The 72,089-nt window shown below is 39.7% G+C and overlaps 1 protein-coding gene across 1 annotated transcript; it reads left to right on the top strand.

The window, feature by feature from the left end:
* The first annotated feature begins 23,545 nt into the window (after positions 1-23,545).
* GCM1 (glial cells missing transcription factor 1) lies at positions 23,546-58,929 on the top strand. Its single transcript, XM_072642466.1, has 6 exons — positions 23,546-23,609; positions 26,199-26,410; positions 51,270-51,522; positions 55,047-55,159; positions 55,982-56,116; positions 57,112-58,929. The coding sequence occupies exons 2-6, from the start codon at positions 26,336-26,338 to the stop codon at positions 57,853-57,855; spliced, it is 1,320 nt and encodes a 439-aa protein (XP_072498567.1). The 5' UTR covers positions 23,546-23,609; positions 26,199-26,335; the 3' UTR covers positions 57,856-58,929.
* Positions 58,930-72,089: the final 13,160 nt, after the last annotated feature.

Below are 72,089 nucleotides of genomic sequence, written 5' to 3'. Positions count from 1 at the left end.
GGAACTGACAGAAATTTGTATGAATAAGAGCCATTCCCCAATTGATAAATGGTCAAAGAATTGATATATAATAAGCAGTTTTCATAGGAAATAATCTAAGCTATCAATGTCTATAAATGTTCTAGGTCACTAATAAATAGAAAAATACAAGGTTAAAACATCTCTGAGATTCTACCTCACACTCATCAAAATGATAAAAATTATAAATCTTTGAGGGGTTGTTGGAAAACAGGTATATTAATACACTTCTGGTGGCTCTAGGAATTGTTCCAGCCATTCTTGAAAGCAATTTGAAACTACATCCCAAAGACACTAAATTTTAATAACTTTTGACCCTGTGATACCACTACTAGGCCTTTTATCAAAGAGAATAAAGAGGAAAAGGACCTTTATATAAAAAAATACTTATGCCAGCTCTTTCTTTAGTGGCAAAGAGCCAGAAACTAAGATGGTGACCATCTATGGGAGAATGACTGAACAAATTATGGTACATGACTGTAAAGGAATATTATTGTACCATAAAAACAACAAAATGAGAAGTTTCAGAGAAACCTGGGAAGACTTTTTTATATAATAACAGCAATCTGAAGTACAAAGAGTAGAGAACTCTGATTAATGTTACAATCAACCACATTTTAAAAGTACAAGAAATGAATCATGTTATCCCCACCCTGACAGAGAGGTGATGAACTCAAGATGCTGAATAAGATATGTATTTTTTTACAGTACCGGTGTGGAAATGTTTTGCTGGATGATGCATATTTATTATAAGGTTATAGTTGCCATTGTCATTCCTGTTTCCAATTAGGCAAGGGAGGTGGAAGAGAGGAGCCAAACATAGGGATCCTGGACAGCAGAGATAAGGACGGAAGGAACCACAAACAAAAGGGACAGTTTTAAAGTTACTTGTTGAATTTATTATATACTTAGAAATAAAATTAAGCTCTACACAATAAAAATTATCAAATAAAAATTCATCATTTCATGTGCTGCGTGAATATGGATATGGAAATGTTAATCTTACATATTTGGTATTTCTTAAGTTCAGAATAAAAGGGAAAAAAAGGAATGAAATTGGGAAAAAGATTCAAATTCCTCCTCTGACTTCTGGGTGATCTTAGAAAAATTGTGTAATATCAACCTTCTGCAAAGTGGATCTGATGATATTTTTCATCCACTTATCTCATGGGAGTAAAGATATACATATGTGTGTGTGCATACATATGCATATGTACATAATACACAAATATATATCCACATATATGTGCTATATGTGTGTTCTTAGTTCCATAGGCAATATACTAGCCCAGTCCTCTACTATATATAACGTAAACTGTAAATAAAAAGACAATTAAATATAGTATGAATATGACTTGGGTCAGGTGGGCTATATTGGGATAGGCATATCATTTCATATGTGTAGGGAACTCCCGGAGAAGAATCTCTTCCTATCAATGCACATACTCTGAAACTTATGTTAGAAAGTTGCTTTGAGTGCTGAAAGATTAAGTAACTTGTCTAGAGTCACAGAGGCGTAGGACTTGAATTCTGATGTTGTGACACTGAGGCTAGATCTGTTATCTCCTATCCCAGCATATATGATATGCTCACAAAATGTTAGATAATGAGCCTAGGGATCTAGTGACATCACTTGTGGGTGTTTGTTCCTTCTGGAGCCTTTGGAGCTACTAAAAAAAGCAATCGCCTCTACCATCTGCCCCCTGTTCCACAGACCTTTGCTTTGCTTAAAAGAGACAGGCAAAAAAGAAGCACTTTTTTCTGCCTCCTCTCCCCCACCCCTAACCTGGCAGCTTCATTGTGTCTATTAAATGAATCCTGATAACTAGATTTCTGAATAAAGGCCTTGTGCCTCACTTATAGGGACATAGGAACTTTTCTGACAAGGAGTCATGGTAGCTTCTCAGGTGATGCTAGGCCAATTTCATAATTCTCTGGAGCTGGGTAACTCCCTTCCCAGTCCAACTAAAAAATTTCCAGTGGTTCCTCTATGAAAGCAATGTATTCAGTAGTGCCCTCTATCTCAACTCAAAAAAGGGTCAAGGTCTCCCGCTGCATCCTGGGTTATCTGCAGTCATCCTGAGGAATATCACGTCTCTGGATTCAGATGGTTCTGGAGAAGTGAGGCTGGTGATTGCACAGCCCTCACTCACTCAAAACAAAGCCAAGTGCAATACATGTCATCATTTCTCTGATGGTATGGTCTTCTTCAGCAACAAAGGATGAACACCACCTATCTCAGCTCAGTGGTGCTTTTCCAACACAAATTAGATGTCTTAGATCTTAGCTTATATCCAAAAAGATTTCCTGTTGTTTTAAAAGGAAGGTGTTAAAATGGTGACAATTGATATGATGTAAAATATAGAGTTTGATCCCTATGTGGGTCAATTTTTCCTTTTTTTCCTGTGTGTGTGTGTGTGTGTGTGTGTGTGTGTGATTGATGCATTTGGAGTCATAAAGGACTGGGTTCAAATCCTATCTCTATCCCTCATTACAGGTTTGATCTTGGGCAAGCATATTCCTGTCTAGTAGTAAGATCATAGATTTAGAGCTGAAAGATTCCTCAGTGGCTACCTGGTCCAATTCTCTCAAGGAAACTGAGGCCCAGAGAGATGAATTGACTTGTCCAAAATCACACAACAAAAGGGTCAAGATTCAGTCCAATTGAGGCAACTGCTTCCAAAGCTTGCGTTCTTTCCACTCTCATGCACTGACATTAATCGAGAGAGATCAATGCAAATCTATCCTCCTTCTTGGAGGAGAAACACTTAAAATGCTTAACCAATTGATAGTAGGTCAATGTTTTGTAAGTGAACAGCCTTGGCCAGACCCTGTCTCCTCTCACCTCAGCCATCATCCACTCCCAAAGGACACTTGGATCCCAATCCTACAACCATCCTAGGCTCTGACAGATGGCTTTTCACCTTCTGTTGCTCAGGATGAAGTCTCTACCTCACTCACCAGGCACCAGACCCAAACCTCATCATGGTATCTATGCCCCTTTTTCCAGTTCCTCTTAGGCATTTTCTCCCCCACCCTCCTTGGAAGGTAAGCTGCTAGGACTGTCTTGCTTGATTTATTTGTATCCCCATAACTTAGCATAATACCTGACACATTTTAGGAAAGCAATCAACAGGCATTTATTAAGGAATTTTTATGTGCTAGCCATTGTGCTAAGAGCTGGGGATACCAATAGAAGCCTATATATATATATATACATACATATATATGTACGTATGTATGTATGTATGTATGTATGTATGTAGTCCTTGCCTTGAAGATGCTTACATTCTAAGGAGAAAGTAGCACATAGAAGGGAGCTAGCAAAAAATATAGGAGAGGGAATAGGGGAAGGGAAGAAGGAGAGAAGGTACCCGTCAGGGGCATGGTGGCAAGGTCTGGAGAGTCAGAACAGCTGGAAGGGGAATGAAGCACAGCTGGCATGAGCCTGTCCCTAAAATGAGGGCCCCTGGAAGGAACTCCTCAATTACAGAAGAGAACACTTCACAGGAGGTTTCACCAGGGCAGAATTTACCAAAACCACTAGCTTTGAATAAAACCTTGTACTTTCACACTGAGGAATATTCACAGATCAAGAGCAAGAAGGAACCTCAAAGGCTACCTAGTCCAATCTTCTTCATTTTATAGATAACGTCACAGAGACAATAAGTAACTTGCCTGTGGTCACATAGCTAGTGTCTAAAGCAAGATTTGAACCCAAACTTTATTAATTCCTCTTAAAATCAAGGCTCTATCCACTATACCATATGATCTTTCGAATCAGTTTGAATAACTATTTTAAGGAAAAGTTTGATATATAAATTATTATAATTTAGATCATAGCTAACCACGTTATGATGCATATATGTATAAATATATACATATAGAGATTATATATGTGCACGTACATGTGTATAGATATCACATATGTGTATATGCATTGCGTAAACATACATTGTACATGTGCATACATATTTACATGTGTGTTTAGGTATATGCATACAAGATATGTTGTATACGTGTGCATATACACATCTATGTATGTGTGTATGTATGCAACTATACGTGTATATATGTATCTCTATATCTACCTCTCTCTATGTGTATTGTGGAAATGTGTCTCTATATCTGTATGTGTCTATGAATCTATACTGTATGTACACAATGCATGTGGGATCATATATGTATGTGTTATATACACATGTGTTATAGGCATGTGTGAGCTATAAACACATGTATGCCCATGCATGCATTGTTATATAGGTATGTCTTATTTATATATACACACGTATGTATATCTTTGAGCAAAGCAGAATTGAGACAGCACACAGTAAAGGTACGATGCACAAATTTGGGATATCTGCCCCAAATATTCATAGGGACTATCTGTGCCCAACCTGTGGTAAAGCATTCCAAGCTCGTCTTGGTCTGATCAGCCACAGTCAGACACGCTGAAATTTCACTTTACAATGGTGTTGTTGACAACCAACCCTACAGACTATACACGCATATATTCATTGTGCACATGTGCTCATGTGTGTATGTATATGTACAGAGTCACTTGGATTCCTCTTTCCCTGACTTTGGATTGTATAACCCCTTAGTGACAAATGGCATAATCTCTGTGCCCTACACATATACTTATTAACGTAACTATATTTATTCAAATATGCAAGCTCTATAGCTGTGCATATACATCCATGCCTGTAGTATATATCTATACATACGTGCATACACATACACACATGCACATGTTCCGAACTGGACTCATCTATGCTCTGGACAGAAATCTCTTGAGGAGGAATTTCCACCCTCTGTACGTATGTATATTATAACGTCAGCCTGCCTGGGAACACCTTTGTTCCCACCGCAGCCTGGGCTTGTAGCTGCTTTATCACTTTAGCTGCTGATTCAGAGGCCTGGGATGTTAGGCCATTAGGTCACAGAAAAGGAAGTGTATTGAATGGTGCTCATTGGTGAGCATCATTAACTTAATGAAACAGCCTGGCCGGGCCAGTGATGGATGACTCTCACGTCGGGCTCCCCCTGGCAGCCTCCTCACTGCTTCTGCAGGGATGTCTGTGGGCCCTGAGCCCAGGCCAGGGAGCGGTGACTGGCAGACAGCACTTTGCTGCCATCTGCCAGCGGGACACTGGAATAGCTGATCCTGGCTCCTGCACACCCCATCTTCCTGCCAGCTGAGACAGGATGGTTGGTGCAGTGTTTACAATTTGTTCTGCCTCCCATTTCATGGTCTCTTCATGATCTTTTCTCAGCTTCAGAAATAGGTCTCTTGTGCCCCCTGCCAAGCAGGGTTTTGTTCTCTGCATCTCTTAAACTTTTGGAGACAAAAAAGCCTTTGAGACCCCAAAGAAAAGAATCGCAGATGGTATAAGAGGTCAGGGAGGGAGATGCCCTCCCTCTTCTGGATGCCCACAGCTTCTCTGTGTCCTTAAACTGTATGACCAGAACTGAGCTGAATATTCAGATGTAGCCTGCACGGGGGGAAGGGCCTATCACTTCAGTATTCCTGAAGGGCTTTTTTTTTCATCCTTGTATTTTGTCTTGACCCCAACTGAGGACAGTGACTTGCACATATTAGGTACTGTAAAATGTTTGCTGAATTGAACTGAATTTGGGCAGCACCAACCTTCCTAGGTGGTCACCTATTCTGCCTAATGAAAAGGCTGACCAGAGGTTCTGGATTTGTTTGTTTGTTTGCCTTTAAGTCTTGGTTACCTTTTTTAGCACCAAAAGACCCCAGTGAAGTCCTTTTCTACCATTTTTGACACTAGGCAAAATCCCTTCTGTTCCCTGAGCCTTTGTCTGCTTATCTATAAAATGGGAACAAAGATTCTTCCACCACCTTCTTCATAGGGCTGTTTTAACTATCAAGTGAGATGACAAAGTACTTTATAAAATTTACAGCACTATATAATGTGAGGGGTTATTATGATTATTATTAACGACTATTGTTATTTAGCTTCCTAAAGTCAGGCATATATTCATGTCTTTACTTCCCCGTCCCTCCTCCAAACACACACTGTGTCTACGGAAGTGCCTTGAATATATAAGTGGTCAATACTGTTTAACTATTGATTTTCAGAGAGCCTGCTAATTTTTAAATCTGTTAACTCTTGATTCCCATAGCCCTGGAGAGGGAACATGGCTCTTGGGGGCATTAGTGCAGGGTAAGAGGGAAGAGTTAGGAAAGGGTAAAAAGAAAGGAGGAACGCAGCATGAAGGCTATGAGCCAACACTGAAAATAAACTTCACCTGATTTACAGTTTGAACTTGGTACAGCTCTTTTTTGGGTACACGAGACACAATTTCAGAAGCTGTATCTTTTAATATAGAACAACAGTAGAAGAAGATGGGATTTCTGAAGGACTGGTAACTCCCAGTGTGAGAACTTCCTCTGACTACACAGATAGCAGTCTATTACTTAGTAGATCAGTCGTCAATAAGTATTTGTTGTTGTTATTCAGTTGTTCATGATCCCTTTTGGGGCTTTCTTGGCAAAGACGTGGGAGTGGTTTGCTATTTCTTTCTCCAGCTCATTTTTGCAGATGAGAAAAGAGGCAAATAGGTTGAAGTGATTTGCCCAGGGTCACACAGCTAGTAAGTGTCTGAGGCTGCATTTGAACTGAGGGAGATGAGTCTTCCTGACTCCAGGTGGCATTCTAGACACTGTACCACCTACCTGAACCTACTAAGACAGTCCCTGCTCCCATAGAGCTTGGTTTAATGGAAGAGATAATATGTGAGCAGTTATGTAGAAACAGGATAAATACAGGGCACACTGGAGATCAGCTCAAGGAGAAGGCACTAGAATCATCACAGATTTAGGACTGGAAGGGATTAAGTCCTAGGGAAAGTCTGAGGCACAAAAGATTACATGACTTGCCTAGGGTCCATCAACTAGTAAATGTTGAGGGAGGATTGAAAGGAGACTTCTGACACCAAAGCCAGTACTTAATCCAAGGGATAACCTCCTCTTACCATATAACCTGGAAAATTTCAGTCAGCTTTTGTATGAGCAATGGTCCCTCCTTCCTTGTAAATCTCAGCTGGAATTGAATCAGCACCAGGTGCTTTGCCACATGAAAGGAGCCTAATGGCTCTCAAACCCTCTTCTTCAGTTGGAAGTTCAGCTAGGGAAGGAATGACTTCAACCTGAGGTAAACAGTCAGTGGCCTCAGCATTGATTGATGATAGTCTGTTGAGAACACTATGGAAGTGTTCAGCCCATCTCTCTAGGATCATGTCCTTATCACTAATCAATGTGGCTCCATCAGCACTATGTAGTTGTGATTCCCCCTAGGTTTTTGGCCCATAAATAGCTTTCAGGGAATCACAAAAGCGCTTTGGATTGTTACTATCAGCATAAAACTGAATTTCATCTGCCTTCTTACTGAGCCAGGAATCCTGCATCTTTCTAAGCTTTGCTTATATTTTGCTTTTGATGGAATTAAATGCTGCCTTCTTACAGGTGGATGAACTATCCTGCTGGTAAATCCTGTGGAGTTCTCATTTTTCATTTAGCAGCTTCTGAATTTCCCCATCATTTTCATCAAACCAGTCTTGGTGTTGGTGAGTGTTCTGACCCTGATGAGCAAATGCCATGCTGTACACCATATCTCTGAAAGCTGCCCACTCGCTTTCTGCTCCACTGTTGCCAACTATGTGTTGGCTCATCTTTCCCTGCAAGTTAGCAACAAACTGTTCATGCTCAGAGTAGAGCTCTAATTTGTTGACATTAATTCTTCTGGTAGTCATTTTGCCTTGGGGGTGGCACTTTTGATGAATGCTAATATTTAGCTTGCAAAGGATAAGTCTATGATCAGTCCAGCTCTCTGCACCACACATTGCCTTTATCACTCTCACATCTTGTCTATCTCTTCTTACAATCACATGGTCTATTAGATGCCAATGTTTGCTGTGATGGTGCATCCATGAAGTTTTATTGCATTTAGGTAAACAGAAAACAGTGTTGGTTATGAGAAGGTCATGTGACAGCACAAATCTTCAGCAGTAAATGACCACTGCTGTTGCTGTTTCCAACTCCATTCTTCCCTAGGACTCTCTGCCAAGTCTGGTAGTCTGAGCCTACTTTAAAGTAGCATTAAAGTCACTCAAAATAATAAGCTTGTCCTCTTTTGGCACATTGATGATAAGGGTCTCTAGGTCTTCATAAAACTTTTCTTTGACTTCACCAGGGTTTGTCATGGTGAGAGCAGAGGCACTGATGATGGTGGCATGGCATTTTCCTGCGAGTGGCAATTGCATTGTCATGAGCCTGTCATTCACTCCCTTTGGCAGGCATATCAGCTTGCTGATTAGATTAGTTTTGATTGCAAAACCCATGCCAGCTTTACTGTGCTCCACTTCACTGCGTCCACTCCAGAAAAAGGTGTATTCAGCTCCATCTTCAATAAGCTGGCCTTCATTTGCCAGGAGTTCAAGGATACCTCTATTGTCCATCTCTATAAAGGTAAAGGAATAGATTGTCCTGTGACAATCACAGGGGGATTTCTCTCTTAGTCACTGCTGGCAAAATTCTTGCTAGAGTGCTCCTTAATAGGCTGATCCTTCACCTGGAAACTGGGCATATATCTGAGAGCCAGTGTGGCTTCAGAGAGGGCCGAGGAACAGTTGATACAGTGTTTGCTGCCTGACAACTCCAGGAGAAATGCCAGGAGCAGAACAGAGGTCTGTACACAATGTTTGTAGATCTGACCAAGGCCTTTGACGCTGTTAATCTTGAGGGCTTATGGAAAATTATGTCAAAATTTGGTTGCCCAGAGAATTCATCAATATTGTACGTCAAATTCATGATGATATGTTTGCCCAGGTTCTGGATAATGGACAATGCTCTTGTGCCTTCCCAGTCACCAGTGGAGTGAAACAGGGCTATGTGCTTGCTCCCATGCTTTTTAGCATGATGTTTTCAGCCATGTTGACAAATGCTTTCAATAAGAATGAACACGGCATCAAGGTCAACTACCGTACTGATGGTAAGTTCTTCAACTTAATCCATGAGTCTAAGATGTCTCTTATCTTTTTTCAACATCAAAATAGACACATGTTTAACAAAGAAAATAACCCAGTCCTCTCTAAGTTGTGGGCTATGTATCATTCAGAGACTGCTTGATCAATATCCATGTATAATTTGCCTGGGCTGATAATTTCATATCCACACAAATGACAGGTACTAGGAAGAAAAGAGATTGAGAAGTGGATGGAGCACGGGCCTGGAGCCAGGAAGACTCATCTCCCTGAGTTCAAATCCAGTCTCAGACACTTACTAGCTGTGTGACCCTGAATAAGTCACTTCAGCCTGTTTGCCTCAGTTTCCTCATCTGTGAAATGAGCCAAGAAAACCCTAAATGGAGGCAAGGAAGGGTTAAACAGGACTGAAACAGTAAGCAATAGGATGAAGAAAAAGGAAATGTCCTCAGGATGATAATATCCTGGGAATGGAAACTGGAAGAATGAAGGACTGTGAGAGGTCATCTAGTCTAGCTCCCTGCCTCATTGTGAAGTAATACATTTGTAGTTTGATATATCCAGATATGTGCTTTTGCGGTTCGGTTGTTTCTTAGTTATGTCCAACTCTTCGTGATCCCACTTGGGGTTTTCTTGGCAAAGGTACTGGAGTGGTAGGCCTTTTCCTTCTCCATCAGATAGATGAGGAAACAGGCAAACTGGGTTAAGTGACTTGCCCAGAGTCACACAGCTATCTGAGAATCGATTTGAATTCTCAAAGATTCCTGATTCCAGGACTGGTGCTCTAACCACTGTGATTTGCCCAGGGATAAACACGATTGGACTCCAGGTCAGGATTCAATTCACTGTGCCACTCTAGCCTGCCATTTTGCAAATTAAGAAACCAAGGCCCAGGAAAGCTAAATGACTTGCCCAAGGGCACAGTTAATAAGTAGTAGGGCTAGGATTTGAATTCAAATCCTCTAATCCCAAACCTTGCACTCTAATAACTACACCAGTTCTGGCTTTTTAAAATCTTCTGGAGAAGAATACACTTAGCCCTTCACAAGAATGAACTTTCAAAGGCTCACAGTGCATTGTAAAACTTCAAACCCAGATAAGCCACCATCTGCATCCACTGCCAGACTTCTTTAACATCTGCTGAGTTCAGTATATGAGTCCAGTAAATACTTGTGGCATTTGTTTAGTGGAATCAAACTGAATTTCCATATATTAATTTTTCAATCCCCGAGGCTGAGCTTTCTGGAGGAAATGTTAAGGTCTTTTACAGGAAAAGGGCAGTCGGTTGCAATGACATGGAGGGAGCCTTTGATCATATGCTTAAAGTAGCAAGTTAAGAGAAAGAGAAATTCCATAATGAATGGGGCCATCCAAAGAGAGTCACTGGCTCTTTTAAACTCCGTTCCTGGCTCTTCCATTGACAATGAAGGACCTCTAGCAAGTCATTAAATCATTTACCTCAGAGTGGGAAGGAACCTCAGAAGGGTATCTGGACCAATCCCCAGTACTCCAGAGGTTAACGTTATTGCCATTTTGCAGATGACATACCTGAAGCCCCCAAATGTGAAGATTTGCCCAAGGCCACTCAGATGGTATGGTGGGCAATTGGAACCCCAGCTGAGAACTCTTGCCTCCTAAGGCAGTACATAAATGACATCATATTGCCTCTCACTTAAACCACTCTGTGGTTGAGTTTCTCCATCGTGCATTGAAATAACAATATTTGCCACTATTGGTACTATTTATAAATATCGTTAAGTGTATTGTATATATTGCATATTTTAAGTATATTGTGTGTGTATAAGCACAAGATTTACCTTTTACTGTTTGGGGGGCCTCAGCACAGGACCAAAGAATATCTGTTTTTATCAGCTAAAGATTGACTATAAATCTTTTTTTTTCCTGCAGTGCCTAAGGGTCTTCATTTTTTAAAAATTTTAAAGAGAAGGGAAAGAAAACTTTCCATATGTGGTCTAAATTTAGGTCTACTTGAAAGGAAGGGGATATGACTAGCAGGACAGTTTCATTTAGTAGTATCCAAAGAACAGAGGTCTTAAAGCCCATGATGCTAGGGGCAGAATGCTAAGTGTAGAGTAAGAAGATATGAGTTTGAACCCTACCTGTGATAACTTATTAACTCTGTATGTGGCCCATGGCAACTGTAAAAAAAGGTTCAGAAACTCACTTTTTGTGTTGTGTCTCAGAATTGTTTCCCTCCCTGTTCCTTTGAGTACGTAGGAGATATGGAGAACTTGGAAGGGTCCCAAGAAAGAGCAAAGATTTACGTGAGTCCTGGGACATGCAAGTTGTTTCAATTCTGAAACTTTCTAGGGCAAAGTTAGCCAATTCATTGGTCAATAGAGGCAGCCTGGTCTGGAATTCCTTTCACAGACGTCAGTCAACCAATCGAGGTCATCTGTGGTTAGAAGGCAGAATAACCTTTTCACTACAAGGTCAGGACCTCTTTGCTTTTGGATTGTAGACTCAGCATTTCATTTTGCATTTTGTTGACTGTTTGACTTTTTAGTCATTTCAAACATGTTTTCCCCTGCAGGTTTTGCTGTGATTCCTCAGTAATTTTTGTGGGAACTTGAAAAACTGCCATTTTAAGACTTTCCTAACACAGATTCTTGACATTTAAAATGAGATGCTCTTTTCTCTCATCAAAGCAACATGGTGCAGTGTAAAGAGGGCTGGATCTGGAGTCCAAGAACCTAGATTCAAATCCTGGCCCTACTATCTATTATTTAGGTCACTTTAGCTCTCTGACTTACAGCTTCTTTATCTGTAAAAAGAGGTTAACCTCTGTGACCTTGAAGATTCTTTGCAGATCTACATCTGTGTTCCCTTTAAGGAAGATTATACATCACAAAATGAAAGGGAAAAAAAAACAACAAAGGACTGGGTCTATGTTATGTAAAAAACAAAAAAGGAATCTTCCAAGACACTTGATGACAAATGTCTAGCAAAGGATTAGTGGTGGTAAACAGCTCTTCTATCTCCATTGAGAGGTTATGTTGAGAAGTAAGTTAGTAGGAAGAATTTCTTTCTAATCACAGGGAATGTGAAATACTTTTTACCCTAGGATGTGATTCTGGGTCTTCATTTTTTAAAAATTTCAAAGAAAAGGAAAAGAAACCTTTCTTTCCATATCTGCTCTAAATTTAGGTCTACTGGAAAGTAAGGGGATATGACTAGCAGGACAGCTTCATTTAGTAGTATCCAAAGAACAGTGGTCTTAAAGCCCAGCTTTTCTTCCCTTGAGCTTCCTCAAGGGAGTTTGAAGCTTCTTCCACTGGGCATGAGAGTCTGCTTACTTTTGTGCTGTTATAAATATTTACTTTGTCTTTATAAATAGTGCCAGACATAAGTATTTGCTAGTTTGGGTGTATTTATTGGAAATGCTGTTGGAAGGAAGTGATGGAAGGGGATCATCACCAGAGAAAAAAGAGAGGTAGACCCAGGACTAAGGTATTTTTCCAGAGCTCTGTCTCTGACTGGGGATTTGGAACTTAAAAAGATAAAGCACAGATTCTTTGATACAATTTCACAGGGAAGAGGATTGTTTATGCCAGGAAACTGACCTAGGCAATGAGTCAATAGTTGGGGGATAAGACAGAAATAGAAATAGTTAAGCAACCATGCCCATTACCCTCAAACCACTATGCTACCCAAATTTAAAAAGTGTTGCTATGTAAAGAACATTGGAATTAGAATCAGTAGGCCCTGAGTTCAAGTTCTGGTGTTGCCCTGTGGCCCTGTGATATTGGGCAAATCATTTCTACCTCTCTCAAGTTTCCTTTCTGAGACCAATTTCTCATGTGCAAAATAGGAATTATGACAAATAGTGTAAGATAAGATAACTCAAAATAATTCCTTTCAACCAATATTGATTAAGTACCTACCCTGTGTTAGGTGTTCTACAAGGTTTTGGGATATGAAGGTGGTAAATGCCCTCAAGGATTTTGAAATCTACACAAGTATGGGTTTTTTATATGGAATTTCCCCAAGGATTCCCTGGGTAGATTTCAGAGGGCTAGTGAACTTGGATGGGGATGGAGGGGAACACATCTCTATTTTCCCTTGCCTGTAACTGAAATTTAGCATTTCCTTTAGTCAAAATATTTTGAGGAGTCCCCAGTCTTCACCAGACTGTCAAAGGGGTCCATAACACACACACACAAAACTCTGAGAACCTCTGTCCCAGGGTGAGTGAAACATAAACACAAATAGCTAGAGTTAGAAAATAATACATAGGGGAGAATGAAAAGAATAGCCTGAGAAATTCAAGAAGGGAAGGATCAGTTCTATCTGGAAAGGATCAGGGAAACCACTATGGAAGAGGTAGCACCTAAGCTGAGCCTTTAAGGGAGAAAGTGTAGAAAGGATCATTCTATGTAACATGAATGGGTGTGAGTGTGCATCTTGGACCCTTTAGTAAGGGAGAAGAGTGCTGGTCCAACAGAAAAGGCCAGGCCCATGCATGCTCCATGGGATCTCTGTGGCCTGTCATCCCCTCGCTTTCCAGACCCCCACTCCCCAACCTCCCTTAAGTACAAACAGAAGCATAGCCACCATTTTGAACAGAAACACAGAGATGAGAGAAGTCAGGTCCAGATTAGGGTAGCTAGGTGGTACAGGAGATACACTAACCTTGAAGTCAGGTAGACCTGAGTTAAAAACTGGTCTCAGACACTATCTGTATGACCCTTGGGCAAAGTATTCAACTTTTGTATGCTTCAGTCTCTGATCTGTAAAATGTGTGTGTGGCAGGGGGAATAATAATTTGTTGTATAGTCATGTTCCCCCCTTTGTGACCCTATTTGGGGCTTTCTTGGCAAAGATCCTGCAGTAGATTGCCATTTCTTTCTCCAACTCATTTTACAGATGAGGAAATCAAGGCAAACAGGGTTAAGTGACTTGCCCAGGGTCACACAGCTAATAAATTTCTGAGGGCAGATTTGAACTCAGGAAGATGAGTCTTCCTGATTCTAGGCCTGCACTCTGTGCATTATAGTACTACCTAGGTGCCCTGACTGGAACATAATAAATGCTTAATCATACTTGTTGATTTGACCTAAAGGAGAATTTGTGAAAAAGTTCTTTATAAGCACAAAGCAGTATAGAAATGTCAGTTGATATTCCCTCTTTAGGAAGAGTTCCCTATTCTTTCAAGTTATTTCCAGGCTAATGTCCACGATAAATAGTAGATCAATACTTTATGCATATTCATACCTGTCTAGACATCTATCTATATTTAAATAGGTATAGGGACTGAACCTGTGATTTCGTTGGTAGATGGAACCACAATGAGGAGACTTTCAGTCAGCATCTTCTCTGCAGTTTATAAACTTAGAGAGTAGACTCTCCAGTCTCCCCAGGAGCCCCTCTTTAATCATAAGATAGTTGCCTGGAATAGTGGTGTTAAACTCAAATAGAAACAAGACCAAAGTGGCACAGTACGTAGAATGCCCAACTTAAAGTGAAGAAGACCTGAGTTCAAATCCAGTCTCAGATACCTCCTAACTGTATGACCCTGGGCAAGTCATTTAACTCTATTTGCCTCAGTTTTTTCATCTGTGAAATGAGCTGGACAAGGAAATGGCAAACCAGCTCTAGTGTCTCTGCCAAGTAAACCCCAAATGGGATCACAAGTCAGACATGACTGAAAACAACCACAATAAAACACACATAAGGATCTCCGTGGGCTACATATTAACCTAGAAGATCTCATATTAGCTTTATCTCTATACTATCGTATTTTTATTTATTCTGCTAAATGTTTCTTAATTACATTTTAATTTGGTTCCAGGTTCAGGGGTGAGTTGCTGGCCTAAAGTAGAGTTTGCAAACACTCACCAGGCAACACTCCGAAGTGCAGCAGAACCAGATTTAAATGTGATTGGGAAATATTGAACAACATAAGTAAATACAATAGAACACTCATAATATTGCACTTCAAATCTAAGTCAGCATATAGCCCCAGGAATCTTTATACAACCTATTTTTGTTTGAGTTTGACACCAATTTAGAAATTAACTATCTTGCCCAGGGATACGGAGCCAGTGTGTGTGAAAGGCAACGCTTGAAACTAATCCTTCCCAGATTGGAGGTTAATTGTCTATCCACGGTACCAAGTTGCCTCTCATGCCTTAAACAGAGAAAGCAAATCTTTCTCAGAGGTCTCCTCTAAGTTTTGCTTAAGCAGGATGTAAAGTTGTTCCAGAAATCTCAAGGCCTTAGAATGCTGAACAGAAGAGAGGAGGGAGAGATGGATACACTGGAGGCTGCAGAGAGGATAAAAAACAGGGAAGGGCAAGACAAAAGGAAAGGACAGGAGATTATGATCCAAGAGAATTCCAGTGCTTAAAATGGTCAGTCAATCAGTAAACATTTATTAAGTACCAGATACTGTACTGTGCTAAATATTGATGATGCAAAAGAGGCAAAAAGTCCCTGCCTTCAAGGAGCTTACAATTTAATGGGGAAGACAACATGCAAACAAATATATGCAAAGTAAGATTTATATACATATATACACAGATATATATGTGTGTGTGTGTGTGTGTGTGTGTGTGTGTGTAAGACATAGGAGATATACATACACATATATACAGGAGATATATATATTATATATATATATATACACACACACACATATATACAGGATATATACACACACACACACATATTATTGCTTAAAAAGTCCTAGGTCTCCCACTGCATCCAAGGCCATCTCTAGCTGTCCTAATCTACATCTCACCACCGGACTCTGGAGGAGAAAGTGAGGCTGGTGAATTTGACAGCCCTCCCTCACTTAAACCCACTTCACTTTGCAGGTCGTGGCATCATCTCCCTGATGTCACAGTCCTCTTTGAGAAGGAAGAACAAGCAACAACCACAGCAACGTTGCATCATGAATTCAAATTATGTGACCACTTGGAGGGTTTCATTAGGCACGCTAATGGGACCTAGGCGTACGAAGCTCTGTCCCTTCCTATTGAGTGCTGGTAATCAATCAACAAGCATATATTAAGTGCCTGCTATGCACTATGTACCTCATGCTAACCATGAGGGATACAAGTACAAAGAATGAAATAATCCATATTCTGGAGGAGCTCACATTCTAATGGAGAAACAAGTACGTATATAAGTCGATACAGAATAAATAAAGATAATCAATTCAAGGCAATTAGGGAGAGAAGGCATTAGCTGTTTGGGAACGGAGAAATCAGGAAAGGCTTATAAGGGGATATTTGAGCTTTATCTAGAAGGAAGAGAGGGATGGAGGGGAGGAGGGGAGAGGGGAAAGTATTCTAGGCTGGGGAAACAGTCAGTGCAGAGGCACAAGACAAGGGAGGCACATCTGTGACAAGAGAAAAGGTCAGTTTGACTGCATGACAGTATGAAAGGGAGAGAGATGTACACGGAGAAAGATGGCTTGGGGCCAGGCTACAAAGGGCTTTAAAAATTGAATGGTGACTTTTATATTTTATCTCAGAAAGAAAGCCACTGGAAATGTGAAAGTAAGGCCAGACCTAAGCTTAGCACACTGTGTAAAGAATAGACTGGAATAGAAGGAGATTATAGAATTTAATAAATTCTCTATTAATTGTTTACTAATTAATTAATTCCACTAATTAAGAGGACTGTTGTAATAATCTAGATGAGAGGTGATGAGAGACTGGACTGAGTAGTAGCTATGTAAAGAGGGATAAGGGGACAGAAGCCAAGGTTATTGTGGAAGTAGAAAAAGTCAAGACATTAGCAACTGATTGAATATGGGGTGAGGAAGAGTGGGGAGCCCAGGATGAAGCTCCTCTGTGATTTAACTAAGCTTCCAACCAGTTTGCATGGCGTTGGAGAGGGGCATGACAGGAGTAGAAAGGACAAATGAAAAGTGGTGGGAGTATTTATTCCCAGTCACAAAATCACCAGAAGTTACAGACTAGGCACATAGACTGTATTATAGAATGTGGAAAAAGATGAATTTCTTTTGCTCTGATCCAGTTGAGGACCTTGCTCAATACCTGAGGGAAAGATTTTTTGGTAAGAGAGCAACACAAGGAGGCAAGTTCTTGACCACCACCTGAGACCCTTTTTATATGATGTTTGCCTTTCTAACTAAAGAGCTGAACATGTGCTGATTGCCCTCAGACATGTTGACCCAGGTCAGTCTCACAAAAGAGCAATAACATTACCCTTTATGCCATCTTCCTCTCCCTCCCCTGCCAAAGCAGATGATAGTTCCAGCAGATGGCAGCATCAGTTCAGCAGAGAACTAATATGGAAACTTCAGAGGCAGAGGGTAACAATAATAATAGTCCATCATTTGAGTTTCTGGACAGCATTGATCTCTTCGATTAAGTAGTGGAAGGTGACATTCACTCCTCAGCAGCCTTAGTCTTTATCATCCTAGGAATGTAATGAAGCTTGATGGTGCAATATATAAAATTAGGAAGATTTGAGTTCAAATCTGGCCTGTCACTTTTTGACTATGTGATCTTGGATGAATCTTTTAACTTCCGTCTGCCTCAGTTTCCTTATCTGTAAAATAGAGATAATAATAACACTTACCTTCCAAGGTAGTTACAAGGATCAAATGAGATAATGTCTGTAAAGTGCTTAGCACAATGTTCTATACATAGTAAGCCCTATGTAAATGTTAGGTATTATCACCTCAAAGATGTTATCATACGTCAGGGGTGACATTTGATAATAATAGACCTCCAGTTCCATGAAGATTTCAGTACAGTAAGAGAGGAGTTGGACAGAACCAATTTTGGGGGTTGCCAAATGCATTTTCCCTCCCTAGTGCCCACTGGAAAGCTTTAGGGTACTTCAGTCAATTGATGAGAGGTTCTGTTAAGATAGAGAATAAAGTGGTAGTAACACCTAAAAAATCTTTGTGAGTCTTTCGTAGAGACAAGGAGTCTCCCACTTCAACACAGTTTGCATTTTACATGAATCCAGAGGAGCTCCATACTGACTTATTATATGTCCTAAGAATTTTCTCTCTTCCTTTTCACATTGGCATCTCTATAACTGGGCAGATAGCTAATGCTGATGTTGGCTCTGGAAGACAACTTGCATTTATTTAGTATGCTAGATGGAATCCCAGGAACAGATGAAGAAGATTATGACTGAGATTAACAACTGCCCCATGAACAAACAGGTCTTGGAATTTTGAATGCATAAATCTCTGAAACAATGACAAAAATTATAAGTAAAACATTATAGATCTTCAAATACAGTTTACCAGGTCTTCTAGTCTTTGTCCCTTAGTATCCAGACCAGGTAGAATGTCTCCTATGGGTTCGTTTTGGTGATTCTTGCCACCCATGTCAACAGAGCCATCAGGGTCTAGATATCAGGGTTGGGATACACCAGTCCTGAGTGATGATGGCAAATAAGGTTTTACACTGGTGGTAGAGCTTTTGCTCCCTATTTTTCTTTAATAAATAGGACTAGATAGAACAATTGAAAAAGAAATAGGGGACTTTCTTAGAAACTATTTTGCCTAATTATATGCCAATAAAATTGATAATGATAGACATATATCGTTTCATTGTGCCTCACCTTATTGCATTTTGCAGATACTGTTGTTTCTAGCAAATTGAAGGTTAGTGGTATCTTGAGGCACTAATCCAGAATAAAAGAAGTCCTGAAGTGGATAGAGTGGTGGACTTGGACTCAGGTTGACATGGGTCCTAATCCTGTCTTTGATACTATATGACCATGGATAAACCTTAGTTTTGTCAACTATAAAATGGAATGGCAATGGCCGTAGTACCTACTTCACTGGGATGTTGACTCAAATGAGAATATGGGTGTAAAATATTTTGCAAACTTCCATTTTTTGGGGTCCAATTCTTTGATTTCATTGGCATAGGGACTTCCTCCACAAGGAGATTTCCTTTACCAATACAGATTAGAATCTGATCTACAGTTTAATTTTAAGACAGTTTACCGAGGTTAAGACAATAGATTCACCTCTGGTCACACAGTTAGTGTGAGTCAGAAAAAGGATTTGAACTCAGGTCTTCCTGACTCTGAGGTCTGGCTTTCCACAATACTATCCTCCAAGCTTCAGAAAGCTATGTAAATGTCAATTATTATTAAAATACCAGAGCAATGGAGAATTTATAGGCTACTTTCTCTATCTGGTCAATTCAGGGGAACATGGATTTCAAAAGAAAAGGAGATGTAGAAGCAGACAAAGTTCCCCATGTGCTTGGCACATAGTAAACAGTAAATGCTTATTGACCAGCTCCCTCTTGGAAAAAGAAATCTTATCAGTTTTTCTCTAATTATCAATTCTGAAACAACACTGTGCTTGGTCCCTTCACTCTAAACAGCCACGAAAGAGAGTGTTTGTGGTCTCCTTTATTAGAGTGAGAGTGATGACTGGACAAGGAAGGACATGAGGCTTTTAATTCATTCCCCTAATGGTAATAGCTTCTTTCCTCATACCCTGAAGAGATTAGGAAAAAAGATCCACTGAAGAAGAAGAAAAGTTGTCTTTGATTACTTCATTTAGTGGAAATTAGAATTGTATAGACTAGCTGAAATAGAGAACCCTTAAAAGCAGTAATCAAAGATGGATTGAATGACTTTAGAAAAATGATTCTTTAAGGATGTTCAGAAAGTTGAATGACTATTGTTCTGTTTGATGAAACAAACTGTTAAACTTTCCCCCTGAGCTCTGTGACTATTCTTTGTCATAAGGTGAAATTTTGTCTATTCTGTGCAAATGTCATAACTATGACTCCAAAATGGATTGGATACAGTCAAATCAACATTTATTAAGTACCTACTATGTTCCAAGTACCTCCAGGTGGAGGGAAGTAGGTGATTCAGTGGACAGAGTGCTGGGCCTGGAGTCAAATTCAAATTTGATCTCAGACATTCACTAGCTGTGTGATCTGGGCAAGTCACTTAACTCTCTGTTTGTCTCAGTCCATTGGAGAGGCAATGGCAAGCCACTCCACCATCTTTGTCAAGAAAACCTTAAATGGGGTCATAAAGAGTCAGACCCGACTGAACGGCTGAGCAACATGTTCCAGGTACTGTATTAAGCAATGAAGATACAAAGAAAGGCAAAAACCAAAAAACCAAAAAACAGTCCCTACTCTCAAGGAGCTCCTAATCTAATGGAAGATTGTTGTTGATCATTCTTTTCAGTTATGTCCAACTGTTTGTGACTCCATTTGGGGTTTTCATGGCGAAGATATTGGAATGGTTTGCCATTTCCTTTGCCAACTCATTTTACAGATGAAGAAACAGAGGCAAGCAGGGTGAAGTGTTGCCCAAGGTCACACAGCTAGTGTCCGATGCCATGTTTGAACACACAAAGATGAATTTTCCTGGCTCCAGGCAGTACACTGCATCCAAGGATCCATCTAGCTACCCCTGATAGAAGGGACAACATGTAAACTACAAGCAAGATATGAATCGCAAAGGAAAGGCATTAGCATTAAGGGGATGGGGAGAAGTTTCTTGTAGAAGGGACTTGAAGGGAGTCAGGGGATCCAGGAGATGAGAAGGGAGGGGATTCTGGGCAGAGGAATAGCCATTAAAAGTGCAGAGTTGGGAGATGGAGTCTCTTGAGTAAAGAATAACTAGGTCTTTGTCACTGGATAGCAAAATACTGGATAAGGTATAAAAAGACTGGAAAGGTAGGAAGGGGTTAGTTCATGAAAGGCTTTAAGAGCCAAACAGAAGATTTTTATATTTGATCCAGGAGTAATAGGGAGTCACTTGAATTTATTAGATAGGGGATGACATTGTCAGACCCACTCTTTAGGAAACTCAGTTTGATAGCTGAGTGGACAACAGACTGAAATAAGGAGAAACTGGAGGTAGGGATACTTATTGTAGGCTATCATAAAGTCCAGATATGACTTAGGAACACAGTGACCAACTCTACTTCCACAGGACTCAAGATCAAATATGCTACCTGCCTTCTGATAGAAAGGCGATGGACTCAGAGTACAAACTGAGACTTTTTTTTGGACACAGTCAATATGGGAATTTGTTTTGCTTGATGACATGTATTTGTAAAGAAAGGATTTTGTTTTTCCTTACTTTTTTGATGAGGAGAAGGAAGGGAAATGGGAAAGAGAAAATACAGATCTGGAAATCTGGGGGAATAGGGAAGGCATATTTTAGGGTCAGGGCCATTGACTCCAAGCATTGCCTTTGGCACTGAAAATGTGTCTTACAAACATTGCTGGGTCCTCAAGGACCTAGCAGAGACAAATTACTATGGGTGTTCTGTAGTATATGGAGAGACTTCTGCTGGAGGTTTAGAGTAGAGCAAATAATTCAGTTGTGACTCACCCAGAGCCCAATAATTTAGGACAGGGGTTCTTAACTTTGAGTTTGTGAATTCCCAACAGGTCTGTGATCCCACAGATGAGAAAAATTACATCTTCATTTTTCGCTAACTTCTAACTAAAACTTTAACATTTATTTTAATTTTTTACAAACATTACTCAGAGAAGAACATGTCATCAGCCTACAGAAAGGATCCAGGATACACACACACACACACACACCCCATAGGCTAAGAAGCCTCTTTCTTAAGAGTAGGGCTTTGTGTCTCATGTTCTGTTGATTAACTAGGCAGGCCTGGTAAGTATCAGGGAATATACAGAGCACCTAAATCCAAGGAGCTCAGATGAATGGAACAGCGGCCCAAGTAGTCAATCTGGGAGGTCTGAGTTAGAACAAGGGAGAAAAAAGCCATGGAGATGCTCATTCCTCTTTCATATGTCTCAACATGTCTCCACAGTCTTGTTTATGGTGGTAGCTCACATTTCCCATCCTTCATCCCCTTATCGAAAGTTGGGAACCATACCCATCATGACTTGATTATGTACATTATAAGGTAGCTGTCACAGCCAGGTGGTGTAGTGGATAGAATCCCAGCCTTGAAGCCAGGAGGACTCATCTTCCTGAGTTCAAATCTGGCTTCAAACACCTACTAACTGTGTGATTCTGGGCGTCTTAACTCTGTGTCCTCATTTGTAAAGTGAATTGGAGAATGAAATGACAACCTATACCAGTATCTTTGCCAAGAATACCCCAAATGAGGTTCAGATACAACTGAAAAAATACCCACAGCAAACTTTGCTTGCTGCACTAGGGGCTCCTAACAAAATCTCATCTATAATAAAATTTTCTTCCCTTTTCGAGGGGGAAGGAGGAAGGTAGGAATAGCATTGTTTGCTTACTTGCTCAATTCATTTGATGTTTAATTAACAGATTTCTGCTAAAGATAGAAGTTGGGGCTCAGCTGAGGAGTCCTGAAGTCCAGCTACCTTCTCATTTCTTCTTTCCCTTCCTCCTCTTTTTCCATCTTCTTACCTTTCCTCTGTCTCAGCATCTTCTCAGGTCACCTGGGTTGGAACCTGGGTTCAGCCACTACTAGCTGTGAGATCTTGGCTAAGTCATCCAATCTCTTTAAGCCTCAGGTTTCCTCATTTATAAAATGGAAATAACCATATGTCTACTCTCCACTTCACAAGATGGTGAACTTTTGAGTGCTATGTCAAGATGAGTTGATGCTTCTACTTTAACCCCAGGACAATAAGATGAGTGGATTGACTCAAAAGGAGGGTTTGTGGGGGGGGGGGGGGGCGGGAGGTGAGAAGGGTTGTGGGAATACAGTTGGGAAAATCAGACCAAATTTTAGAGGGCCCTGAAAACTAAGCTAAGTCAATTGTGGACTAAAAACCTAAGGGAGAATTCCTGCTCATCATTGTCATGGTTCTCTGTTAAAGAGCTCCCAGACAGACTACCTTAGAAGGTTAAAAGTATTGTTAATGACAGAGGATTCCTGAGGGGAAAAAGTATTGTTGCTAAGGCTCTAAACATATAACACAGATGTAAGATCACTGTAGAGAACAAAGGAGTAAGGCTATTGGTGCTCCCTAGATCAGAAAAGGGAGAGATAAAGAGAGAGACATATAAAAAAGACAACGAGAGAGACTGAGACAGGAAGAGTAACTAAGACAAGATAGAGGCAGAGAAGTAGAAAGAGATGCGCAGAGAAACATAGATAGAGAAAAAGAGAGCCTAAGAAAAAAGGAGGAGGAATGGGGCAGGTGGTAAAAGATAGGGTAAGAGATGTGAGGGAAAGATGAAAGAAAATAATATAAAAATTAGACTATGCTTTGAACAGTCTACCACGTTCTAACCTGTTAAATTTCAGAAACACTCAACAATCTGTCCACGTAAGACTCCTTTATACCTTCACTTTCGTTGAAACGCACACTAAGCAGGGACAGGCAAATATCGGATGACGCGGTACAATTCACCTCATGTCGCTGGCATTCTGGAAAGGACTTGAGGGCTCTTACATTAGCTCACAAATTTTCCTCACCTATGCCTGCCTTCAGAGCATCTGGATTTTGATTGGCTAGATTCCAGATCTTATTAGCATACTGTACCCTGACCTGGAATAGAGTACAGCCACTACTTAGAAAGTGACCAAAGCTTTCTGTGACCTGAACTAGAAATGATTTTTTTGGACTGATAACACACTATTGTCTGTATCCACCTAAGGAGGCGAAAAGGTAAGGCAGCCCAGATCAGTCAGAAATCCAAAGGAAAGCAATATAAGGGACTCAAATTGTTACCTAATGTGCGTGATGTTTTATTTTGGATTATTCTGTATTAGTGATTTTTAAAAATTGAGTTAACTTGTATAGCCCAGGTAATGCAAAATGAAACTTTCGAGAATTCTGGAATTGTAGTTCCTGGAATTACCATGCATGACTAGGCAGCTCACTTCTTATTCTCTGTCCTGTGCTATGATATAATTCATTCTTCTTTATTGTATTTATCCTTAGTTTCAGAGAAGTTAGTGGTTAGTGGGAGGTTTTAGAATTAAAGCTGCTTCTCCTATCAGGAAAAGAACACGACTTTTCCAGGATAGGATGATGTATTCTTTCCTCGCTCTCCTTGAAACACCTGTGCTTGTGCCACCGTGGCATCATCTCTCTGAACGATAGAAATGGTATTTATTCTTCTTCAAACAAAAGTTTTGATCAATTCGATACTATTTTTCCATTTATTGCTCTTCACATTTTAGGCTGGTCTCATCAATTGCAGATGTGCCAGAGTGGAAGTGATGAGTTCATCGATGGGGCTACATCAAAGATATGGGTCTTCCATATCAGAGATTGTTATTTATTTCACTCCACTATATTCAGATTGTTTTCTTATACATCATTTTCCTCCCAATGGCTTATTTCTTTCCAAAAGGTATTGATGGTTTCCTAAGCAATAGCTACCATTTTGGCGCAAGTAATATGAGACAAGATAGGATTCTTTGCTCTAGGACGGTATTTCTGCCCTGACTAAAGCAGTTTGTTTGCTTTAAGTAGGTTTTGCATGTTATCTAACTGCCCACAAGTCTTCATTTGTTTGTTAAAACAAGTGATCTTTTTTCTACATATATGAAATAGGTTTTCAAACTTGGAGTCCAGTTACCGCCATATCTTTAATCAGTGGATCTCAGTGCTTTACCTGTTTACATGTCTACAAATCCCATTGAGAAGTATTTTAAGATAGTAGATTTAGAGCCAGAAGGGATCTTAGAAGTAATTTAGTGCAACACCCTTATTTTACAGATGGGAAAATTGAAGCCTAAATTGGGGAAGAAACTTGCCTAAGGTCAGGAAGGTAGTAAATCACAAAGTAAATGGAGCTGTAAATGGAATCCCAGATCTTCTAACACATATTAAGTGTTTAATAAATACTTCTCCCCTTACTTCCAAACCAGTGTTTTTCATACTGCCTAGCTGAGCACATGATTATTTCATAGGTAAGGGCCTAAAAGTTCCTCTCCCTGAACCCTCTCATCTCAGAGCTAAGGGAATTAGGAGTTAGTCTGGTAGAGTAGTAAGAATTCTGGCTATGGTTTCAGGGGACCTAAAGCTCTGCAGGCTCTACCTTTTGTGCACCTCTATGACTTAACGATGTAAAATTAGGATCTAACTGGCCTCTAAGCCTTCTTCTGACTCTTTATGAATCTATGATCCTGTACATAACCACACTTTATGCCTTACCAGCCAGAATATTTTTAAAAAACTTTGATTGTTCTCAGTGTAAAACTTTCAAATGTCTTTTTAAAAATCCATCTGAAATCAGATTAGAAGAATTTATTTATTTTTATTATTTTTAGTAACTTCTTTTGCCTTTGAGAAAAGGATAATAAAAGAGATAAAGAAGGAAAGATGTGTGTGTGTGTGTGTGTGTGTGTGTGTGTGTGAAACTTATTTATTTCATGATGACTTAGTTTGGTCAGTTTCACCCTATCGATGGGCTGGGAGGAAGGGAGGGTGTAAGCATTTCTATAGCACCTACCACATGCCAGGCAATGTGTAAGTTTTATACAAATATATCTCTTTTTATCCTCACAACAATCCAAGATTTGTTATTATTCACTTGTTTCAGTCATGTCCAACTCTTGTGATCCCATTTGGGGCAAAGATGCTGGAATTAGACGCTGTCATTATCCCTATTATACATTTGTGGAAACTGAGGCAAACAGAGGTTAAGTGATTTGTCCTGGATCCCACAGTTAACAAATTTCTAAGGCTAAATTTGAACTCAAGATTTCCTGATTTTAAGTCTAGTTCTCTATCCTTATCACCACCCACCTGCTTAGCACAGTCTGTGTTCATTCAACGTTCAACAAGCATTTATTAAGCACCATCTGTATAGAAGGCAAAGTGTTAGGTGTTGAGAATACAAAAACAGCAATTAAAAAAAAAAAACAGGCCTTACCATCAAAGAGCTTTTATTCTTCTTTGTAAAGGAGGTCAGCCTTATGCAAAGTACAGAGTAAAAGATCTGGCCTGTAGCAAGGAGCAAGTGCTCATGATTCCTACTGAGTTCCCCTCTGTCTCCAGCCCTAGAATAAAAAATTAAACTGAAATCCAACCATGTACTAGAATGGATGGTTAAGCTATTGGTAATCAGGTTTGGGTTTTTTTTCTCCCTCTCCCTGTGAGATTACTTTTGGTCATTAAGTATTTTCCATTGCTTTGGCCATGAGTATGTTCGAGCTTTCAAAACTTTTGATGGAACAAGTTTTTCTGGCAGATGAACACTGATTTTTATCTTTAATGGTTAGCCTCACTATCTTTTTTTTTCAGTGTCAGGAAACAGCCTCCTGGTCCAAACTACTTGAGAGGGAAGACAGCTAGCCCTCCGTGGAAGCCTCTGGCAGAGAAATCATTGCAGTATTTCAGAAAATATCTGAGCAGGCTGGAAGTTGTGGGGAACAATCACTATGGAGCCTGAAGACATTGTTTCTCAGAATAGAGAAACAGTAAGTTGGGATATCAATGATATGAAACTGCCTCAGGTATGTACTGAGTCCATATTCTAGAAAGTTGGTTGCTAAGAATCTACTTGAAACTGAGATCTTTTCAGTTCCATGGGTGGAGGGACCTTAAGAGTTTGACTCCAGTATCTGGACCATTAGCCTAGTAAGAACTGATAGAAAGCTGGAAAGGTCCCAGCCTAGGCTTTTATCTTGGACACTTTAACTGACCTTAGAGAGCCAAGCTTAGAGGAGAAAATGCCCAACTCACCCTATGATTCTGGTCAGCCCAATCTTTGGCTGAAGGCAAAGGACTCCATTTCCTTTCCATAACATGGTCAATTTGGATTGTGCCTGCTGATAATTTGTCAGAGAGAGAAATATTGTGTTTGTGCCTTATCTCTTTTAGCTATTTCTTATGTATACTGTACATAGCTTGTTTGTACATATTTGTATGCTTTTTGATTTGCCCAACAGATTATGAGCTCCTTCAGGGAAAGAACTGTCTTTTGCCTTGTTTTGTATCCCTAGCCCTTGGCACAGTGCCTGGTTCATTTCTGTTGCTCTCAAGTCGTTTTTTTCCACTCATGTCAGATTCTCTTTGACTTCGTTTGGGGTTTTCTTGGCAGAGATACTGGAATGGTTTGCCATTCCTTTCTCCAGCTCATTTTACGGATGAGGAAACTGAGGCTAACAGGGTTAAGTGACTTGCCCAGGATCATACAGCTCAAAGTTTCTGAGGCCAGATGTGAACTCAGGAAGATGGGGACTTCCTGACTCCAGACCCAGTCGCCCTCCTGGCACATAGGAAATAATAAATATTTAGACTGACTGTCTAGTGAAAATCATCGTAGTAATATTGGAAAGACCATTGTACTTGTGAGTCAGCAGACACCTGGGTTTAAATCTTACCTTGAACACTAGCTGTGTGACCATGGGGAATTCACTTTGTCTCAGTCATTCTGAGCCTCCACTTTCATCATCTGTAAAATGGGGGTAGTAATTATATTCCCCAGTAATGTATGCCTTAAAGCATTATTTCTTGTCCCTACACACCCCCATTTCCCTGGTTATAGGCACTTGCCTGTGAGATGAGGGCACTTGTGCAATTTATACCCTTAGAAAGTTGCCTAGGACACTGAAAGAAATTAAGTGACTTGCCCAGGGTTCACAGAGCCAAGATGCGACAAAAGCAGTAGTTAAATCCCTGTCTTCCACATTGCTTCTCTAGTAAATGGTTGAAATGTTTGTAAACTTTGCAGCTCCATGCAAATATCAGCTATTACCAGTGCTTTGTGGACATGGAGCTAAGATGGTGCAGGCTGAGGAGGAAAGCTCTATGCAATTCTACATTAGCAGAAGTAACAATTTTATGGACATATGTAAAATGGCATGTGATGGGACAAGGGTTGGGGGCAGGGGGAGGGAGACAGCATTGCACAGCTGGCAGAGAGTTGGCCTCAAAGTCAAGAAGTTCTGGGTTCAAGTTCAAACTGCTAACACCTTGTTGGTCTTGGTGTTTTTGCTTCTTCATCTGTTAAAAGAGGGTGTTGGACTCTATAGTCTCTTAGGTCCGTGCAACTTCTAATATTGTTTTCTAGTCTTACGGGGTGACTGCACATATAAGTAAGTTGGTATTTTATTATCTTATTAATTAGCAATAAGCAGCATGGGGAAGTATTGAGAAAACTAACCTCAGAGTTATGGCTACATGAGTTGAAGTCCTACCTTCATATCACATACTGATGGCTCTGGAGTTCTGGGCACCTTCCAGTACTACCTTTGATTAGTCATTGAAGAATAATTGCTGGTCTGCATACATAGAGGAAATTCCTCCCTGAAAAGTCCCTATATTGATGAAATTATACATATACACACATATATTATGTATTTAATAATATACTATAATATATGTTATATATTAATAGATACATAGTATATATGATAATATACATATATAATGTATATATTGTGTGTACATACACATGTATTATTATATAACATATGTGTGTATTTGTTGGTAGTCATTTCATTTATATCCAACTTTTTGTTGGACAAAACCCCATTTGGGATTTTCTTAGCAAAGATATTGTAGTACTCCTCCAGTGTGTGACATCTATATATGTATATATAGACACGTATATATGTGTGTGTGTGTATGTGTCTATATATACATACACACATATTTATATACATACACACATGCATATGTACACATATATGTGTTATAGGTAGATTATTTTTACTATACATTCTTTTACCTTCACATCCAACCTCAATCTCTAGGGCTGTCATTTAAGACAACGTCTTCTCCTCAAAGCATTAGGAGTTATGGAGAACAACAGATCACCTCTTTTCATGTGACGATTTCAAAAACTTGTTGAAGTCTATTCAACAAATCCTCAGTTTTCTCCAAGCAAGGACAGCAAATCTCTATTTGTATGACTTGCATTTACCTTTTTAGATAGTTAACAGGGTGATTATTACAGCAGTTGTTGGTGTTTCATTTATATACAACTCAACTCAGATCAATTCAACAAATGCTTATTAAGCAACTACTGAGTGTGGATTATAAACAATTTTTTTGTTATTGTAGTTCAGTTGTTTCAGTTATGTCTGACTACCTACAGATAAACATCTAAAGAGTGCCTACCACGTACAAGTCACTGTGCTAAATGACATGAAAGGGTTTGTTATTGTTTTGTTGACTCTTTGTCAACTCTTCATGTCCAACTCTTTGCGCCCCCATTTGGGGTTTTCTTGGCAGAGATACTGGAGTAGTTTGCCATTTCTTTCTCCAGTTCATTTTGCAGATGAGGAAACTGAGGGTTAAGTGACTTGCCCAGGATCACACCGCTGTTAAATGTCTGAAGTCAGACTTGAACTCATAAATGTGATTCTTTCTGACTCCAATCCCAAAGTTCTATCCACTGTGCCAACTGGCTACTCTCATATATGTATATACATATATTTATACATACACACATATATATCTATTCAGACACATACATACACATATATCTACATATGTAGATAGGTTTAGACTTCCACTATCCATAATATGTTGGTATATGTACATTATGTCAGTGTGCAAAGGAGGCCCTACATGTCTGAAATTTTTACATATAATATACAGCACACTATATATTCTTAAAACTGTGGAGTAACTTTGACCTGCCTCTTACTTTAGGAGAATCATCTTTTTAACTCTTGATTTGACCCCAAATAAGGATCTAGTCATTTTTGTTGAGTTGGGTTAGGTGGTGATATTTCCTCATGTGAGGTTTCAATGTAGCCATATTCCTAGAGAATTTCACAATTTGTGAAGGACTTTCTTTCCTCATAAGAATCCTGTCCAGTAGTTAGCAGAAGGGATTACTTACTGGCCATTAAGAAACTGAGATTCAGGGTGGTTAACATGACCTGACCATCTCACACTTACACCTAAGAGGAAGATTCTAACCCCAGTCTGTGAGCTTGGGTTTCAGGGCCATTTTTACTACTCCACAGTACAAAACATATGCAATTTTACTAATCTTCTTGACTAAGAAGCTTTTTTTTTCTTTTTCAACTATGAATTTAATGAACAACATGAAAAGGTACACAAAGTGGAACTGGAGAAGAGGATTAGAAGTGAAAGTGTGAATATTATATTCATCTTGCTGCCCCCCTTTTTTCGGACTCAATGTAGTTTTAATGGGAACAAGTCTGTCCAGGAGGACAAGAATGAGATTCTGATGACATAGGATGTCATGAAAAAAACATCAGCAATCATATAGTTGATCTAGTGGCTGATAAGACTCAATCTAGGGAAAAAGTTCTTAACCTGGGGGCTAGAAACCTTTTAAAAAATTTTTATAACTATATTTCAACATAGGACAGCCAAGGGGCACAGTGGTTGGAGAGCTGGGTGTAGACTCAGAAAGGCCTGAATTAAATATGGCTTAGACACTAGCTATGCAACCCCGGGCAAGTCACTTAACCCTGTTTGCCTCACCTCCTCATCTGTAAAATGAACCATTCCAGTATCTTTGCCAAGAAAATCCCAAATGCGGTCTCTAAGAGGAGTCAGACATAACTGAAACGAATGAATAACAACCAATCAATATCATTGGTTTCCTTTGTAACTGTATGTGTTTTATTTTTAAAATGTAAAACTACTAAATTTTGCATTTAAAATTATGCATTAAAAATTCTGAGAAGGGATCTATAGCCCTTACCAGATTGCCAGTGGGTCTGCAATGCAAAAAGGTTAAAACGCCTTGCTCTGAGACCAGCGTGAATAGAACAGCTCTTCACTGAAGGAATAAGATTTTGTGTGATGGAGTATGAAGCACACTCATTCTGGAGACTAAGTACCTGGGTCCAAATTCCACCTGGAATACCACCTGCGTGACCCTAAACAAGTCATCTCTCAAGGACCTCAGTTTCCTCATCTGTAAAATGTGGAGGTTGGACTAGATGGATGGTCTCCAAGGTTCCTTCCAGCTTTAAGAACTATGATCATCAATAATCCATTTCAGTTTATCTGAACAAATCATGTAACTGCCCTGAGTTCCCTTTTCCTTATCTATAAAGTAGGGCTAGTGATCAACAGATTATACTTTAGCAATGTAAAATATTACTGGATCATAAGATTATAGATTTAGATGCAGAAGGAACTCTTTTGTTAGCATTCATTCACTTTTCAGTCATATCTGACTCTTCATGACCCATTTAGGGTTTTCTTGGCAAAGATTGCCATTTTCTTGTCCAGCTCATTTTACAAATGAGGAAACTGAAGGAAACAGAGTTAAGTGACTTGCCCAGGGTCACACAGTTTCTAAATGTCTGAAACCAGATTTGCATTCAGGAAGATGAATCTTCCTGACTCTAGGCCATGTGATCTATCCACCACGCCATTTAACCACCCCTAAGGAACTTTAGAGGTCAACAATAATAACATCATGAGTCATAATATAATTATCTTCTGTCATTTATAGACCAGACCTGATTTCCGTAGTAGAGGGAAACGTGACAAACTCAAATGGAAACATATCTAAGTCTAGGGGTTTAGAAAAGCACGAATTAGCATGATCTACATTGTATTATACTTTTATTAAATATTACCAAATACATTTTAATCTGATTAGGGCTGTGGAAGAATTCATAGTCTTAGAAGGCTATAGGTTAAGGAGCTTTCCCAGGATCACGTAATTAGCATTTATCAGAGACAGAACTCGAACCCAGGTCTCACTAACTCAGAGCCCAGTTGTCTATCCACTATTCTATACTATGCTGTCATTCTTTAACCTTCACAAAGAATCTAAATCTCTTCTGCTGTCATTTAAGACAGTGTCTTCTTATTGATTCATTATGAGTAATGGAGAATAAGAGATCACCTTTAATGTGACAGTTTCATAGAGTTGAAGTCAATTCAACGAAACCTTAGCTCAGTTTTCCCCCAGCAAATACAGTGAACTCTCTATATTTGTAAGATTTTCATTCATCTTTTTTTATCATTAGCAGGGTGATTATTATAGTAGTTGGTATTTCATTTATTCATGACTCAACACACTTCAATTCAACAAATGCTTATTAAGCAACCATTGTGTGTAGATTGTAAGGCTGAATGATGGGAGAGATCAGGTGGCCCCTGCCTACTGGTTCTTAGCCTGTAACTTAGGCCAATTTATTGTCCCACATTGCAGAGAGAGAAGGAGACAAAGAGATCTGATGGAGGAAACACATAGAATATGGCAGGAGTGACCAAATGTGAGACTTACCTTCTAGAATATCATTCAGCGTTCAAAAAATCCACTTGAATTCATGTTCCAACATGAGTGTACAAAACCTGAAAGCTTTCTTAAATACACAAATTTGAAAAATTTTGAAGTTTTCTTCCGAAATAAAATTTGAGTTTTCAAAACAAATAGTTTGCTATTTACAGGGAAGGTGCTGAAATTCCAAACAAGAGCTAAATACTCTCTAGTTTATCAGGGCAGTACAAGAGTACAGAGTACAAGTAAGAAACATGACCTTCCAAAACAGAGACAGATAACATCCTTCAAATATGTTTAGGTTGGGTGCTGTGCTAGACCTGTCAACAAGGCCAGGCACAGATCAGTAAGATATGACAAGTACCATAGCTCTGTAGGATCTTTATGCTTTATAAACACATGTATTCTTTGTTGTTCAGTTGTTTTAGTCATGTCCAACTCTTCGTGATATCATTTTGGGCTTTTCTTGGCAGAGATCCTAAATGGTTTGCCATTTCCTTCTGCAGCTCATTTTATAGATGAGGAACTGAGGTCAACAGGGTTAAGTGACTTGCCCAGGATCACACAACTCTTAAGTGTCTGAAGCCAGATTTGAATTCAGGAAGATGAGTCTTCCTGACTCCAGGCTGGGCACTCTCTCCACTCTACCTAGCTGCCATATGTATTTATTTCCCTATTTTTCCCTATGAGTTTTGACATCTGTCTTGAGAATTCTGTGTTCCACTATTTTCCTGGAGAAGAATCTCCAAATACAGAAGGATTACTGTTAACCCAACTGCTAACTTGTCAAAGTGAATTTTATTTTCCAATCTTTTCACATGTGTGGCATTTCTCTTGAAATTCAAACTAGACCCATTGAATTAGTGTTTCTTATGAGTACAGGGAGGGTATAAAAGAAGAATTACTGCCATCAGGATTTTAGATGTTACCCATCTGTTTAGAAATCAGAGTTACTTTCTTGAAAAGAAAATATCCTTATCTTTTTTTGTTTGATTATTTCTTTTATGTCAGACTTTTTGTGATCTCAGCTAGTCTAAGGCCAGATTTGAACTCATGAAAATAAGTCTTCCTTTCTCCAGGCCTGGCATTCCATCCATTATACAACCCGACCACTCTCAACATCTTTATCCAATCATGTTAAATTTGTAGCCTTGATGCACCTCAGTTAAATACAATTAATATTCTATCAAGATAAGCATTTATTAAGTGACTACTATGTTCCAAGTACCATACTAGGTTCTGGAGGTATAAAAATTATGAGTTTGATATTTTTATTATTTTTTAAAAAATTTTCAGTCATTAACATGCAAAGACAATTTTTAACATTCATTTTTAAAACTTTGAGTTCCAAATTCTCTCCCCATCTCACCCCCAATGAGAAGGTGAGCAGTTTGATATAAGTTATACTTGTGCAGTCATGCAGAACATAGCCATAATAGTCATGTTGTAAAGAAAGCATAGACAAAAAAAGTAACTCAAGAAAAGTAAAGAAACTTTTAAAAATTGCCTCATTCTATTTTCAGACATCAGTTCTTTCTCTGGGGATGGATAAGTCCTTCAGAGTTGTCTTGGATCATTGTATAGATGAGGATCGCTAAATCCTTTGCAACCAATCTTCTTACAATATTGCTGTTACCTTGTACGCAATCCATTTCACTTTGCATCAACTCAAGCAAGTCTTTCCAGGTTTTTCTGAGAGCATCCTGCTCATCATTTCTTATAGTTAATTTTGGTTTTTTTAATAATTAATTTTTCTCCCCCAGGTAACTATGTCATACATATTTCTATTAAGTCCAATAAGGTTCATTGAAAAGACTGATGGGTTTGGAGTTCTATTAATTACTCCCTGTGAGATCTTATAAAGCAAGTCACTTACCCTCTTGTGGCCTCACACTTCTCATCTGCAAAACGTGGGGACTGGATAAGGTGACCTCTGAACTTCCTTCAGCTCTGAAGGAGCCTAGTTGCTTCTGATCTAGTGTCTAACTTCCCAAGGTCTTTTGGAAGATGTTCCCTACCGCTTACCTCCAGGGAGCTCACCCAAAGCCCCAGTCCCCTTACTTTCTGACGTCTATTTTGTACAAAATGCCTCCTATTCCCTAAGCCAATTTAATGTGTCTATTTTGCTTTCCATTTCTAGTCTCTTTAAAATACTTTTGCATGTACAAAGTTCAAATGCCATTGCTTCATGGTTTGCCCATCCTTAAGCAGCAAATCTCTAATGTTTGGCTTTCTCTTACCCAAATTACAAACAGGTCTTCAATTAGGCAGGTTACTGTATACTTTGAGATTCTATAACCTCTGAGTGTGGTTCTTGGTGGAGTGAGTGACTTTGAAGCCCTGACCAACTTTCATTCTCCAAGGTGAAAAACTGGAAAGAAAAACCTTTTTTCTCTTCACCCTTCCCTCCTCCCTCTCTCTCCTTTCCCCTCTCCTTCCCTCTCCCTTTTCCTCTCTCCCTTTCTCTTCTCTCTCTCCTTCTTTCTCTTTTCTCTTTCTGCCTGTCTTAGTATCTCCGTGTCTCTCTTTCCCTCTTTGTGTCTTTCTCTGTTTCTCTTCCTGTCTCTGTCTCTTCCCACCTCTCTGTATTTATCTCAATATCTCTCTCTCTCTTTTTCTCTCCCTCTCTCTGCCTCTCTCCCTTCCTTTGGCATTTCTCCCTTTTTCCCTCTCCCCTACCCCTTCCCTCTCATTCTACCTCTTTCCCTTTATTTCTCTTTCTCCCTACCTCCTTCTTTCTCTCCTCTTTCTGCCTGTCTGTTTCAATATCTCTCTCTGTCCCTTTCCTTCCTTCTGTGGCTCTCTCTCTGTTTCTTCCTGCCTCTCTGTATCTCTCTGTCTCAATCTCTCTGTCTCTCTGTCTCTCTGTCTCTCTGTCTCTCTGTCTCTCTGTCTCTCTCTCTCTCTCTCTCTCTCTCTCTCTCTCTCTCTCTCTCTCCCTCTCCCTCTTTTGGTCTCTATCTTGTGTTTCTGTGTGTCTCTTTATGCTTCTAATTCTGTTTCTACTTTTCTCCCTCCTTCACAGCTCTTTCCTCCTTTCTTTTTCCCTATTTTTCTTTCTCCTTCCTTATCTTTTTCAGTAGAGGTTAAAAAAAACTTCTCCCGTCCACACCCAGGGCCACCTGCTTTAAACAAAAAGGTGGTTGTGTTGCCATTATGCAGACCCTCCTTGGTGACAAAGCAAGGAGCACATATTCATAAACCAACAGCCTGAAACATTTTGTTCCTAATAGCCAGTTTTCAAATTAAACCCTGACCACAGAGACACAGAGAACCATTAACTCACAGCATTCCAAGGTCCAAGCAGGTTCTTTATAACGTGATTGGCTATGTTTGAACTCAATGTCTCCAGCGAGAGACCAAACTGAAGCCTGAAAAGTGTATAAATAGGGAAAATAATGTCTATATTGCCTATAAGAGGCAGTGTTGTATAGAGGAGAGAGGACTGGGCATGGGCCTGGGTTCAAACGTGACCTCTGCGGCTTATTAGTCTTGGGGTCTTAGGTGAGTTACATAACCTCACCAGATTTACGCCTACTCTAGAGGGCTCATTTTTTAATTCATTGACTACACTGGTGGAGAGGGTTCCATCATTCAGAATCTGCCCCATCTTCCCCCTATTTGCCCAAACAGGAAGTTGATCGCAGGTATTTAGAATTAGGAGGGTCCTCAGAGACCATTTACTCTCATCTGTACCTACAACATCCCCAGCAAATAATGTCCTAGTCATAATTTTGGAGCTCATAGTCCATATCTGAAGGGAATATCGCCAAAATGGCTAGAGAAAGTATTGAAATAAGAAAAATGAGGCCTAATTAGCTCCTTCTTTGAAAATCATGCTCCGGAAATTCAGTAAATGGTTAGGTGACTTAGAAGCAAAGGCAAGTTTACATCCTGATGTCTGAGGCCCCGATGGCTCCTCACCCTTTGTCCATAACTCCCTTGGGAATGGAGAGAGAGAGAGAGAGAAAGAGAGAGAGAGAGAGAGAGAGAGAGAGAGAGAGAGAGAGAGAGAGAGAGAGAGCTGCCTAATGTCAACATCAGCATTTCTATTTAAAGCAAGTGGCTATGGATGAAGGTTTTTTTTTTTTCACCATAGAAGGAGATGGAAAATTCCAAGGAGGCCCCCTTGAGTCAAAGAATAACAAAAAAGTAATGACTGGAGAGGCAATGTGGTGACATGGATAGCTAGCCAGCCTCAAAGTCAGAATAGATCTGAATTTGTCTTACCTCCAAAATACAGTGTCTGTGTGGCAAGGCACTTAGGTTCTCTTACTAAGGTCACAAGTTGTAGAGAAAATACTGATCCATATCGGGAGAGGAAATTTTCTTACTAGGAGTACACTATAATAAAATCACAAGTCAACAACAACAACAAAAAAATCACATAAAAAACCCCTCAAAATCTAATAAACTTCCTATTTGTATAGCCCTTTGCAAAACTTTTCTGATAGGAACTCTGTGAGATTATAAAATATATAATAAAAATATTATCCCCATTCTATAGAGAAAGAAATAGGCTGAGCATCATATGCCTAGCAAGTTGGGATTCAAACTTGTATCTAACTCCAAGTTCAGATGTCTTTGAATCAGACCCAATACTTAGAATAAGATGCTGGATAAGACACACTTGACTTTCTTTGCCTCAGTTTGCCCTTCTGTGAAGTGAGGGCAATGATATATGCACTGTCTACCTCACAGAGGAAGCCATGGAGAGCGTCAGTGATATGGGGCATTGTTACGACTATGTGATTATGTAGGGTTTACCAAAGGCAAGGCATTTGACCTTTCTGGGTCCTCTCACCATTGTATCTGCAATCAAAGTCCCAGTGACTTGTGTGATGTGCATGCAGAGTTAGGGGAGTAAGGAAGTTGTTCTACTATAAAAGCTGTTGGGGAAAAAAAAAATCTCTCCACTTCATTTCTTTCCAAATTTCCCTTCGGGTCCCTTGTTTCTTAGGGGAAAAGTGGAGGAGGCATTGAGGTAAGTGATAGGGAGAGGATAGAAGGTAGGCTGTCTTTGCTTGAACTGGTTTTAGCCAAGCAAAATCAGAGATTTTTCCAGGCTCTTGTTTCTCCACTTCTCCCCACTCCTCTTTTTACATACTACCTGTGGGAGTGCCAGGCCCTGCATGGATGGCACAGTACCAGAATTCCTCTATCATTGTCTCTGCTAGATTGACCCTGGGGAATCCTATGTTTGGAACCACAGTCCTCCTAGAGATAGTTTGAGGGTGAAATTCAAAAAAAGAAAAAAACACTTTCACTGCGTTTTTGACCTTAGCAAAAAGCATGAAAATCATTTATGGGCTAAAGGAAATTCTATCTTTTATTTAAAAAAAAAATCTTTTGACAAGGTGCAAAACAGTAGTGTTTCCAGGGCAAATCGCCTTATTTTTCTGTACCTCAGTTTTCTTATCTCTAAATTGAGAGAATCAGACTAGATGACCTAATAGTATAGGGTTCTATGCATTGGCACAGTACCAATAAACCTCACTTTATAAAGAATAGAAATGTTCCTGGAAATTTGTTGGGAATTTGGGTTAATTGAATATTTGAAATGCAGTGTGAGAACTTACAAATGATCCTACTGTAAATCAAGCAAAGGTCGTGTTACTATTGTTGCTTTATATTATTAAAATCTGGATTTTTATATATCAGATTTGGTTTAAAAAGGGCTTATATAGTTTATTTTGAAAGATTATTATCTCCTTCCTTCAAGACCACAAACTGCAGAGCAAGTGAGTTTCTCTCTGTAACTCTCTATTCTCTTTAATTACACAATAATTATTAGATTGAAATTTTCATTACTCTGAGCTCCTTGAGGTCAAGAATGGGTTTGGGGATTTTTTTTTTTTTGCCTTTCTTTTGTATCCCCAGAATGCATGTAGTAGGTGCATAATAAATGTTTATTGACCACCTGATAAAATCACTGATCCTGTTAAAAAAACAAAGCGACTATAAGACATCAGTTAAGAAAAAAGCAGAATACTCCTCTTGCCTTGTCCTGTCAATCCCCACAAAACAAGGTAATTTTTTTAAGATTCTTTGTTTCTTTTAATTCCTAACTGGAGTTATAGGTAACTCTTTGTTTTTCTTCTCAGTTAAGAAGTTTATTGTTTAAAAGGGAAAATCTCAGGACTTCTAAACTCCCAATCTGACTCACGTTCGACAACATATAATCAGATGAGTAAAGTCATCTGGGGGTTATTATAAAGTTATGACCTCAGTGTAATCTGATCCCCAAGTGATTTAAATCTTCAGTTTAACCCAATTGGAATTTTGGGGTAACTCTACAAGAGTGGGGAATCTGTAGCCTCAAGGCCACATGTGACCCTTAAGGGCATCCCTTTGACTGAATCCGAACTTCACAGAACAAATCCCCCTAATATAAGGACTTCTGTAAAACTTGGACTCAGTCAAAAGGTTGCACCTAAGGACCTAGAAGGCCACATGTGACCTCAGGGCCTCAGGTTCCCCATCCTTGCTAGCCTATCTAGCCTAGAAATGGAAATATCATTTCCTCCTTGCATGCTTCCTTTTGATTAACTTGGACTACTTGAAGCAATATCATCCTTTATATAGATAACACATAGAAATATTCATGGAAGAACTGAAGTGGAGAGACAGACAGGCAGACAGAGTTTGTCTTAGCAGATGGAGAGCTGGCCTCAGAGGCAGAGTGGGTTCAAGCCCACTTCTGAGCTAGCTATGGGACCTTCGCCACATTACTTAGCCTCCCCAGACAATTCTTTATGAATTCCATTTCTTTTCTTTGCATCTTTGATCACCCCAGACGATATCTTTTGTAATGAATAAATAGTCAAGGAAAACACATTAGCATATCGGCTACGTCTGAAAATATGGGTTATATTCTGTACATCTGTTTATCTGTGGAGAAGAAAAGGCAAACCAAACCAAAAAAGGAAACCCCAAATGGAGTCATGAAAGGTTGGACACTGCTGAAATTACTCCACAACAATTCTGTATCCCATGACCAGGAGTGGGAGACATGCTTCATCATCCATTTTTTGAAGTAATGACTGGCCACTGAATTGATGAAAATTTTGTAGGCTTTCAGAGTTGTTTTCCTTTACATTTTTATACCGTAGCATAAACTGTTTTCCTGGTTCTTCCCATTTCATTCTGCAACAGTTCATATAAAATTTTCCAAGTTTCTCTGAACTCTCCATAGTGAAACAATCATAATATCTCCAATTGAAGGAGACTTCAGAGCTCATCTAGTCCAACTCTTATTCTACTGTTGAGGAAACTGAAACCCAGGAAGAGTAAGTGCCTTGCCCAAAGTCACCCAGTAAGTATCAATGGTGGGATTTGAACCTTAGGTCTTCAGACTCCACAGTCAAGGCTTATCATACCACACTGCTTCTTTTCTGTTATATTGATAGATCACAATTTTTTCAGCTTTTCCTCTCTTGATGGGTGCTCACTTTGTTTCCAGCTCTTTGCTACATCAAAAAGTGCTGCTGGGTAATTTTTTTTGCATACCTTAGTCTTTTCCCACTTACTTCTTTGTGTTGAGGCTGGTAGACTTTTTAAAAAAATCTCTACTCTTCTCACCCCAACCCATTTAAATGTATCCTTCCTTCACTGCTAGACTTATCTTATTTCTGCAGACCTGTCAATTCCTTGGCTCAGAAATCACTGATTCCCTATTATCTACCAGGTAAAACTACTTTGCCTGGAGTTCGTAACTTTCCACAAATTGGTGACAGTCTACATTTCCAGACTTATTTCTTACACTTCTCCCAACATATATTACATCCCAACCAAACTAGAATGTTCTCTTGTCCTCAAACATGCCTTGCATTCTCTTGCCAACTTCTTCCTTAAAGAAAGAGAAGAAAGTAAGCACTTATTAAATGCCAGCTGTATGCCAAGCACTTTACAAGTATTATCTCATTTGGTCCTAAAGTAGCCCTGGAAAGTAGGTGCTATTATTATCCCCATTTTAAAGGGGGCAGCTAGGTGGTGCAGTAGATAAAGCACTAGGTCTGGCATCAGCAAGAGTCATCTCCTGAGTTCAAATCCAGCCTTGGACACTTACTAGCTGTGTGCTCCAAAGAAGTCACTTAACCCTATTTGTCTCAGTTTCCTCATCTGTAAAATGAGCTGCAAAAGGAAATGGCAAACCACTCCAGTATCTCTGCCAAGAAACCCCAAATGGGGTCACAGAGTCTGACAAGACTGAAAATGGCTGAACAACAGTTGAGGAAACTGAGGAAAATAAAGGTTAAATGACTTACCCACGGTCATATAACTAGTAAATGTCTGAGATTTGAGCTCAAGTGTTCTTGACTCCAGGCCCAGCACTCCATTCACTGCATAGCCTCACCGGCATTCTTAAAGCTTACTTTAAATGCCATTTCCTTAAATGCCATTTCCTTCCTAAAGCTTTCATTGGTACTCTTCAGTTGGCAATGACTCCCCCCGCCCAACCCTCATGAAGAACATTGTTTTGTACTTTTCTGGTACACTCATAAATTATTTTATGTTACCTGTGTAGTTATCATATATTATATTTCTACCAGTCTGAAAGCCTAATAAAGGCAGAGACTATATCTTATCTAAAATATCCTATCTCTTTTAGTGGCTAGCACACAGTAGGCACTTCAAAGATATTTTAATTGATTTATTGAACAATCCCGACAGGTCACCAGACCAGAGCCCAGCCTTGAGGATCTTCAATATTGGGAAATATAGCACCTCCTGATGCAAACCACTCAGTTTACGGACAGGTCTAATTATTAGGGAATATTTCTTTACATTGAACTTAACTCTGCCTTCTATAAATTCCACATATTAATCCTGTATTTTGTGTCTTTCTTTGCGTCTTCATTATTTAACGTAGTATGTAGCTCATAGTGGGTGCTAAATAAATACTAGTTGATTGATGATGCTACTAGCCACATATTAGCCTTTCAGGTCAAGTGGAACAAGCCAACTGTCTCTTTTCAGTGATAACCTTTCAAATCTTTGGTAGCAGGAATTATTTCTCACTTGAGTTTTTTCTTATCTGGCTATATTTCATCTCTGCCTCATCTGACGTGGTCTTCAGGCCTCTTCCAGATATAACTCAATATACAACTTGAAAGACCTGTCCAAAATGTAGGGTCTAAAATCAGCTATAATATTCCACATGGCCCAACCAAGGTCAGAATATAACAGGGCTATTGTAGTCCTACTGGACATTATGTTGGACATTAACATTCTAGGAATGAAACACAAAAGACTCAGCATAGTATTGGCTCAGGACAGCTCAATGGCATAGTAGATTGAGCATTGGACCTGGAGTCAAGAAGTCCTGAGTTCAAATTTAACTTCTGACATTAGGTATGTGACCTTGGGCAAGTCATTTAACCTTGTTTGCCTCAGTTTCCTCATCTGTCAAATAAGCTGGAGAAGGACATGGCAAACCACTACAGTATCTCTGCCAAGAAAATACCAAATGGGGTCATGAAGAGTCATATGACTGAAACACCTGAACATCAACAAGTATTGACATCTCTGGAGAACTGGAAGACCTGAATTCAGAGCCCACCCTTGACATACACTGTCCGTGTGACCCTCTGCAACTCACTTAACCTTGTAGTGACCCCAGGAGATGAACTAAGAAAGAGCTCTTTTGAAAGAAAGTTTTTAAATGACAGGTTTTCTCCATTGCCTCCAGGCTAGAAGCACAGGGAGAGCTCACAGGCCCAACCCTGTTCTTTTTAGCAAGGGAGTTTTGACTTGCTACATTTCTGACCTGGACTGGTTTGCTCCTCCTTAAGCAATAATAATGATAATTTTAAAAACACTTAGGAGCTCTGTAGTGCTTTAAGGTTTGAGAAGTGCTATACAAATATTAGTTCATTTTATCTTCCCCAAAAGGGGCCAGCGCCATTATTAATCTCCATTTCACAAACGAAGAAACTGAGACAGACAGAAGGTAACTAACTTGCCTGGAATCATATAGCTTGTGAGTATCTGAGTCTGGCTTTGAACTCAGATATTCCTGACTCCAGACCCAGCACCCTATCCACTGTGCCACTTAACTGCCTCCAGGTAACCTGGTGGCATACCCCATCCTCCCTGCTTCCAGGAGTTCACCATATCAGCACTGGACTTAGACACATGATTGGCTTATTTCACTGATGCTCAGAACTCCTGAGCTCAAGAGATCCTCCAGCCTTCACCTGTCTGGTAGCAAGGATTACAAGCTTGTTCCCCCTAAGACAAGAACCTCCTGGTTCCCTCCTCAAAGGATCTGTGGAAAGATTTCAGAGTTTCCATGAACTTGAACAGGGTGGGGGAGAGGAATCACAAGATTTTCCACTAGCCTCTAATTGAAATTTAGCATTTTCTTTCATTATTTTTTTTTAAAAAATATTATTCTGAGAAGGGATGATTAGGCTTCATTATACCACCAAAGGGGTCCTTGATACACAACACAAGTTAAGAACCCCAGCTCTAAGGACTGAACAGATAATATTCATAAAGTACTTAGTACAATGCCTGGAGTGTAGTAGGTAATAAATACTTACTCCCTCAGTCTCCCTCCTCTCATCTAAAACAATAAGTTGCAGATCTGTATTGGTGGAGGAAGTTTCACAGAATCACAGAATTGAAATACTGGATGGAATTTCTATGGCTCTCTGATCCTACTGAGCTTTCTCACCAGGATTTTACTTCATGGTAAAATCAAGGTCTAGACAAAGAGACAGACAGACAGACTGTCAGAGAGAGAGAGACAGACAGACAGACAGACAGAGACAAAGAGACAGACAGAGACAGAGAAACAAAGAGAGATAGAAACAGAGAGAGACAGAGAGACAAAGAGAGAAACAGAGAAACAGACAGAAAAACAGAAATGAGAGAGATAGAGACAGATGGATAGAGACAGACATAGACAAAAACAGAGACACACAGAGATGGAGAGATAAGAGGCACTCAGAGATACACAGAGACAGTGACAGAGACAGAGAGATAATTCATTAATATTTTTTATTGCTTCATCACATGGTTGACATCTGTTTAGTTTTGCAGTTCCCTGAAATCCCAGTCTTTTTTTCTCTAGTCACTTTTCTTCCAACTTTTACTTGTGCAATTGATTTCTTAATCTTAGATACAAGACTTTACTTTTACTTCAAATTAAATTTCATCTTACTTGATTCAGCATGTTGTCCTAATTTATTATGATTTCTTCCCCCCGTCTCCAATAAACATTCATGAAGCATCCAGTAAAGCAGTATCCTATACACTGAGGATACAAAGATGAAAAATGGCAACCTCTGCCCTTGTAATCCTCAAGGTCTTTGTGGATCCTTGATTCTGTCTCTCCCAATTTTGTATAATCTACAGATCTGATAGATGTGTTTTGCTCCTAAGTCTCTGATAGAAATGTTCAACAAATTAAGAACAAGGACAAGTCTCTGGGGGCACTCTGCTAGAGACCCCCTCCACAGAGATGTCAATCCATTAATCTCTGGTCCAGCCTCTTTTCTCTAACCTCTTCTTTTCTGACTCAACTGCACTTCATTACCCATTCTGATATCTGTGTGGTAACAATCCTTCCCTAGGATATTTTAATGTAATTACTGACTTTAGCAGCTTATTCTGCTGATTAGAAGAAAACTGTCTCCTTTTATATTTTTAATCTGCATGGTTATTTCTAAAAATAGAATGAATGAAGATTTCTTATTTGCCTTATGAAAGCTTAGAATTTCTGTCACAAAGAAAACCAAGATCTAATTTGGATTTTAGGTAGGGGAAAAATTGAAAGGAAGGGGAATGAAGGAGGATAGAAAAGAAAAAGATGGGGTGTACTCAGTGCCACAGGCCTTTTTGCTGACACTGTATGTTGTCTTGGGCTGGAAAATTGTTTCACCCTGTCCATTTGTGGATTCTGCCGCTCCAGAATTCGTTCTGAGGCATCGTTTAAAGTTGTTGAGAGGAGTTTTGGGGAGAGCCCAGGCGAGTCACTGCCTTTTCTCCACCATCTTGGTCCTGCCTCATTAAGTGTACTCCCAAGCAATTTGCTTCTCTTTATAAGGGAGTGGGAATAACAATTTCTTCCTAGATTTGTTGTAGTACTATAGATTCAGAGCTGAAATGAAGTTCAGAGGTCACTGAATCCAAACCCTTCATTTTCGAATGAGCATGCTAAGGCATCAAAAGTAAGGATACATGCCTGAGGTCACACAAGTAGCATCATCAGTGGAATTCAAACCCAGATCTACTGACTCAAAACCTGATATTCTTTCCAATGCACTTCAGGTTCATAGACTGAGAGCTGGCAAAGACCTCAGGGGCCATCTAGTCAAATCTCCTTATTTTATAGATGAGGAAACTCAACCTGAGAGAAGTTAAGGGAATTATCCATGATCACAGAAGGTGCATCAGAGGCAGATATTTTAACTTCATTCCTTTGACTCTAGAGTTAACCCATTCTCTCCTGTATCATGGTACCACCATGATATACTTATCCCATGCCCTAGATTTGTTACCCAGTTGCTTGGGGACACACAAGTAGGAATTGGACCTGTGCTTTCATTGATACAAGGAGTTCCTAGATCAGGAAACTCCAAGATGAGGAGGGTCAGTACTTTCTTCACAATTTATAGTTGCCTAGGACCCTTAAATATTAAGTGACTTATCCAGGGTCACACAGCCAGAATAGGTCAAAACTGAATTCAGATCTGATGCTTTCCCTGCTATGCTATCCTTCCTTCCTGTCATTGTTTTTTAACCAAAAGGGACTTTAGAAGTCATCTAGTTTAAACCCTCTTATTTTACAGATGGGGAAGCTGAATCCCAAGATGTTGAGAGACTTGTCCAAGGTCACATAAGTATTAAATAAGAACAAAGATTCAAACTAAGACCCTTCTAACTGCCATTTTTATGCACTAAGTCTCTGTTCATTGCCCTTTCCTTGTTCAGTCATTTTTAGTCATGTTTGATTCTTTGTGTCTCCATTTGGGATTTTCTTGGTAAAGATATTGGAGTCATTTGCCATTTCCTTCTCCAGCTCATTTTACAGATAAGGAAACTGAGGCAAAAGGGCAAAGTAATTGCCCAGGGTCACAAAGTTAATGTGTCAGAGGTCAGATTTGATTCATGAAGATGAGTCTTCCTGACTCTAGACCCAGCACTCTATCCATTGTGCCACTTCGCTACCCTACTGTCTTTTCTACCCTCAGGCATAAGCATCTTTTTTCTCATTTTGCTAAGTTCAACATCCTTCTCTGCCTAACCTTCAGACGCAATTGCTCAGCTGTAAGTTGAAATTGTCTTTCTTGTCTACTACCTCAACCCCGATTCAGATGTAATCCTCTAGACTCTGCTCACAGAAATTTCCTTACTAGCCTTTTCTCCTTTGTCCTGGCTTAGGAAGTGGACATTTTCATTCTTACTGTAAATTTAAAAAGACAAGACAAATAGAACATCAGATGGTAAGGGGCATTCCTCAGACAAGGACTACTTCCTCTGATCCCAAGAATCTCCTTTTTATCAGCCTTACCTGGGTTCTCCTTTCTTTCTGATGATGCAGGCTCTCCAAAAGCTCCAAGTTGTGTTTTGGTTTGACTTTTTAGTGACCCACCAATGCACTTTCCATCATCTCCTGCCCACTTGCCTCAGCCATGGCTCACGTATTTAGGAATCCTCCTTTAACTCCCACTTTCAGCTAGCAATTTCCCCCCTCACAGCTTTACAATTCTGAAGACCTCACATTTACATCTGGTCCCCTCAACATCCAGCATCCCATCAGTTCCAAGACCTTTGTTGCCGTTGTTTAACTATGAGTCTAAAGAGATGGTCAATGAAGCCCAGTTTAGCTCTGAGATTCTGCAGTTCCTCATCTGGTGCTGGTGCTGTGGCCTGAATCATTTCCTGTCTAACCATGAGTGATGGTAACCAGATGGATAATGGCTTTTAATGCAAAAGGTGATCTGAAGCCTCCACTCAAAACAATGGAATGAATTCTAATCAGAACTAGAGATAAGCCTAAAGCCTAGAAAGTTTTTTGTCACCCTCTATCCCTGTTCTCCAGCAACACTTTAACCTTGACTCTTTTTTTCCACCATCAATTCACTTTAGGAGTAGACCATATTGGTTTCTGGATGCTGCATTTTCTCTCTCATTTAGATCCCCTCAATCCCTAGCTTGGACTACCAGGGAGGGTGGTCTCTCCCTCCTCTAGTGCATTTCAAAGGCTTTGGAGGGAAGATATTTTTCCTCAGTCTCATGCTTCTCATACTCAGACCCAGCAGAATGATCAGAGGGAGGCCAGGCTGGTCTTGTGGAAAAGGAAATTTCTTAAGAAAAACTTTCTTCATTCTTGCTTTTTTTTAAAGTAAAAAAATGGGAAATCTAGTCAACCATCTGTGTGTTTTATCTACACATTGCCAAACACTCAGATACTTCATATAGTGTAGGCACAGGATAAAGTTGCCACCTGGGGGGATCTGACAGCTTCTCACTAGGCAGAATGAGCCAGATTGTCTCCGTTTAGCACTTGTGAAATCCAGCAAACATTTATTAAGGTCCTACCATGTGTGAAGCACTGTGCAAGGTAATACAGAGATGAATGTGTACCAATCATGAATGAATATCCCTACCAAAGAGAGTACTGGGAAAGAACCTCAGCAGGGGACAGGGGAGTTAGAATGGGAGTGGGAGAGGAAGGGTTAAATGACCCATTCTCACTTGATTTTTAAAACACCACCAGAAAAATAGCTACCTAGTGCCTACCTAGTGTAAATAGATATTTATAGTCAAAATCAGTGTAGCACCTTACACAGAATTACTAAAACATTAGAAGTGGAAGGGACCTTTGGAGATCATCAAGTCCACACTTTCATTTTACAGATGAGGAAGATGAAGTCACCCAGCTAGTAGGTTGGCAGAGCCAGGATCCCAAAATTAGACCTTTCCAATCCAAGTCCTAACCCTTTTACAATGTGCCTTGATTTTTCATAAATTGTGTCCATTTCATATCTGTTATTTTTGAGTGCTGTGGTATTGGCAGGGCAGAAGGAAAGGAAGAAACTGTCTTTGGGAGAATGGAATGGAGCTCAGGCCCAAGGGGCCCCTCCTGTGGCTAAACTCACCAAGTTTTTGCCTTCCCAATGAAGGCACAGTGGTCAGTACCGACAAGAGAGGAGAGTCACTAGAAGGGTGAGGTGACGGGAGGCCACTCTATATGAAGAATATTTGAGCAAACTGGGAGTATTTGCCAAAGAGAAATAGAAGAAAGGCGGTGCCAAACATGAGAGCTGTCTTCAAATAGTTGAAGGGCTGTCATGTGGAAGAGCCACTATACTCGTTCTACTTGGTCTCACCATGCAGGGTGACACCACACAGGGACAATGTGTGGAACTTGCATGGAGACAAATTTTATCTCCATGGAAAGAAAAACTTCCTAGCAATCAGAACAGCCTAATGGACTCCCATAGGAGGTGATGGGCATCTCCTTCATTGGTCAGGGACGTGGTGGCAGATAGGGAGGGGAGTCCTATTCAGGGAGAGCTTAGATGAGGTGAACTCTGAGGTGTCCCCCAACTCTGAGACTGTACTAGCAGCTATTCAGATTCACATGATCAATGTAGAAGTATCACAAGGAATGACAGCTTTGGAGACACTCATTCCCTCTAATAGGCAGTATGATTAAGCACCTCTCTGTTGTAGAGTGTGAATGCTTGGCAGTTTAGTTCGAGTGAGGACCTCAGTGTCTGGTACCTTGTCTTGCCAGGGGATCTTTAGAATCTTCCTAAGACAATTCAAATGGAAATGATTCAGTTTCCTGGCATGGCTCTGGTAGACCGTCCATATTTCACAGGCATACAACAATGAGGTCAGCACAACAGCTCTGTAGACCTTCAGTTTGGTAGTCAGTCTAATACCTCTTCTCTCCCAAACTTTTCTTCGGAGCCTCCCAAATACTGAGCTAGCTCTGGCAATGCGTGTGTCAACCTCATTATCAATGTGTACATCCCTGAAAAGTACACTGCCAAGGCAAGTGAACTTATCCACAGCATTCAAAACTTCTCCACTTGCTGTGACCACTGGTTCCATGTATGGATGGTGTGGTAGTGGGTGATGGAGCACCTGTGTTTTCTCAGTGTTAATTAGTAGGCCAAAATTGCATCTCAGCTTCAGAGGCTGCACTGAGTGCACAATTATCTGCAAACAGAAAATCATGCACCAACACTCCCTCCACTTGGTCTTGGCGTGCAGCCTTTTCAAATTAAAGAATTTACCATTAGTACAGTAGCTGACCTTGATCCATGTTCATCCTCATTGAAAGCATTTGACAGCATGGTTGCAAACATCTTGCTATTAGTATGAAAGTAAGCACATAGGCTTGTTTCACTTTGTTGGTGACTAGGAATGACTTTGATGGGCTGGCCACATTGTTCAAATGCAAAACATAGGCTTGCCAAAAAGACTATTTTATGGAGAACTCACACAGGCTTAGGATTAGGGCATTTAGGGTTAGGGTTAGGGCAGGCCATCACATGGTGGTCAGAAGAAACAATACAAGAACACTCTCAAGGTCTCTCTCAAGAACTTTGGAATTGATTGTATGACATGGGAGACAATGGCACAGGATGTTCAGCATGGTGCGCCCACATCAGAGAAGGTACTGTGCTCTTTGAGCAAAGCAGAATTGAAGCAGCTTAAAGGAAATGCAGGATATATAAATTTAGAGTATCCACCCCAAATGTTCACATGGACTATTTGTGCCCAACCTGTGGTAGAGCATTCCGAGCTCATATTGGTCTGATCAGCCACAGTTGGACACATTCAAACTTGACTGTATCATAGTGATGGCATTTTGGTCCTCTTTGAGAATGAAGGACAACAACCAACCATTATTAAGTACCTACTCTGCTTTAGGCATTATGCTAAGGGCTGCTAGAGACACAAAGAAAGGCAAAAGATGGCGCCTGTTCTCAAGGAACTCAGGTTAATAGGGGAGATAACATTCAAACAACTAAGTACAAACAAGACATATACCTGATAAATTGAAGATCTTCTGAGGAAAGACACTAAGATTAAGGAGGAAATTTAATCTACTTTCCTAGCCTTAAGAATAAACTTCCCTTGAATTGCCCTTAGCTCCTCAAAAATTAGTATTATGGGCAGCTAGGCACACCAGCCTTGGAGTCAGAAAGACCTGAGTTCAAATCAGGCCTCAGAAACTTACTAGCTATGTGACCCTGGGCAAGTCACTTAATCTTGTTTGCCTCAGTTTTATCATCTGTAAAATAACAGAAGATAATTGCAAACCCAATTGCCTCGAGAAAGGGAAGGAAGGAAGGAAGGAAGGAAGGAAGGAAGGAAGGAAGGAAGGAAGGAAGGAAGGAAGGAAGGGAGGGAGGGAGGGAGGGAGGAAGAATATTACTATTAGAAGTTATCCTTGACTCCTCATTCCCTCAACCTCCATATCCAATCACTTGCCAAATCTTGCTCATTCTCCCAGCACATCTCTCACATCTGTCCCCTTCTCACTACTCACACCAAAAATATATTCATAGTTCAGGTCCTCATTACTTCTCACCTGAACAATTATAATGCTCTCCTAATGGAGGTCTTTCTACCTCCAGCCTCTCCCCTCTCCAATCCATCCTTCACATAGATACCAAAATGTTCTTAGAAAAGTCACTCCCATACTCAATAAATTTTGGTGGATTTCTATTGCCTTTAGATAAAATATAAACTCCTCCATTTAGTTTTTAAAGCCATTCACTACCTGGTCTAACCAACCTTCTCAACCTTATTCTGTACTTTTCTTCCTTTGCTATACTCTTCAATCCAGTCAGGGCAACTAGGTGGTACAATGAATAGGGTGCTGGGCCTGGAGTCAGGAAAACTCATTTTCCTGAGTTCAAATCTGGCTCCAGACATTTATTAGCTAAGTGACCCTGGGCAAATCACTTCACCCTGTTTGTTTCAGTTTCCTCATCTGTAACATGACTGGAAAAGAAAATGGCAGACCACTCCAGTATCTTTGCCCCCAAGAGGGGTCATGGAGAGCTGGTCGTGACTGAACAGCAGGAATCCAGCCAAGCTTCTCCTCACATGGATTTCCAAATCTCCCATCTCTATTATTTTGCACAGGTGTTCTCCATCCTTGGAACAGACTTCCTCTTTTGCCTCATTTATCAACCAAATCAACAAACACTGATTAAATTTCTACTACGTGCTAGGTGTGCTGTGCTAAGCAATGGGGACACTGGGGATGCAAGACAAAAAATAAAAAAACAAAAAAGAGAAAAGTCAGTCCATCCTCTCGAGGAACTGGTAAAATTCCTTTCTTTAAGACTCCTCTTCAGGCCTACCTTCTTCATGGATCTTTTCCTCATACTTCCAATTGCTAGGCCTCTCCTCCCCCAAACTGTTTTATATTTATTCTGAATGTACTTACAGGTCTAGATACAGTCACACACACACACACAAGGTGTCTCCCCCAAGAGAGTGAGCTCAAGGGCAGGGATTATTTCCATGTTTCTTTTGTTTTCTTCAGTGTTTAACACGCCTGTCATAACAACAAAGGTGCTCAGTGAATGCTTGTTGATCATTGCTTGAATGAAGGAAAGGATTCCTTTAATTTCCACAACAGGTTCATGGAAGGAAGGTAGACAGGAAGGCAAGCAAGAAGGAGGGGGGGAGGGAAGAAGGAAGGAAGGAAAGAAGGAAACAAAGAAGGAAGGAAGGAAGGAAGGAAGGAAGGAAGGAAGGAAGGAAGGAAAAAAGGAAGGAAGGAAGGAAGGAAGGAAGGAAGGAAGGAAGGAAAAAGGAGGGAAGGAAAAGGGGAAATAAAAGAGGGAAAGAAGAAAGGAGAGAGGAAAGGAAGGAAGAGGAGGGAGAGGAGGAAAGGAAGGAAATTTTTCTTCATATTCCAAAAGAGGAACATGGCCCTTAATTCATAGAATCTCTGTAGTTAAAACAAGACTTTGGTCCAAAGGTCTCCCCCAGTCTTCCCCTGATTAAAAAACATAAGCTTCATACTCATCACCTCTTCTGTGATAGATGATTCTGTTTTCTAGTTTGTGTGTGTGTGTGTGTGTGTGTGTGTGTGTGTGTGTGTGTGTGTTTTCTTTTGCTTTAATTAACATTCTTGGAGTTCTTATCAGGATGTGAAAACAACGGACTGGTTTCAGGAATGGCCAGATTCCTACGTGAAGCACATCTACAGTTCAGAGGACAGGAGTGCTCAGAGGCACCTGAGCAGCTGGGCCATGCGCAACACCAACAACCACAACTCCCGCATCTTGAAGAAGTCCTGCCTGGGAGTGGTCGTTTGCAGCCAAGACTGTTCTGCCGAGGAGGGAAGGAAGATCTATCTGAGACCAGCCATTTGTGACAAAGCCCGGCAGAAGCAGCAGAGTGAGTCCAGGGGCCTGCCCACACTGATATCCAACCTGGCATTGGTTCAAATACTGCTAGTCTTGTCCCATTTGGGAGCCCTGCAATAATGCCATCTTTGGGGCCTTCACCATCAAATGTTTTTAGTACCCAAACAGGGCCTCTCTTTTATAAGAGAATTACATGGTGAGATTGATGGGTCCTCTCTGTCCAAAAACATTGAAACATGGATTCTGAACTGATAGGAACTTTATAAGTCATCTTGTTTAAATTCATTATTTTACAGATGAAGAAAGGGCCGGAAGAGGAAAGTGACTTACCCAAGGTCAGAAAGCAAGCAAATAGCAAAGCTAAGATCTTCCCCATCCAGTTTGCTCCATTAGAGTCACTTCTTTGGGTTGAGAAATTATCTCCAGAAACTCCCTATTAAAAGTCAAGTATGTTACATGGAGGATATCATTCTTTAGTACATTAGTATAAGAGTTTATTAGATTTTGTACTTGAAATCTTGGAAAAGATGTTCCTAAGGGAATGTTAATGGTAAATCCTTTTCTTTCTTTTTTACTTTTTTTAGAAAAATTTTTTTTCAATTAACAAAAAAAATATTTTCTTTCTCTCTCCCTAATTGGAAGGGGAATAAAAGTCCTTATAACAAATATAGATAGTTAAGCAAAATGAATCTCAGGATTGACCATGTTCAAAAATGTATATCTCATTCTATATCTTTAGTTGATGACATTTTTGTCATGAGATCTATATCATGTTTTATCATCATTCCTCTGAAATCATAATTGGTCATTGCTTTGATCTCACTTCTTTCATTTGTCTTTACTCTGTTGTTATTTTTCTTGTATATAGTGTTCTCCTGGTTCTGCTTATTGCATTCTGCATCAGTTCGTACAAGTCTTCCCAGGCTTCTCTGAAAGTCTCCCTTTCCTCATCTTTTATGACACATCGGTATTTCATTGCTTCCAAATACCATTTGGCCATTTCCCAATAGATGGACACCTACTTAGTTTAGAATTACGATTATTATATTAATGTATATGATATGTGTCATGAACATACTAATAATTTCTTTTTCTCAGTTTCCATGTCTTTCCCACTACAAAAAGAGCTATTTGGCAAATAAATCCTGATAGGAACAGGGACAAGATTCTCTTTCAGCCAAAGTCTCTATTTGGTTGAAATCCCCAATATTGTGAGACATGATAAAGCCGGTAACCAGCGTACTTAGCTTTAAAGTTTAATATTAAACCAGTCAGCACCATAAAATGTTCAGTTAAAAATGCTTAAAATAATTTTAAAACAGAGAGGATAGAGAGCTGGTGTCAGAGTCAGGAAGACCTGGTTCAAGACCAGCCTCTGACACATAGTAGTATGACTCTAGGAAAGTCACTTAACCTCTCTGTGTCCCAGTCTCTTCTCTTAGATTATAAATTGCAGAACTGTGACTGATCCACATTGGTAGGAAGGGTTTCCTGCAGGAAGTTCCCTCACCAGTAGAATCAAAGTTCCTTTCTAAAATACAACGACTCATGGCTTGGCTGGACCAAGCCTTGGCAAAGTAGAAAGCTAAAGAGATGCAACCCCTCTGCAAGAAATGTTCAACCTCTCATTACCCCCAAACTGCAAATTAATGGTACTCAATGGTATATTAAAGACAAACTAAGGACCTTTCTGTGGTTGCTCACCCACTAATATACCTGCTCCTATAAGATCCTGAAGTGCCCATATATACCCTTAGAGCTAGAAGGACCTTCATAGGTCATTGAGTCAAATCCACTCATTTTATATGTGAAGAACTAAAGCCCTTAGAGGTTAAGTGACTTGTCCAAGGTCAAGAAGGTAATAAGTAACAACTGAGGTTTGAACTTCAGGTGTTCTTACTCTAAATTTATTACTCCTTCCACCGGACTTTCCACTATCTTGACTGGTATAGTGGGACAAACATTGAATCAAGAGTCAGGCCACTTGGGTTCTTGACTCACCTTTGCCTTGTCCTAGCTGGGGGAGTTTGGGAAAGTCTTTGGTCCTTAATTCTATGTTTGTAAAATCTGGAGGTTAGACTAAGTAAGGAATTCTTAACCTAAGGCTCACAGGTCCCTTAATAGATTTAATGGGGTCCATGAATTTGGATGGAAAAAAATATATGTATATATATGTATACATATACATATATATAAAATCTTTATTTTCACTAACCTCTAATTGAAATTTAGCATTTCCTTCATTAAAAATTTTAGAAAATTTATTCTGAGAAGGGGTGAATAGACTTCACCAGACCCAAACAAACTTAAAAACCTTTGGACTAAATGGCATCCAAAATGATATTTTGTAGCTCTTGTATTCTACGATTCTGGCTCTTCAGGTTAGAGAAGTTTTTCTACTTATATTTTTGCCTATTTGCATCAAACCTTCTCAATAATGTCACTGACCGGCCATGGCTATTGGCAGCAAAGGCCTAGCCCTAGGCAAAACTATGAAGAAAGAGAAGTTGAAGCCCTGAGACTCTTTACCTTGCTCCATCCAGCCCCTAAGGTGCAGTCCTAAATTCATGCCTGATCCCTATCAAAACCTGCTCTCAAGAAAGGGCCTGAGAACACTTGCCTGGGGTTATTTGCATTCTAAGGCACATCTTTATGTTTTTAACTTTTATTTAATTCTTTAGGATTTTATCTTTCCCCAGTTACATCTAATAACAAATTTTAGCATTCATTTTCTTTGAGTTCCAAATTCTCTCCCTTTCTCTCTTCCCATTTACCCCCTCATGGAGAAGGCAAACAATTCAACATAGGTTATACATATGTAGTCATGCAAAACATTTTCCTAATAGTCGTGTTGTGAAAGAAAATGTAGACCAAAAACAAAAGCGAAAAATAAAGTAAAAAATATATGCTTGAATCTGTATTCAGACTCCATTAGTTCTTTCTCTGGGGATGGATAGCATTTTTCATCCTAAGTCCTTCAGAGTTGTAAGACACATTTTTAACTGTGGAATGAAAGGATTTGTTCTCTATGAGAATTTCAAGGATCAGAGAGCAATGAGGAAAATAGTTGGGAATGCTTAGGAATTCTCTGAAATTATACCAAGTAGGTAACTACATCCTCTGCTTAGATATAATTTGAATCTTACTCACAAGAGGCAATGAAAAATTCAATAAATTGAGACTCAGAGGACCTAGGTTTAGTACCCAGCTCTGCTACTTACTACTTGTGTGACCTTGGGCAAGTCACTTAAGTCTCTCTGAGTCTCCGTTTCCACAACTGTGAAATGAAGTGAGGGGAAAATCAGTTGACCTCTGAGTCAAGCCCTTCTAGCTCCAAATCAAAGCTCCTATGTGGCCATAACATAAATAAAGTATAAGCAAGGGATTATCAACCCTGAGGGATAGTGGCTTTCAGATATCTAAAAGCATTTTGAAACTTTCCACCTTTTGGAGTGGAGAAGTGAAATATGGGGAGGAGCACACACCGGACTCAGAATCAGACATAGATAAGATTGGCTTTATCCTTCTTAGTCGCCTCACTTTTCTTTTTTGCAGGAAAACGATGTCCTAATTGTAACGGGCCTTTGAAACTTATTCCTTGCCGTGGCCATGGGGGCTTCCCAGTCACTAACTTCTGGAGGCATGATGGACGTTTCATCTTTTTTCAGGTGGGGTTAAAAATAACCACAACCAAAAAATAGCGATAACAAACCAAAAATATCAACAATCACAGAGAATTGCATACCAACACATTTTTTTAAGAAGGAGTTTTAATTAGATTGTTAAATAAAGGTTGTGTCAGGGATGACAACAGGGATGACAATGTTATACAGTCAGTCAATCGGTAGTGTGGGATAATGGAATGCAAGTCAAGCTTGGCACCATAAAACCTGGGTTTTTCAAGTGCCCAAGCTTCATCATTTCCTGAAGCCATGACCTTGGGCGGGCCACTTAATCTCTGGATCTCCTCAGTTTTGTTGTGTGTCAAGTTGATATAATAATCCCTACCTTTTTAACCTCACAGTTTGCTGCATGTCTCAAAAGTGATAAAGTAGAAAAAATTATAAAAATATTTATAAAAATGTAAAGGGCTCTATCAATATAAGATGTTCTTGTGGAGAGAGACAGTAGCCTTTAGGAGACAACAAGTCAGTCCAGGCTGGATCACACAGAAATATTCTTCTGATGCTTAGTAACACAAGTTTGCCTCTATGTATGACCACGAGATTTTCAAAATTTGTTCCTAACAACAGCCTCATGAGGTCACTAGGAAAAATATGAGCCTATTCCTCAGACCCTCTTTTCTGTTCCATGTGACCAAATAGAAAAATTCTAATTCCCTCCTCCATCCACACAACAGCCCTTCAGACTCTCCTTGAGTCTTTTTTTCTCCAGGACAAATATCCCTCATTGCTTCAACTGATTCTCATATAACAAGGACACGCAAGGTCCTTCCCTCTGACTTTACCATTTTTTATCATTTTTTTAAGTCAAAAGGGGCACATGACCATCCAAGACCAGAAACAAAGCTAGAGGCAGAAGCAAGACGGTCGATGCAGAAATCCCACCTGGCATCTTCCTCCTCTACCGCCTCTTCAAAGCTGAAGAAGAAGCCAGGGTCAAAGGTAAATTCTCCCCACTCCCCATATATGTTAAAAACTATTAGCAACTAGTCCCCCTTTACCATAGTCCTTTGCCCCAAACTTCCATCTTTCCATACACAGAAATATTCCTCTAATATTTTATCTGAGTAGTGGTAACACAAGTTTGCCACTATATAGTCCTGCAAGTTTCCTGAAACTTGATCCTGACAACAGGTCTGTGAAGTAATTAGGTAAACCATCAGTGTATTCTTCAGACTCCTTTATATGGAGGAGACTGAAGATTATTTTCTAAGATCAAAAGATCCTAGATTTAACGTTGCATGTAACCATAGTTGCTTGCATGGGGGCCAACTCTCTCATTTTATAGATGAATAAACCAAGACCCAGGGAAGCTAAGGGATTTGTCCAGGGTCATACAGGGAGTAAGTAATTAGGAACTGATGAAATGAGATAACATATTGGAAGGTCTTCATGAACCTAATAGCACTTACCTACCATGGTTGTTTTATCAAACGAGATAATATTGGTAAAGTGCTAAGTACAGAGCCTGACACATAGTACACATTATATAAATGTTAGCTATTATAATGATGACGATCAAACCTTGAAGCACTATATAAACGTTAGCTATTATCATCATTATTATTAATTATCATTATTAAACTCAGGGCCTTCAAGACCAGATCCAGAGTTCCTTCTACCACATCTCTGATACCACTCGGCATTTCCTTCTAACTCTAACACTCTATGAATCTGTCTGATTCTGAACCAGGACAGTTTCATATTGAAATGGAAATATCCCAGACCTCTGCTTCTACACCTTGACCAGGCATATCACTGGCATTTTTTGTTTTGTTTTGCACGGCTCACGACCTAAAAGCATGCAAGAAATGAGAACAATCAGAAATAATCCCTAGTCAGTTTGCTTATTGGTACAGAGTAGCTCCTCATTGTTTGGGGATGGGTTATGTAAATCTGTTCAACTTATTAACATGGCTGTTTCTTTTCCATTTTAGTCCCTACCAGGAGAAACCCAAAGTCAAGAAAGTCTACCTTTAACTTGGTCTTACCAGGAAGGCTTCCAATTGCCCGGTAATTTTAATGGGCATTTAATCGATACCATGTCCCCAAAGAAGTCACTGAATAATTGCCTTTCACTTACCAAGAGTTATTATTTTGAAAGAACCCCTCAGCTTGTAGAGCCCTTGGTGGACTCGGGGCCCACTAAATTCTATGAAAAATGCAAACTGACTGCTAGTCGGATTTGCACCAGTGGAGAATTGCTTCAGCCATCTCTCCCAGGAGTCTATTCAGATTATGGAGATCTTCAGAACTGGAATAGAAATACAGGCCTGGGGGGACCTCCGGATCATGACAATTGCTGTCCTGGTTATCCTTTCCCTTTGACGAGTTGGCCTTGTGAGCTCTCACCTACCCTGAGCTGTATGGAAGCAGGCAGCCAACAGCTGCCCAGTGAGATGTCAATTGTCAAAGCTAGCTGCCACCCATTCAAGCCCACCTCGACCCTATCTGGGAGTGACCTGTATGAAGAGAAGCGTCACATGGATTTTAATGGCTATTTCCCCACTGCTAGGTACCATTTCCCTCAGGAAGACCCTTTTCTCCTTAGCTACACCCCTCACCACCAGTACTCACTTCCAACCAAGGGGAACAAATGGGACTTTGATGAAGAAATGAAATGCCTGACTTTGGATCATGACAACAGTGAAAAGTTTCTAAACATCTATCCTTTAAGATGATGCCAGAGACTGACCCGACTTATCTGCTCCCAACCCCTAAACCTCCCACCAAAATATAGCCAAACAAAAATTTGTCTCCAGGCAACAGAAGTAATCACAGATAACATGTACTATGAAAGGGACCTATAGGCAGTTCTTACTTCTCTCCACTAATTTTTTTAGACACATCCCTATCTCCAGAGGGGTACAGAATCTACTGGGTTGGCCCAAGCCCAGCCCCAGGAGTTAAATGCCCTCTAGGTTTTTGGGGTTTTTTTGTACATCAAGACTTGTAACGTCCACCTTTTAGTTCCTCGTATCTGGTTACTTCCTATTGTCCTTGACATCTAGTACTTTGGACCCAACACCATTACTCAGCATTTTTATAATATCTGCTTGAAAGTGGCATGGAGGAGAAAATGGAGGAACAGATGGAGGAGGCAGTAGAGATTATATTATCCAAAACTTTTAAAACAGTATCTTATCCTACATTTAGATAGTAAAATACTGTTGTTTGTTCTAGTTTGTCCTATAAATTTGTAAGAGAATTTTGTTTCACACTCAAAAAAATAATAATAATAAATAACCTCAAAAATATGGTCTTAATATGCAAACTGACTTCCAACTCATTGATGTAAACAGGGGATCAAAGAACACATAGTCTGATGAAGTTAATTCCCTGGCTCATCTTTGTGGTCATGTTCATCTCGTCATATTTTGAACCTCGTTTTCCTTCATATTGACACATACTTACATGTGGTGTATAGGAGAGAGTACTATCCTTGGAATCAAGAAGGCTTGGCTTTGACTCCTGCCTCCGATACTTACTAATTCTGTGGACCTTGGCAAACTCCTTCATCTTTCCCAGCCTCGGTTTCTCCACCTGAAGAGCTATTAGATGTATGAATCAAATTCTGTCAATTCCATAAGGTTCAAGTAGCTTCCTGCCAAGCACTTGAGTGGTTTGGGCTTTGTAAATCTGGAAGACACACGGGTGTCAGCAGGTTATATCTTTGTCATAATTTTAACAAAATCAGAACTATAAAGGTAAATCATACTGTAATATAATTATATAAAATCATACATTGATATAATTAATATAATAATACATTATCATAGTTTTATAATCTAATAATAAAAGAATAATGATAATTCTATTAAAATATCACAGTTAGGACTTTTTCAAAGGCTTGTCATGTATTGGGTACTACATTAAACCCTGAATAGTGGAGATAAAAAATCCGACACCTCCCTCCCAAAAAAACCCAGCTTCTGCTCTTAAGGAATTTACATTACAGCTCTGCTGTCTCACAACAAAATCGTGAGAATCAGATGTAAAGCACTTTTTGCAAATCATCCTAGAAGTAGCAATTTTATTCTCATATTCTTGTCTCCTCAGTCTCGACTCTCCTTTCATAATGCACTACCACTTTTCATAGTCAATCGAGTGATAGGGGTTGTCCTCTTCTTTTGTTAGACACAGAGACGTTTCTTCTATTTCCTGCCTGCCTATACCAAGATAGTCACCAAGCATTTATTGAGCACTGTCTATTCACCAGGCAACTTAGCTGACTGGTGGCTACACAAAGAAAGGCAAAACTAGTGCTGGTATCAGGGAACTTACATTCTAAAAAGGGAAACAAATATGAAAATACATACATATGTATGAGTCAGTTGATCAACAAATGTTTACTAATGGCTTACTATGTGCCAGGCATTGTGCTAAATGCAACACAAATTTTAAATACAAATACAAGACAAAGGAAAGACAGTATCTGCTGTCAAGGAGTTTAGCAATCCTAAATGGGGAGGACAATATACACAAGAAAAATAGGGAGGGGGCAAAGAATTAAAAGGGAGGAAGATATGAAAAATGAGGGTATCCAGAACAAGGATATGATGGAGGAACCCAGATTGCAGACTGGTGAGAGATATGAGATATTTAAAGAAACACAAGATATATATAGTGTAGGTAATAGGTCATCTCAGAGGCATAGGCAATTTGAACTGAGTCTGAAAAGATGCCTGGGAAAACTAAGAGATGGAGGTGAGGGGTAGGGCATTCTAGACATGGCAGACAGTAAGGGTAGGGAGAGGTAGATGGAGTGTAATGTGGTAAGAACAGCAGGTAGGCTATTTTTAATTATATATTAGGGTGCAAAGTTTATGGAAAATAGGAAAAGTGGAAAGGAAGAGAAGGGACTGATTGTAGAAAGCTTTAAATGACAAATATTAGACCTTCTCATTGATCTTGAAGGTAAGGGTGAGCTACCAGACCTCACTGAGCAGGAGTGGTGACATGGTCAGACCCAGGCTTTAGGAAAATCATTTCACAACTAAGTGGAGGATGATGTGAAGCAGAGACTAACTAGAAGGCAATTATTGCAATAGTACAGGTGAGAGGTGATGAGATTCTGAACTAGGGTGATGGCTATGTGAGTAGAGAGAAGGGGATATATATAAGAGATGTAAAGATAGAAAAAAAAACAAAATTTAGCAAGAAATTCGATTTGTGGAGTGATAGTGGAGAGTTGAGGATGACATCGAATTTGAGAGTCTGGGTGATTAAAAGGATGGATGGTGATACTCGGAACAATAACAGGAAAGTTCTGAAGAGGGAAGGTTTGGGAGTTTTGTAAAAATAATGAATTCTGTTTTGGATATGATGAGTTTATGGTTCCTATGAAACATCAGTTCCAAATGTTTGAAAGGCAGCTGGTGATTCAGGACTGATGTTTAGGTAAGAGACTAGGCTTGGATATATTAAAGATGATAACTGAACCCAAGAGAGCTGATAAGATCAACAAGTAAGATAGACTAGAGGGAGAAGAGACAAGGTGGCAAGACAATGTGTTGGGAGACACTCACAGCATGGATAAAGATCCAAGAAAGGAGACTGGGAAGGAGAGAAGAGGTAAGAAGGAAGTGAACCACGTGAGAACAGTATTACAAAAACCTAGAGAGGGTGATCTTCAGTGTCAAATGTTACAAAAAGGTCAAGCAGGATGAAGACTGAGAAAAGGCTATGAGATTTGGCAATTAAAAGATCATTGCTAACAATGGAGAAGGCAATTTCAGATGAATAATGAGGTCAGAAGCCAGATTACATAGAGTTTTGGATTAAGTGAGGTACTAAAAAGTATAAGCACCTAGTATAGATGGCTTTCTTGAGTAGTTTAAATGAGAAGAAGAGGAGTGATGTAAGTTGACAGCCATATGAGATGGTTGGATCAAATGAGAGTTTTTTTAAGATGAGGGAAACTTGGGAATGCTTATAGGCAGCAAGAAAGAAGCAAGTAGATATGGAAGGAGAGAGAGAGAGAGAGAGAGAGAGAGAGAGAGAGAGAGAGAGAGAGAGAGAGAGAGAGAGAGAAATGGTACGATAATTGGGGCAGTCCATTGGAGATGGGAGAGCATAGGATCAAGGATGTGTTGATAGAAGGGTTGGCTTCGATATGGGAAAACACAACTTCTTCATGTGATATTAGTTAAGGAGGAGATAATGGGGGAAATTGAATGATATGAATTTTCTTCATTGAATTATGAAACTAGGTCCTCAACCTAGAAAGTTGGGGCAAGGAGATACTTAACAAGTGAAGAGACAGGTCCTAGATCCAAGCTCCTCCGAGATTTCTCAGTCCAATGGAACTTATGAATTTTAGAAATAAGTATATTTTGATTTAGAAAGACACAAATTAGGAACAAAGACCCCAAATGGGGACTTCAAGGAAAATTGTGACATAAGAACAGTGAAAAGCTGGAGTTAGTTGGACATAATAAATCCCCTTTTTTCCTTTGGTCGTCATTTGCAAGGTGATTTGGATGGGTAAGGAACACAAATGGTCAGGAGTAGTATCTAGATCTCAGAGTTCGTTATAGTCCTTCTATCTATTTCAAAATAAAATATAAGTGTAAAATATACTAAAAACAATATATAAATATAATATAAGCATTACATAAACATAATATAAATTCAGTTGGATAAACCGTTATTAAACATCTACCATACTCCAGAGGAGGCAGCTAGATGGCTCAGTAGAGTACCAGACCTGGAGTCAGGTTGTGACTTCAAACACATTATTAACTGTGTAACCCTGGGCAAGTCACTTAACCTCTGTTTGCCTCAGTTTCTTCATTTATAAATTGAACCAGAGAAGAAAATGGAAAACCACTCCAGTGTTTTTTCTGAGAAAACCCCAAATGGGGTCACTAAGAGTTGGACACAATTAAAATAACTAAACAACAGCATACTTCAGACACTTTGCTAGGAGTTGGGGTTACAAAGACAAAGGAAAGGAAAAAGTCTCTGCCTTCAAGAAACTTCTAGTCTATCAGAGAAATAATCAAAGAGGAAACGAGTAGAACATGAAATCTTTTTTTTTTAACATTAAATACTGGGCATCATTTTGTCTAGGCTACTAGACAAGATACAAGATAGAAGACAGAAGACACCATACCAAGTTCCAAGGAATTTAAATCCAAAGAAGACAAATCTAAACATCAAATAGAGGCCATTAAAAGAGTACCAATATTATACATACATATGTAAACAGGTAGATGGATGATACAATGGCAAAGAGCTACAGATCCTAGGTTCAAATCCTGGGTTAGCCACTGAGTTACCTGTATGACCTTGGGCAAGTCATTTAACATCTATGAGACTTACTTAAATAAGGGGGTTAGATTAGACGAACTCTAATGTTCCTTCTAGGTCTACATCAATGACTTTGTATACATGACTAATATCAACTTTATGACATATATGCAGAAATTCAATAAGTATTTATTAAGCACTTACTATACACAAAGCACTTTGTTGTTGTTGAGTTTATTTCAGTTGTGTCCAACTCTTTGCATCTCTATTTGGGGTTTCCTCAGCAAAGATGCTGGAGTGCTTTGCCATTTCCTTCTCCAACTCATTTTACAGATGAGGGAACTGAGGCAAACAGGATGAAATGACTTGCCCAGGGTCACACAGCTAAGAAATGTCTGAAGCTGGATTCAGACTCATGGAGAGAAGTCTTCCTGATTCTAAGTCCAATGTTCTATTCTCTGTGTCAACTAGCTGCCCCATCTCCTAACTCAGGGCATTTACTCTTTCTGTTCCTTGAAGAGATTCCCTACCTTTATTCTTTATGGAAGATCCAATAAAAAGCCTTCTCTAATCTCTTTAACTAGAAGTTCCTGATACCTCTTATGCTAGTCTGTTATTTTCTAATTTGTATTCAAGTTATTTGCACATATCGTATTTCCCAGTCTAGACTATAAGCTCTTTGAGGGGGTATATCAAGCCCACACTGAGAAAAATCATTGATCCTTAAGGATTAACAGAGAAAGGTTGGGTTTTCATCATTCTGTAGCATTCCACTGAGATTTTAACGATATGACCATCAATCAGTCCATCAACAAATCTTTATTACTAAGGGCACTAGGATACAAAGACAAATATGATCCCTACCCTCAAGGAGCCCACATTCTTCCATGAAAGACAAGTATACAGTTAAGCAGAGACAAGGTTGTACTGTAAGAAATGCTGAGTACATTGGTTTTAGAAAAACATGGAAAGACTGGAATGAAATAATGAAATGTGAAATGAGTGAAGCCAAGAGAACATTGCATACATCATATCGTATTGTATGATACATTGTATTATATTGTAATAGTGATAGTGTATGAAGAAAAATTGTGAAGGATGAGGCTATTTTGAGTATTACAAATACTCACATCAACTACGTAGGACCTATGAAGAAAATGCTATCCACTCCCAGACCAAGAACTGAAAAATAGAAGTATGCATAGAATGATTTTATATATATTTATAAATCTTGTCAAATGGAGGCCTTCTGTAGTGCATGGTGGGAAGGGAGGGAAGGAGAGACAGTTCAGAACTTAAAATATAACAGCAAAAAAATTTAAAAATAGAAGAAATAAACTCAAGATTATTTGAGAGGAGTAGGGTAGAGGAGAGGGGGTACTGGGGAACTAGGAAAAGCTTAATTAAAAGATGAGTTTGAGTTGAGTCAAGCTGAGTTTTGAAGAAAACAGGGATTCCATGAGGCAGAAGTGAAGAGAGAGGACATTCCAGGCATGGGTGATAACCAGTGCAAACTCATGGAAGTGGGAATTGAGAAATCTAGTGTGTAAATGATGACGAGAACAAAACATATTACTCTCCTTAAGTGATTGTGTCATAAGTCAAAATTAAGTCATAAGATTCTGATTCTTTCAACTTTTTGAAAATATCTCTATTAAGGAAAACGGGCTCCAGATGTAAATATTGTCCACAGTCTCGTTGTAGGAAAATTTAAGGCACAGAAACTTGCTCATGGTCACACAGGAAATCAACCACGAAGCTCTTACCAAGGAGGGCACCCTGGGTCCTAGGCTTAGGTTTCCACCACTGCACCTGTTCTGACACATAACTGGTTTAGAGGATCCTGACCTTCTCCAAAATACAAATACTTTCATATATACTACCCATGTGACCTTGGACAAGTCATTAACCACTTTGATCCTCAACTTCCCCAACCATGAAATGATGGGGCTGAATTTGATGTTCTAAGTTTATCATACTATGACTAAACCTGTTGCAAAATTGCATCCTAACTCCTCAACACACAACAACTTTGCTTCTCGACTATACGGTTAACCACTTCACATCATGACTTCCTCCATCACAGTTTCGATATATAGCAGGTCAGCATAAGAAATTAAATGGGAATTTGGGGGAGAGTTTTGTGGAAGCCACAGATGACACCCTAGCAGAAAATACCAAAAAAACTTAGAAACTCAGAAATGCATAAAATATATATGTAGTATTGTATATTTCCAAACATATTTTATCTTTTAATAACATAATGATTCAGACTTCTCTGGTACAAAGGGAAGGCCAAAAAATTTTATGCAGATTTTTCAGATCAAGGGTGTGCCATGCTCTTAACCCCTGTGATGTTGAAGAGATAACTGTAATCCTTTTGGAAGGGGAAGGAGAAATGTCTGTTTCCCAACTGGAAAATGATATTGTTAGAGCCATGTTTTCCTTAGCTGGATTCTGCTGGAGAGACTATGAAAGGTCCCAAGAAGAATTTCTCTCCCATTGGATAATAGCTCATATTGATATATATGATATAATTTGGGTATTCAAAGCGCTTTCTTCTCAACAATGCTGCAAGACATATATATATATATATATATATAATATACATATAATGATATGTATATAGATATAGAGCTGGATATAGAGCTAAAAAGGCCCTTAGAGATCAGCTACTCCAACTTCCTCATTTTATAGATGAGAACTGGAGAAAAGATACATGAGTCAATAAAGGTCACAAAAGTAAGAAGTGACAAACCTGGGATTTGAACCCATTCTCTTGACTCCAAATCCTGTGCTCTTTCTCCTTTGTGTAGAAACTGGGGGGAGGGGAGAGAATGGGAAGCTCAATCATTTCGATACATCTTGATGACTGACAATGTAGAAATCTCTGCCCCTTTCCCCTGACACTTGGTGGTCTGATCCGAGAAAGTCCCCAATCCTTATTCAAGGATCTGGTAGAGCAGATGGTCTCATTTACCGTTGTATCAATTTTTTTTGCTGTCCTTGGATAAAGAGACCCTGAAGTTCTGTCTAAAATTATCCTCCTTCTACAATTGTACAAGTCCTGCCCTTGAAGAGGGAATGTTTTTTTCTGACAGTAAGTTCTGTCACTTCTGTTTTCTTCTTTAGCCAGTTTCTCTCTCTCTTTCTCTCTCTCTCTCTCTCTCTCTCTCTCTCTCTCTCTCTCTCTCTCTCTCTCTCTCTCTCTCTCTCTCTCTCTCCTCTCTCTCTCTCTGCTTTCCCCCTTTCTGTCTCTCCTTTTCTGTGTGCCTTTCTCTTTCTGTTTCTGTCTCTGTTTCTGTCTTCCCTCTGTCTCAATCTCTCTGTCTCTCCTATCTCAATCTCTCTGTCTTTGTCTACCTTTGTCTCTATCTCTGTCCCTCTGTCTGTCCCTCTCCCTTTCCCTCTCCTGGGAAATGCTAAATTGCCACAGAATACTACTGATTGGCTGTGCACTCTAAGCAGGCCTGAAATGTTGTAAAAACCAAAAAATACCTCAGGAATGGAAATTTGCCCTTAACAAGAGCCAATTTGTTTAGTATGCTAATCAATCTCTTTCTCTTCAGTCTGGTCTCCTATCTTTGACCCACAGTCATCAGAATGAGGGTTCACAAGTATTCCACTCCTAAAAGGTCCATATAACTCACCAACAATGCCCAAATATTATTATCCCCACTATATAGATGAGATAAGTGAGCTTCTCAGAGCTTAAATGGCTTATCAATACACTAAATATCAGAGTTGGGCTTCTAATTCTGAATTTAGTGCTCCTTATAGATCCACCATACTTCTCTGCCATAAAACAAAGCATGTAACAATTTGGATTGAAATAAAGAACTCTTTAGTTTAGCTGGGTGGTTCAGTGGATAGAGCCCCAGATTTGGAGTCAGGAAAAGCAGAGTTTAAATTTCAGTTCTGATACTTCCTAGCTGTGTGACCCTGGGCAAGTCACTTAATCTGTTTTCCTTAATCCACTGGAGAAGGAAATGGCAAACCACTCAAGTTTCTTTGTCAAGATATTGTCCATGGGGTCATGAAAAGTTCCTAAATAATAACAAAGAACTTTTGGATCATAGATTTTTGAGGCAGAAGGTACGTCAGAGTCCATTCTGATCCAATCACTTGATTTTAGAGATAAGGAAACTGAGTCCCAGGGAAATTATGACTTGCCCCAGGTCACAGTATAGGGGCAGAGAAAAGAATTGAAGCCATGCCCTTTGACCTTAGTTCCAGCACACCCTTTCCCTGGCTCCCACACTAAAATCTGGCTGAGGAAGCAGGTTTGTATCATAAAAGGTCAAAAGGGCACCTGTAAATGTTAACTTCCTTACAAATTCTTCACATTTCTCTAAAACCAGTTACCCCAACATCAAAGCCTGCATCAAGGGGTAAAAACAGCCCTTTGAACCTACTGCTCACCCTGGCCTTGGGTTTCCCTGGTCTGTCTGATCACTCTAGCAAAGATGAAATATACAACTAAAAGGCTGAGTTTTAGTTGTTTTATTTTTTTTTTTCTGGAGAGAAAAAAATTCCCAGGGAATGATTCCATAACTTTGCCAAGGCTATTCATGAAACTCAATATCTCTCTCCCCAATCTCACAAAATAAACTATATCTTGAGAGGCAAAGTCAGGCCATGCTAGAAGCATAGATGAGGATTGAGCGAGGGTTCAAGATTGAACAACTGGTGTTGGTGGTCAGTAGTCTGATGGAGAAATAAATGTCAACAGGCTGGCAGAGTCATGGAGTGGAAGGAGCCCAGGATGGAGGGTAGAAAGACACGCCTGCCTTGAGGGAGCACACTCACTTTTAGAATCACATGAATCCTCTGAACCTCATTGATTCCACCTGGAAAAAGAGGGGGGTTGACCTAAGTGATCCCCAAGGTCCCTTCCAGGTCTGACAATCTGTGAATATATGATCATCATGCTTCCCTCAGGGGAGTGATTGTGAAGGTCAAACGAGAGAACAACTTTAAAAACCTGCCATGGTCCATAAATTTGGGGTACAGATCAGATAAAGAAGCTTTATTGTTATTACAAACCATGACAAGGAGAGAGTCATTAATTGATGGCTTTCCTCTGTCCACAAAGAGAACTCTGTATATGAACAATCTCCTAATGATACATGAAGTCTATGAAGCCAAGAATGGAAGGCTGTCAGTTTGGAGGCAGGACGGGGCACCTGAAGCCAGGGAGCCCTGAATTCAAATCCAGCCTCAGACACTTACTAGCTGTATGAATCCTGGGCAAGTCACTTAACCTCTGTTTGCCTCAGTTTCCTCATCTATAAAATGGAGATAGCACCTACCTCCCAGGGTTGTTGTGAGGACCAAATGAGAAATATTCGTAAAGTTCTTAGCACAGTGCCTGGCACATAGTAGGTACTATATAAACATTATTATTATCACTCACAGGGAGGAGAGCAAGGCCACTCTGTGTTGTTCTACGGCTTCCAGAGCTGGGCAACAAAGAAAGGGCAGCATATATGACCATGGAAAGGTGGATGTGACTGCTCATTTTACACTGAAGTGGAGGGTAGTTTTGAGATGGCATCTCTTACGCCGACAGGGAGAATACAGGGCCCTTCTGTCTTGCCTCCACAAGCCTGTATACTGTTAACATAGAGTTATTATTAGCATGGTTAATAAATAATAAATTTTTGTTGTTCAGTCATTTCAGTTGTGTCTGACTCTTTCTGACCCCATTTGGGGTTTTCTTGACAGAGATACTAGAGTATCAGTCATTTCCTTCTCCAGATCATTTTATAGATGAGGAAACTCAGATAAGCAGGGTGAAGTGACTTACCCAGGGGCATGTAGCTAGGAAGTGTCTAAGGCTGGATTTGAATTCGGAAGAAAAATGAGTCTTTCTGACTCCAGTGTCAGCCCTCTATCCACTACACCACTGAGCTACTCTTTATCACATGTAGTGAAAGCTTAATAAATTCTTGTTCATTGACTCATCATCACACCAAAGGATTCCTCTTAGAAAAATCAGGTAAACTCAAACTGAATGTCTTACAAAGTTTCTGAGTACCCACTTCAGGCACTCACTACATATCCTAAACTAAAACTATAGGACTGATTATTTACCCTACTTGTTTGTCAATACGTTAAATAGTATTGGGTTTCCTTCACTTACTTATATATCCATTCGTTGGTTTGTTCTCAGTCATTCATTTTTAGATTGATTGATTACCTTTGGTCTGATCTTAAGAACATTATATAGGGAACTCCTTGTGTGCAAACTGCCTCTATTTATGTTCATGAATAAACTGTTTTTAGCTGATAATCTTCAATATCTAAGTTACTAAGGGTAAAAACTTTTAACAGCTTCCTGATCCACTAGACTGCCCATTTTATCATGAATATTAACCTAATAAAGCTGGCTTGCCTTAGTTTCTCTCTGCTAACTTCTGTCTTGTGCTACCTTCCGTCTAGTCCTTCGTTTTACGGAACCTTGGAATCTCAAACTTCAAAGTACATTAGGACACTGGGTACAGAAAGGTTAGGTGTGTGAGCTATGGGCATACTTTTACAGTATGTCCTGATACAGTGCCAGGCCTGGAGTCAGAAAGATTTGAGTTCAAATCCAATCTCAGACACCATTAGCTGTGTGACCCTGGGCAAGTCACTTCACCTTGTTTGCCTCAGTTTTCTTATCTGTAAAATGAGCTGGAGAAGAAGATGGCAAACCCTTCTGGTATCTGTCAAGAAAACCCCAAATGGGTCCACAACAAATTGGACATGACTAAACAATGTCAGACACAAGTATCTGAATGCAACTCTTTCTTCTTGCCTCCAAGGCTAGCTCTCTATTGACTATGCCTAGCTACCTCTCCCTCACTAAATAGCTTTCAGATTAAAACAAATATCAATTAACCACAGCACCCAAAGTGTCATTCATTGCCTGATGTATACATGTGCTGTGTAACTAACTTCCATTCTCCAAACTAGAAGGTGCTTCAATGCAAAACTACTCCAGTGATGACTGTCTCATGCCAAAAGCCGCATCAACAAAGACAGGAATGACAAGTCCCACTTTAGCTTAGCAACAAAATGAAGCATTTGAAAAAATGTACCTTTGATTTTTTTTGCTTTTGATATTTTGATATCAGAACATATCAGATGACAATGGCCATCCTGTGGCATCATAGAAAGATGAAAGGACCATGAGTCAAAAGAGCTGGGCTTAAGTTCTGACTTGGTCACTAATGAGTGGTATGACTTTGGACAAAACTGGGTCCCAGATTCCTTACCTACAAAATCAGGAGTTTGGTCTAAATGACCTGTGTAGAATGTTCTTTCTAGCCCTGATGCTCAGAAAGACCAGAGTGCTAATCTCACTTCTGATACCTACTAGCTATGTGATCACAGCTAAGCCAGGTAACCTTTTGGGGTCTCCATATCTTCATTTCTAAAGCAAAGCTGTGTGACCTTGGGCATGTCACCTAGCTCCAATTGCCTCATCCTGTGTCATCTCCAGTCATCCTGATGAATATCTGGTCACTGGATTCAGATGGCTCTGGAGGAGAAGTGAGGCTGGTGACCTGCACAGCCCTCCCTCACTCAAAACAAAGTCAAGTGCAAGTCATGTCATTATTTCTGTGATGGCATGGTCTTCTTGGGCAACGAAGGACAAACACTCTCTAAAGTGAAGATAATACCTATAGTGCTTATCTCACATGATCATTCTTCAGAGCAAACAAGTTGATAGTGACTGAAATGTGCAAAAGTTAAAGTGAAGTTAAAGTTATCAGTTATTATTATATGAATTATCTGAACCTAGCAAAAATATACAACAGCATGAAATTGCTTTCTACAAATGTTTACTCCTGAAGAAATAAAATGCATTTATGCTTAGAAAAAAATGAAAAGTAAGTAGCCTTTTACAGATTCTATTGGGAAAAACAAAGAAGCTTCTCTCACTAGAAAGGTGGTGGACTGCAGGTGCAGAAAGCTTAATACCTTATAGGATATGACTGATATTTTGATTAAGAGATTTTTTCTTACAAAGGAAGGAGGTATTGGGAAATGATAGTAGTTAAGCAAAAACAAACAGAAAACAAACTCACCTGCGAAGCATCAATGTATCATTAAAAAGAAAAAAGAAAAGGAAGGCATTGTTCAGGTCCCTGGCATTTAATTAGACCTATATCTTTGTCCATACATTGGACTAGTTTTAGACAGTCAGGACAGCTTTGAAAGTTACATGCTGAATTTATTATCTACTTAAAAGGAAAAGCATTATCGACTTAAAAGGCGCATTGAAGTGCCTTCTAGTTTGGAGAATGGAAGCTAGTTACACAGCACACATATACATCAGGCAATGAATGACACTCTGGGTGCTGTGGTTAATTGATATTTGTTTTAATCTGAAAGCTATTTAGTGAGAGAGAAGTAGCCAGGCATAGTCAATAGAGAGCTAGCCTTGGAGGCAAGAAGAAAGAGTTGCTTTCAGATACTTGTGTCTGACATTGTTTAGTCATGTCCAATTTGTCGTGGACCCATTTGGGGTTTTCTTGACAAAGATAGCAGAAGGGTTACATAACTTACATAAGAGATTTGAAGTTTCATACATAAGTGTGAGGTTTTTTCCATTCTGAGTTCTAGATAGACACATTCATTTTCTTTGGTGTTTAGTTCAGAATCCAAAAATATAAAATTGAATACAATGGACTGCTTAATTTATTTTATTTTAAATTCCCAGGAGGTAAAAGTGCTAAAGTGATAGACCTCATACAAACTCCTAAAGGCACTGGCCTCAAAACAAGCCATTGGGGCTAATTATGTAGGGAAGTCTCTGTGTGGAAACTACGTCTGTCTATGCTCATCAGTAACTGGTTAATCACCTTGGTTGATCACCCCCATACATAGGATGTTTCATGCCTACCTTGACTAGCTTTTTACAAAGAAATGCTCAAGTGAAATGTGTTTCTTTGCAAAATACCTCCAAGGACCATAATTACGAATAACTGAATCTAATTTTTCAATTAACAAAAAGACATAGAGCCATTCCAGACCTCCATGTGATACTGGCACATTGCTTCACTTATAGAGATCACTGCATTTATATAACAGCACCTCGGTGGAAATAACAATAATGGGTTTATATAGTACATAAAGGTTTACAAAGTGCTTTACATATATGATCTCATCTGATCCTCTAAACAACCTTGTAAGGTAGGTACCATTATTAAACCCATTTTACAGATGAAGAAAATTAGATTAAGTGACTTGCCCATGGTCATATAGCTAAATAAACATTTGGAGGAAAGATTCAAGTGCTCTGTCTTCTATACTAACACAATAGATAAACAGGGTTTGCTCTTCCAGTGCATGGAGATGGGAACATCTTTCAGCAGCCTGTTCTTGGAACTGTGGCAATGACTGTTTTCATTGATCCAATAAGTGTTTCAGTTCCAGGTCACCAAAGGCAGAATCAAAGGATCTCAACGTCAGAAGGGTTATTAGACACTGTTTAGCTCAACCCACCCCTGAACAAGAATTCCTTCCTTGCCCTCCCCCTCATCCAATCTATTTTGGCTTGACTTGAAGACCTTAAGTGAGAGAAGATCCATTACCTTTCCACACAGCACATTCCACTTTTTCCCAATTCAATGGGGATGGACTGGTCAATAAGAATCAGCCCTTGAAA

This window comes from Notamacropus eugenii, chromosome 2 (genome assembly GCF_028372415.1).
Source record: "Notamacropus eugenii isolate mMacEug1 chromosome 2, mMacEug1.pri_v2, whole genome shotgun sequence".
In the NCBI taxonomy this organism is placed as follows: domain Eukaryota; kingdom Metazoa; phylum Chordata; class Mammalia; order Diprotodontia; family Macropodidae; genus Notamacropus; species Notamacropus eugenii.
Note: the sequence above shows the minus strand (reverse complement) of the source record. Positions and strands in the feature narration are given on the sequence as shown.

Bases quoted from the DNA above. Each gene is read 5' to 3' on its own strand.
- GCM1 (XM_072642466.1), top strand. From the start codon at position 26,336: ATGGAGCCTGAAGACATTGTTTCTCAGAATAGAGAAACAGTAAGTTGG. The intron at 26,411-51,269 runs GTATGTACTGAG...AGTTCTTATCAG, and splicing joins ATGATATGAAACTGCCTCAG to GATGTGAAAACAACGGACTG. The intron at 56,117-57,111 runs GTAAATTCTCCC...TTTCCATTTTAG, and splicing joins AGAAGAAGCCAGGGTCAAAG to TCCCTACCAGGAGAAACCCA.